We start from the raw sequence: 60,948 nt of genomic DNA on the forward strand, positions 1-60,948 counted from the left end.
CCCCCAAAAATTGCAAGCAGAAGCTCAGCAGGCCTGACTTCAGGGAAAACATTTCATCGGCTTTTGCCAAGTTAAAGCTCAGGTACTGAGTGCAGTAACTGTTGTTTTTGTCTTGATTACATGTATAGTATAATTTTGTTTCAGTCATTACAGAAAATGTTTTTCTTCTGTAATCTGTGAGCACGGTGATTAAAAGCTTTGTTCTTCTAGAAATTGCAGTGAAGAAAATCTGGAAATGTGACCTGCTGGCAAAGAGTAAGAATTTTCTACCAGCCAGGCTCCCGGGGCCCTCTCTCCGTGAAATGGGGTTGAGCAGATGGTAAAAATCACTATTTGTCTGTTCAATCCCTTTTTTCCCAGAAATAGTCTTTTCCTTTGTTTTATCTCTCTGTGTTGTCCTGTCATAAAGAGGGGTACCAGATAATGTTCCCTCTCATCTTGTTTTATGTCCTTGAGGACTTGGCTTGTAACAGAGTGGGAGTGCTCTCTCAATCTCTACCACTGGGAGAGCATGATTTTACAGGTCACATCTGGTGGCCAGTCTAAAAATGGCTGGGAACCTGAGAGTTTTGTTCAGAATGTATCAAGTTCTTGGGAAGTCCCGTTCATATGGTTCTTTTATCATTTCAGCTCTTATTATGTACATGGTTAATACTGTGGCAACAAGAATCTTTTTGCTATCTTAGCCTATTTCCGGGAGTGTGGCATGATCTTTGAGATTGCTTCTTCTATGCCCTAAAATTACATTTGGAGTTTTACATGAAGAAGCTTTTCAATTGGGTGGCTATTAGAATAAATACACCATTAAAAATTCAAATTGTCAATGACCAGAAAAATCAGTACTTTAAATTAGACTCCCAAATTTAAACATCTCTCTCTGTCTCTCTTTCTCTACATATATATATGTGTGTGTGTGTGTATATATATATATATATATTAGAGATCTCTTATTCTAAACAATTGATGGAAAGATTAAATTTTTTAAGATACATATAGTGTTGCCATGGCTAGCCTTAAAAATTTTCTTGATAAAATTAAAAAGCAAAAATATGACAAGAAACAAAGCTAATATCCTTTATATGCTCAAATTGCCTGCTTTCAATTTCACGCAGGATTCACTAGGAAGGATGTTTAAAAGTCTGTGCTTTTTATTGCTGCAGTAAAGGTTCAATTCTGGACCAGGCCTTTTGGTATGGTATTTGTATGATTTTTGCTTTTTCTCTTCCATGGACAATATTTGATTTCCAGTCTTATTCTGTCTATGGGGGATACACAAAGCTTTTTTTTTTTCCGGAACACAGGGTCTTGCTCTGTCACTCAGGTTGGAGTACAGTGGCCTAACCACAGCTCACTGCAACCTTGAACTCCTGGGCTCAAGCAATCCTCCTGCCTTAGCCTCCTGAGTAGCTGGGACTATAGGTATACCCCACCATGCCAGCTAATTTTTTGTGGAAACAGGCTCTCGCTCTTGCTCAGGCTGGCCCTGAACTCCTGGCCTCACATGATCCTCCTGCCTCAGCCTCCCAGAGTGCTGTTAATAAAGCTCAGCACTTGCCCTTGAGGCCACACCAGAAGAACAAGAACAAGTGGTTTGAGGGGAACGAAAAAGAAGTTTATTGCTTTTCTGACAAAGGAGGAACAATGGCAGACTCTGTCATCTCAAAATCCAATTTTTCCTGCACATAAGCAGAAGTACAGAGCTTATAAGGGAGGGCCTTCAGTTCTAGGCTCCTATGTTAATGATTCTAATCATCCACCTCTGCTGAAGACAAGCAAGTTATTTAATCTCTTTAATTTAATCTCTTCAGCAACCAAAGGAGAGGTCTTATCTTTCTAAGGATTCCTTAAGCAATGTCTGTAAATGTCTAAATTACTGGACTAAGTAATTTAGTTTTCCAGATTAGGAGAAATAGGGCTAGGAGCTGGCCTCACAATTTAGTAGCAATGTGACCTTGTCTGAACAGTTTAACTTCATTGCACCTTAGTTTTGCTTGTTTGTTTTTTTAACTGTAAAATGTGGATAGTAAAGCAACTATCTTATAGGCCTATTGTGAAATTTTAATGAAATAATATATATAAAACACTTAGCGCAATGCCTCTGAAGGGGTTCAGAATATGCCACCCCAAAATATGCCACTTTGGCATATTGATTATTTTGAGCTAAAGGTGACTGCCCATTTTTTAATTATTTTTTGCTATTGAGTTGTTTGAGTTTCTCATATAGTCTGAGTATTAATCCCTTGTTGTATGCGTAGTTCAGAAACATTTTCTCATAAGGGGAGAACATTCTTATCACAAGAAACTGGTGTCAATGCTGAAATGGATCTGTACAAACAGTCCTACTAAAATAACCCTTATCTTCCATTAGTCTCCCATATGTATCCCAGTCATTTTCCAACAAATTATTGCACCTAGAAGCTTAAACTCCTTTTTCTTTGTCTTGTTACTTCTCCACAATTTATCATTCTTTCTTAAGAAAGTATGTAAACTCTGGATCCCACTGCTTCTTTGGGTCTTCATTTTCCATATGAAGGCTCCTGTGTACATGTAAAAATATTAAATGAAAATTGTATGCTATTCGCCTGTTAATCTTTTTGTCAGATCATTTCATAGGCTCCAGGCACAGAACTTCAGAGAGTAGAGTTTTCCCTATAGTTCTGGCAATGAGAATGGGATATCATTGGCTGGGACACAATGTTCACTCCAGAGGCTGCAGCTGAGATCTTGGGGACACCTGATGAAGCCAGCGAAAGGTAAAAATTTTACCACATAGAACACATAAGGCAATAGTACCTGCCTTGAAAATTGAGACTTTACAAAAACATACCTATGACTCTAAGGGTAACTCAAAGCCCACCCATTTTTCTCACCAACCACAGAGCCTCCCCTATTCATCCCAAGATGTTTGCAGATACTGTACAAAGCAAGGACATTGGGAAAACAATTGTCCAGCACTTAAAAGAAAGCTTAAATATTTTCCCTAGACCTCAACATCCTCAGAGGGTCCATTTTCTCCTTCCTAAGAGGTGAGGAGGAGGATCCTCTATCCTTAAAATAGTGGACTAGGAACCAGATTTCTTAATTGACACTGGTATGACTTTCTCTACCATTGGCTTAAAGGATTTATCTCTACCTGTCACCTCTAATTGTATTCAAGCTGTTCAATTCCTGGGCAATCTATTTCATTGTCCACATCTCAGGTCGTCCCAGTATTTATAGGCCCTCTTAACACATATCATGGCTTTCTAGTTTCTGCCTCCTCACTGGCAAACCTTTTAGGCAGAGATTTGTTATGTAAATTTAATCCCACCATAAAGAGTAATTACAAAGATGTTTTTATTTTCCCACCTTCAGACCAAACCTCAAACTTCTTATCTTCTCTAATGAAAACCTATCTCAATTTAAAATCCTCCGAAGAGGATGCGATCTTAAAAGATGTTCCAATTAGTTTCTGGGCCTCACATGTAAATGAGGTTGGATTGCTACTGAGGGCAGAGCCTGTGGGCATTGCCTGGAAAAGTAATAAATCTTTCCTATCAGTAGCCTAATACCCTTTCAATATTCAAAACAAAGAATTGAACCTGTAACAGACTCTTTTATAGCAGGGTGTTCTTATTTTTACCTCCTCACCTTGCAGTACCTCAATGTTTCCAATAATAAAAGGGAAACTTGATTTAGGCAGGAATCAACTCTGTAGATTTGTACAAGATCTAAGAGCCTTGAATTCTTTTGTAATTCCTCACCACCTGTAGTCCTTAATCCAACTACTATTCTTACTTTAGGCTTTGCTGATGCAGCCTGGTTTACAGAAATTGATCTCTGCTGAGCTTTCTTTTCAATTCCATTGCACCCTGAATCAAAAGTTCTCTTTGCATTTATGTTTAGAGGGAAGACAGTTAACATGGACTCAAATACTTCAGAGATATTTCAAGTTCCCCTCAATGTTTCCTCAAATCTATAAAACCAACTTAGACCCTGTAGCTGTTACTCAACGCTTTACATTTGTTCAACATGTAAACGGCCTCTTATTTTATAGCCATGCTACATCAGGTATTCTTATAGATGCCTTCATTCTCCTAAAGGCAATTGCTGAATGAGGCCATAAATCCTTCGAACTAAACGTTAATGGGTGCAAACTGTTACTTGCTTAGGACATGAGATATTTCAGGATGCTAAAAAACTCACCACAAAATGCCTTGAGTCAGTTTTGCCCATCCCTCTCCCCAAACCAAAAAACGTTGCCTAGATTTCTAGGGGCAGTTAGTTATTGTCACCAATGGATTCCTAATTTTGCTGCCCATTCTAAACCTTTATGTGTCCTCATTCCAGATGCTACTTCAGAGTCAATTTTCTGGCCTTTGCAAGCGTTGAACTCCTGCAAAGACTTCAAATTAGCATTTCTCACATACCCAGAGCTTGGCTTACCCAATTCTGACAAACCTTTTCACCTGTGTTACCATGAAAATAATGGGATTGTTGCAGGTATTCTAGAAAAATGTTTTGCCTCTCAGATATGTCCTATACTGTATTTCTCAAGTCAATTATGTCCTATGGCATCAGGCATGTCCCCCTGCCTGCATGAGGTAGCCACAGCTGCTGCCCTAATTAACAAATTCAGTACTCTGACATTAGGCTTCCCCCATCTACCCTTATGTTCCCCATTCTGAGTCTGCTCTCCTACGAATTCGTAAGACACAGCACCTCTCTACGCAGCAGCAGACCAGCCATTAACAGCCCCTATATATCAACCCTCCATCATCTTACATCACTTTAACACCTTAAATCCAGCTATCTTTCTGACCAAATTACTCATAACTTAGGGAATCCTGTAAGGCCCATACTGCCCCTTATGACAATCCACTCAAAATGGATTTGAGAGATTTACCTCCAGCTTTAAGCTATTCCTCTATTTGGATATTGGCTGCATGTTTAATGGATGGACTAAAGGCTATCCAACTAGATATGCTGATACCATGACAGCAGTAAAGAAATTAATAACTGAGATTATTCCTCATTATGACCCTCACTTTATAGATTGAACCAGAGAAAGAAACTCATTTTTTAGCAGATATAAACCACTTATAAAAAACTGGAGTACTCTTTAAAATTTCATAAATCGTGCCATCCTCAATCATCAGAACAAGTGAAACATAACAATATAGACATAATAAAAATCTGTCAAGAGATTGGACTCTAAATGGCTAAGAACATTACCTTTGGCCCTCATGAAAACCTGGAATTCTTCAGACAGGAGACTTATAATATACTCTTTTATAGTTTTTGGACACCCTATATCTACTAGCATCTCAAAATCTTGTGTTCCTAGATTGAGTGAACATTATGGGAATTTGAGTAAACAATTTGATGCTATGACAAGAACTTACTTACTAGTACACTTGGAATATATCATCAACAAGCAAAATATGTGACCTCCATTAACTGACAAATCCTGCCATCTTTTTTGACCAGATCAGGTGTACATCAAGATTTTTAGAAGAAAGCATGCACTGTTACCTTGCTGGGAAGAACCTGATGAAGTACTGCTAACAACTTAAATGGCCATCATAATAAAAGAAAAATCTTGGATTCACTCACGTGAACCACAGCAAGCTAACTCTAGATCTTTACTCCTAGGACAACTGGAAGACCATCCTTACAGGTCGTGACTTCATAGTAACGATTTCAGAGCCAATTACAAGGCTCTAGAAACAAGACGACATCACAAAGCAGACAGCTTTCCCTAAGATCACAAATCAAGAAATTTTGTTTCTATCTACTTTTCCCCCTTTTGAGTCTCTCTCCTCCCTGTAAGGGGGAACTTTTTAAAAATAAAACCTACCCTTCCCCCCATTTATTGAAAAGCTGACTAGAGATAACTTGTTTCAATCTATCCTACTCTCCCTCTGATCCTCCACTATGGGCTTTCTTTCAAACTATCTCTCATCTTAGCCTTACTGTTTTTTTTTTTTTAACAGGTCAAGCACAAACCTGATACTCTCTTACACCAGCTTCCCAAACCCTGGTCATGTTAACTAATCATTCTGATTGTTGGTTATGTCAACATCTAGATAGCATTTAAAAAAAAAAACTTAACTAGTTTTCATTCCTGCCAATGTGAGCACCTGGTGGACCAACTGTAAAAGATCAATGAATGAAACTGTGTGGTATGTATGTGTCCATGACCAGAAAAATAATGTCACTCTAATTTTCATTCTGGTGAGTTCAGTTGGCCAAGAAAAACCTCTATGTATGCTCAAGAACTATCCCTTGCTCAGGTAAAGACATTGGAAGGGATTTTTTTTCCTTTGTATTAAAAATATACATGGTACTGGACCATTTGTAGATGACATACCAAGGCAATACTGCAATCAAACCCTGTGGTTCGAGTCCACACACACCATCTTCAAACCCTTCACCGAGGTCATAAGTGGTTCTAGCACTGCCTGTCAGGGCACAAACTTTTGCCAACACCAAAAATTTTGTCTGGTTAATAGGCTAGTATTGCACAACCTGGGGTAAGTCAGCTGCTTCCCTGATTAGGCTACCTAACATCAAAATTTTATATGGGTAGACCCAAAATTTGGACTAAATTGGTCAGGTGACAAAATCATGCCTTCTGCCTGCCATAGCAAGACTGCAGGTCTCCTGTGTCAACTATTTCACCACATGTTCTGCTTTTGCAAACCAAAAGTGGCACATGAAAACAGAGGTGTGCAGAACCAACATGACCAATGGCAAAGGCTATGAAACACACTAGACCTGGGGAATTGCAGGTTCCACTCTGACCTTGTCCATGAACAACGCTGGTCTTTTTATCCTATGTAGCAACAAGTTATATAAGATTCCTATCTAAATGGTCAGGGTAATGTGTGCTCAAATGCCTGGCTCCTTCTGTCACTAGATACTCTACCTTATATGCTAGCCAAATTACAAACTTGGGTTCCTTCATTAATCAAGTCATACCACATAAACATATCAGATGAGACTGCATAGAAAAACTGATTGTGTATTCCCATTCCAAGTTCTTTTCAGTGTTGAGAATCATATTCCCAAATTTTGGACTTTGTGACTTAAAAAGGGTGATCCTAAATCTTTTCATGGTACTAGAATGAGTTTAATACCACTATGAAAATGTTGGAAGCACTCCAATCAGAAGTTAATAGTTTAGCTTCTCTTGTACTCCAAAATCATTACACCCTGGTTACAGAACTGCCCACCAAGGGAGTGCTTGTGCAAATGCTGGTGAAAAATACTGCCTTTATGTGAACCATATGGAACAAATAGTGTCTAATTTATACCTTTTAACAGAAAAGATTAACACTCTCCATGAGATAAATCAAGCTCAAACATTTTATTGGACTGACATATTCCCAGAGTTGAGAGATTGGGTTTAATGGTATATGAGAAAATGTGCTTAGATTTTAGTTTTTCTGCTTATTTACTCTCATTTTAATATACATTATTCTCTCCCTTTGAAGACCTCTTACCACTCAGTTACCAAACTAATTCTTTTCTACATAGCCACCAATTCAGCTTTTATGAGAAACTTATGATGACGTTTCAGATAGGGGAAATGAAGGTGTTCACCTTCATGCCACCCCAAAACATGCCACTGTGGCATATGACTGTTTTGAGCTGAAAGTGATTGAGCAACAGTAGATGCAGAAAAAGCTCTCTGACTTCCTCTTTCTTCCTGAAGCAAGATGTAAAATTTTCCATTTGAAAGATACTCTCCCTGTGTTAGGATGAGAAGAATATTCTCATTGCTGGAAACTAGGAGTCAATGCTGAAATGGACCAGTATAAACAAACCTACTAAAATAATCCTTATCCTTCACTAGTTCTTCCCATATATTTTCTAGTCACTTTCCCACAAATTACTGCCCCCAAAAGCTTAAACCCCTTTTCTTTTGTCTTGTCACTTCTCCACAATTTATTGTTCTTTGTTAAAAAAAAAAAAAAAAAAAAAGTGTAAAGCTCCTGGTCCTAGTAGCTTCTTTGGGTCTTTGGGTCTTCATTTTCCTGTGAAGGCTTCCATGTGCCCATGAAGATACTAAATAAAATTTATATTCTTTTCTTCTGTCAATCCTTTTTTTTTCCTTTTATGAGAGGAGGGCTTAAACAACAGACATTTATTTTTTCACAGTTTGGAGGCTTGAAGTCTAAGATCAAGGTGCCTTTAGGGTTAATTCCTTCTGAGGCTTTGCTCCCTTGGCTTACAGGTGGCTGCTTTCTTGCTGTGTCCTCACATTGTCTTTCTTCTTTGTACACATGCACATTGGTGTCTTGTCAATCTGTCTTTCGACAGTTCAATTTATAGGCCCCAGCTACAGAATGAGAGTATAAGAAAGTTATTTTTTATCCCTTACACTTTGTACATAGGAAGTACCCAATAAATACATAAAATAAGTTGTTCCTGTTAGTATTATTAATAATATTGTCCCTTGCCCCCACCTACTTCTGTATGAAAGGCAGTGAAAAGCATGAAAAAAAAAAAAAAAGGACAAGCCCAGGACTGTGTAATGATTCATAGACCTGCTAGCATTCAAGTTTTCCTTAGGAATTAAGAAAGAAAAGTAATTGCTCCGGAGGAAATGAAATACTCTGCAAGCTGGGCATAGTGGTATGTGCCTGTGGTCCTAGCTACTCAGGAGGCTGAAGTGAGAGAAGTCTTTGAGCCTAGGAGTTCAAGTCTAGCCTGGGCAACATGGTGAGACCCCATCTCTAAAAATACCAAAAATATAAAAGTGAAATACTCAGCAAATTCAAACTGCAGTGGAGCTAGTCATAGTTCTGATGTTGGTGCTGTGCCACTGTAATGAGTATCACCATACAGTGTGCTTCTGAGAAGGAACCGAACCAAGGATGTCTTCATGGATCATGACTCTATAAGCCTGTCAAACTGACTCAAGCCTTAGTGTACATTTCATTAATTTGACTGCCTCTTTGCATCTTTGTGATGGAGTTCACTAAGGAAAAAAAAAAAAACACTTTTAAGTTTAGAGTTCAAGCTTCCTTCCTTCAGCCCAATTGAAATATTTTTCTGACTTGTAAAATGTTGACTTACCCGAAAAATTTTCAGTCTTTTAAATTGGATTAGTGGAATAAGTAGGTGACATTTAAAACAAATAATGGGACGATACATTGTTGATATAGACTCCAGATATTTTTTACACTGTTTGGTGGTTATACATCAGTCTGGCCAGAGGATAGTTGTGCTTCTGTTTCACAAAAGAGAAGGAAGAACCGTTATCAAACATCAAAGAAGCAAGAGTTAACAAGATTATTTCTCAGTATCAAAGTCAAACCAACTTACTTTGGCTATTAGCATGTTTGTTACATCCACAAGATGTAAGCAATCATTAATAACCATTATTGCTGTTACCGTTGTTATTAAAATACACAATACATCTAGCATATATAATAAATGTATAACAAATGCTTCAAAAAAGTGAACTACAACTTCAACCTTTTAATGACATTATAAAGATGCATTAATATTCCTATCTCTCTTCCCCTCTCCACTACTCTACAAAAACCTAAGCACATTTACCCTTATGGATGAGAAGATCAGGCAGTTGTGTTTGTCTCCTCACCAAAATGAGAAAAATCAAGAGTGCCCTATGATTCTCACCTGAGACATGAGAAACAGGAACTCAGTGCTAGAGCAACAGGAGAGTAAGAATCTGCCTATTTGATGACAGGATGGGAGTGTCCCTGAGACTCACCAGCTAATAAACACAGCAAGTCTTTAATTAATATTTCATCGGGACTATATTAGCCGAAAAGCAATTTCTACCATATCTCTAAGATCTGATAATAACTGATTATGATGTCAGCTAAGAATTTTCAGTAAACAATCTATTAGGATATTTAAACATTACAGCAGCACTCTAGGGTAAGTGTTATTAATCTCATTTCCAAATGAGGAAATAAGCATTAGATAAAATTTAATAAATTTCCCACCATCCCAAAGTTAGAAAACCCAGTTTTAGCTAATTCTAAGTGTCACTTTCATTATAGAGGTAAAAATAAGAAACAAATGCAGGACATTTCTAGAAAATGAAAATGAATATTTTCATTGTCTGATACAGAATGTTGATTATGGAAGTCTTTTCACTGGTATAATTAACCATCATACTTTGCTGTTATAATCACTTTTACTTAGGATTAAAAAAGGAATTAAGTCTCAAAGTCCAAATATCATCAAAGGTATGCATTTAGCTATACCCCAGTACACTACTCTTCCCTTGAAACCATCTGCCTGTTTTGGGTTTAGATGACTTTAACAAAATGATTGCCTCGTTTCTTAATTTTTTCTAACTCAACAACTGTTTTTTGTTTATTTTCTCCAAATAATTAGAGGTGTTAGCCTGGCAATTATGTTTCATATTTCAATTTAGTTTACTCAACTTTCATCAGGAAAATGGAAGTGCTGTATTCATATTTAATAACTTTCTACATCATGAGACCTAAGAACTGACGAAGTCCTTTAAACTAAGGAATATTTTACCTAAATTAGAGTAAGTATGAATCATTTATGGGGGTCTTATACTCCTAGTGATATCTAGTACCTTCTACCTGCCAACAGTGATTAACTGAAGGTCAGATGTGTTATATAACTTTCCCAGAAAAACACAATGACCAAGGTGTGAAGTCTGGGTCTGTTAGTACTGGCCTAGAAATTTTCATGCTATAAAGCACAGTGAGGAACCAGGACAAAGGGCACTAGCTTGTCTAGTCTCAGTTCCAAATCTAAGAGAGCTGAACAGTCACTAACATGTTTTTTTTTTTTATTTCAGCATATTGTGGGGGGTACAAAAGTTTAGGTTACGTATATTACCCTTGACCCCCCCAGTCAGAGCTTCAAATGTGTCCATCCCCTAGACAGTGCATACTGCACTCATTATGTATGTATATACCCATCCCCTCCCCCCACACATCTGCCGGACACCCAATTAATGGTATTCCTGAATGTGCTCTTAGGTGACGATCAGTGAAACCAATTTGATGGTGAGTACATGTGGTGCTTATTTTTCCATTCTTGGGATACTTCACTTAGTAGAATGGGCTCCAGCTCTATCCAAGAAAATACAAGAGGTGCTATATCACCATTGTTTCTTATAGCTGAGTAGTACTCACTAACATTTTTACTTCCCTTTCTTTTCTACTCTCTCTCGCTCTTACTCTACATATATCGAATCATCTAATTCTATTAACACCCCATGAGTAGGCACAAATATTGTCCCCATTCTCCGGATGCCAATCAACTGCTTTTTACCTCAGGCCAAGCAAATTTCAGTCGCATTCCCTGGATTCAGGCTTCAGGACCGTATCTCATCCACTGGCAAAGCCCTGCAGGGCTCAGCTCAGCAGGTCAGGTGAGGAAAATAAACCGGCTGGAGTGAGGTCAGGTGGGTTCTGTAGCTCCAGCCATCTCTTCCACCAAAATCCTGGCTTCTGAGATGTTTCTGGCTATCTCGAAGGTTTTAGAATAAAGTTTTAGCGTTTAAGGGAAAGAAAACTGTAGCGAGTGCCAAAAGAGGTGTGGCTGGGACCAAGGGCCCAACCGGAGGTTTGGCTAAAGGCCGACTGTGCCCAGGGGCCCCCAGTCTCTTGTAGCGCCGCTGTCTACACTCAAGTGTGGCCGCGGCCGCAACTGAGCCAGACCTAGGGTGGCTGCTACCAGAAGGGACAGATCGTTCCCCATCTCCACACTCCTAACAGTGGCAAAATTGAGGACCCTGCATTACTTTGCCAAAGGTCGGCTCAGGTTGGTGGGTCCTCACTGGCCTCTGCCCGCCACAATGGCGAGGGTTTCCCACAATCCCTCGCGCCTGCGCTCCGGGCTCGCGGGTCTCCGGGCTCCTGCTCCAAACCTGCTCCTCGGGCTCCCGCTGCGCTGATGCCTCCGGTTGTCCTCGGTGGCCTGGTGCTCACGTCTCTGCTTAAAGTGCCCTCATGTACAGTGTGAGTCCTTTGCTTTGATTTGGATTCTGGTTTCTTCTCTGTACTCTTTATCTTAATAATCCCCCTGGCTATCATCTCTACAACCCAAGTAAGGCCCCCCACACTACAGCCAAGGCCTGGCAGCCACTCGTTAGCAATTAATTAAATTCTACTTCATGACCTGATCTTTCCTGGCCCACAAACCTAGTTCAAATGTACTTGTCTCTTGCTCCAGTTCCTTCTCTAATTTACTTCTATTTAGATTTCTCTGCTATAGTAGTTTCTATTACATATCTATACTTATATAAGTGCATAAATGTATTTATATTTTATGTTATCATTAATATAATAGTAATAATGTTAGTGCATTTAGATTGGACTGCTCAGTATTTTCACTGATTGCCTAAGTGAGAACTTCAGACAGTACTATAGGATACTGAGGAGATGTCTTAGAGGGCATTTCAAACTATACCATAGGTTCCAATTACTTAATTTATTGACTCAACAATTTGACAAATGTTGGTGGATCTTTAATTACATGCTAAACACTGTTCTAGGCATGGAGAATATTGTAATAAACCACACAAAACATGCTCTGTTCTCATGGAGCTGGCATTCTAGTGGAAGGAAAGAAGACAAAAAGTAAGTAATAAATAATTTCAAAGTGATAGCTAATATTATATAATTTAAAAAGAAAAATGGGAAAGAAAGCAATCAGGGTTGAAAGGGTAGGTCATGTCCATTTTAAGGTGTCATAAATAATGCTAATTCTTAAAGAGATAATATCCAGTTAGCACTTTCTTCAAAGATTGGGATTACTCATTTCCCTACAGTATTCCCTACTCATTTCTGGTACAGTAATATATGTAAAGTATTTGCCAATATGAGTAACATAAAAATGGTATCTCATTATCTTTATAATTATAATTTCTTTTATTTTGAGAGAAATTGAGCCATTCATATTTTCTTTGGTGTAATTTACTGTTCATGTCCTTTTCCCATGTTAGGTTTTGGTCATTTTGAATTTATTTGCTTAAGAAGTCTTTGCATATTAGGAGGAATTAGCACTTTGCCACATATTCCCAATGTGTTTTTCCAGTTTGTATTTTGACTTGTCCATGATATAGTTCCTTGCAAAAGGCAAACTCCTTTTTTTAAAAATATAGTTTGTTACTGAATATTTGGAGAGTAATTGGGATTTAGATTAGTTTCCCCAGGAGCAGACCCTAACATGATTTATTAAGAAAGTTTTCTGAGGAGAAACTCTTAAGAAACTGGGAGGATGGACACAGTGCATCACACCTATAATCCTAGCACTCTGGGTGGGAGGATCACTTAAGACCAGGAGTTTCAGACCAGCCTGAGCCATATAGCAAGATGCAGTCTCTATAAAATATAGAAAAATTAGCTGGGTATAGTGATGTACACCTGTAGTCCCAGCTACTTTGGAGGCTGAGGCAGGAGGATCACTTGAGCCCAGGAGTTTGAGGTTGCGGTGAGCTATTATGACACCACTGCACTCTAGACTGGGCAACAGATGGAATAAAGGGAAGGGAATAAAGTAAAGAAAGGGTGTAATTTTATGTAAAGGCCTTGGGTGGGCAGCTTTAGCCTGATCATACTGATGATCCTATTAGGGGTATGGGAAGCAAATCAACACTGAAGGGAAAGGGGAAGCACACCGAATATACAGAAAGGGATTGTGGGGGTGAGGGGAAATTTTCCCTTTGCTTGAAAGGTTCACTGAAAGATCAACTTACAATGAGGCAGATTAATAAGAGAAAGATTATTTACCATCCACACAAGGAGAGTCACAGAGTGCTTACCTAATTTCCCAATGGGGTCCAGGAGTTTATATACTCTCATTTTAGAGGTGAGGGAGAGATGAGGAATATAAGTAATTCTGTTGAGTGGTTACCAGGGAGGATGAATAGGCACTTGTGGCTCCAGATTAGCAGCATATTGTGATTTTCAGATGAAATTAATTCACATTCTTTCTGGAGGACACCAAAGGCACAAACAAACAAAAAATAGATAAATAAGAAAATTGATTAACTTGTCATCAGTTTTTAAAATTTTAGATACAGTTGAAGAGATAATTAGGTAAGTGGAAGATGAATTTTAAAAATTTGCCCTGAATGCACCCTAGAGAGACAAGGAGATATGAGAGATTAAAAGAGAATTAAGAGGATACAATATTTGAAGAGATTGTGGCCAAGAAATTTTCAGAATTTATGAAAGTCATCTATCTGCCTGTGAGGATGCTCTATATGCTAAGCAAGATAATAAGAAAAAAAATGCCCACTTAGACACTGAAGCAAAACTATAGACCTCCAAAACCAGATATAACACATTAAAATTGGATAGAAAGAAAAAGAAAACATTACTTACCAAGAATGGTAATCAGAAAGCATGTTTTCAACAAAACAACAGAAAACTCCGATGAAGGATTTACAAAATGCTAAGGGAAAATAACTATCATTAGAAATATAAAGTTTACTATCTACTTTTCCTTGACAAAGGAATTGTAACTTACTTTTGGGTAGCAATAAATTTTGTTTTTTAATGAGAGAGGGAATATCAAAGTATACCACTTAGCTTAGTAATGAATGATATTTATATAGTTATAATTTTTTCATTTACCTTATTGTGGTAACAACACTTAACAGAGATCCATCCTCTTAACAGATTTTTAAGTGTACAATATATTATTGTTGTCTATAGGCACAATGTTGAGCAGCAGATCTCTAGAGTTTATTTATCTTGCTTAAATGAAACCTTATACCTGTTGATTAGCAACTCATTTCCCTCTTCTCCCAGCCCTCAGCAATCACCATTCCACTCTGATTCTATGAGTTTCACTATTTTTAGATAACTCATGTAAGTGGAATCATGTAATATTTGTCTTTCTGTGACTGGCTTATTGCACTTAGGATAATGTCCTCAAGGTTCATTCATGTTGTTGCATATTGCACAATTTCCTTTTAAGGTTTAATAATATTCCAATATATGTATATACCATATTTTATTTGTCTGTTTATCTGCCAATGTACCTTTATATTAGTTCCACATTATCATCTATTGTAACTACTGCTTCAATGAACATGGGAAAGCTAATATTGCTTTGAGATCCTGATTCAATTCTTTTGGATAAATACTCAGAAGTAGGATGGCTAAATCATATGATAGTTCTATTTTTAATTTGGGGGGGAACTTTTATATTATTTTCTGCAGTGGCTGCACTATTTTTCATTCTACTAACAGTAAGCAAGGGTTCCAATTTCCCCCCATCCTTGCCAAGACTTGTTGTCTTTTGTGGGTAGCAATAAATTTGATAGTGGAAAATTACTTTTCTCAGTAGATTACTCACCTTCTCTATGGAAACAGAACAAATAGGATGGGTGTGTGTGTGTCAGAGAGAGAGAGAGAGAGATTATAACAAATTGGTTACCAGTTGTGAAGGCTGAGAAATCCCAAGATCTGCAGTTAGAAAGCTGGAGATCCAGGAGACCCAATTGGATAGAAAGAAAAAAAACTGGTATCATTCCAGTCTGAGTCAGCAGGTCTGAGAAACAAGTGGGCTGATGGTATAATTTCGGTATGAATCTGCGTCTGAAGGCAGGAGAAGACCCATGTCCCAGCTCAAAGACAGAGCTGAATTCTCCCTTACTCTGGCTTTTTGTTCTGTTCAGCCCTGCAGTAGGTTGGACGAGGCCCACCACAGTGGGGAGGACAATCTGCTTTACTCAGTCCACTGATAACAAATGTTAACTTCATCCCAAAACACCCTCACAGACACACTCAGAATAATGTGTCACCACATATCTGGGCACTCTATGGCCCAGTCAAATTGACATATAAAATTAACCATCATACTAGACATCTTAATGGTACAGAATGTAATAAGTAGTTTTAATGATAACCTAAGAACTTTTACTTTTCAGACACAAAGAACAAAGTACCCTTTTTTAAGTTTGCATAAAGTGATACTTGAAGTAAAACAATTAATGGCTCCTGGGCTCTAAATGGAACCAAGTGTCCAGTTTACATATGAATTTTTAGTAATGTTCAAATTTTTCCATGTTCTTAAGATCAGCATTAAAAAACAAAAGTAGCAGAGTCTTTATGTATTTAGTAATCTGGTAGGAAAAACAAGCATGGTACTAATATTCACTTTGGCACAAAATTTATTTTTCTGATTATTAAATCTTTATTCCATAAGTTTACAATTACAACACTGTAACAGAGCTATTATTCAAGGTTTAGAATAAGCTAAATCTCAATTTTTTTTTTTGAGACAGAGTCTCACTCTGTTGCCCGGGCTAGAGTGCTGTGGCATCAGCCTAGCTCACAGCAACCTCAAACTCCTGAGCTCAAGCGATCTTTCTGCCTCAGCCTCCCGAGTAGCTGGGATTACAGGCATACCTGGCTAATTTTTTCTATATATATATATTTTTTTTTTAGCTGTCCATATAATTTCTTTCTATTTTTTTAGTAGAGACGGAGTCTCACTCTTGCTCAGGCTGGTCTTGAACTCCTGAGCTCAAACAATCCGCCCACCTTGGCCTCCCAGAGTGCTAGGATTACAGGTGTGAGCCACCGCGCCTGGCCTCAAAAAATTGATAGCAATACCTATTACTTTACATTTGGTGTATATGGCTTCAAGATGGCTTCTCCTGGTTCCCTTTCCTCAATGAGATTATCATTTCCTTGATCATTAATAGCTTTGTAAAATCTATATCACTTAGAGTTTCACACTCATTAGATGCTTAAGAAACTTTAGATTGGTTTAGCTATCTCTAGGAAGTCTTTTTAAAATGTGATTGAAAATATATTTCTAATGTATAAGATCATGAGTTTCTCCTAATATGGTTAGGTAATATAACTGCAACAGACAACAGACAAATCCGGCTCAACTTTTCTGTAACAAACTTGTGAGTTGTTTTTTGTTTGCTGTGGACCCCCCGGTCAAAGGTGACATACCTGAGCATGCCCATATAAACCAAGCATGCAACCACAGGTGGAACCTAACTGTTAATACTTGGACCTAGGAGCAGGAACTGAATTAAGAACCAGACACTACATGGCAGGATCCAGGATCCAATCAGATAGAGCCCTGGCATCACCCAATGGCATGGACCAGTCAAAGCATGTCTCCTGGCACCACCTTGTTGCAAGAGCCAATCAGATCACACCTCATTACCCTACGGTTATAAAACCTGATCCTGACCCCAGCTTGGGGAGACAGATTGAAGTATTTCCTCCTATCTCCTGGCCAGTGCACTTGCAATAAGGCTTGTCTTCTCCCAAAGGTCGCTGTCCATGGTATTGGTTTCTGTGTGCATCAGACACAGAGTTCATTGATTGCTTGGTAATAATAACAAAATCTTAACAAGACGATTTTATTTTAGATATTTTTTGACATTAGCATAAAGATTTCATTCTTCATTCCCTTTTAAAACTACATGGTACCCCATTGTACTGATACACTATAATTTATTTTAAAAGCCCCATGTTGATATACACATAGGTTCTTGTTCCATTTTTTTCCTGCTATTTGTAGATAAATCCAGGCTTTTTTCCCTGTGGAGTTTCCTAGGATCTGAATTTTGATTATTACATCCCTAACTTGTTCACCATTTTCTCTTGCCCCTTATGTTTCCTGTGAATTAGTAGGGTCAATTTTTTTTCTCAAACCATGCTGAAAAAACACTGGGAGTAACTAGATTTTAGTGGCAGGATCAGATTTCAGTTTCACTTCTGGAAGAATTATTCTTAGCTGTTTTTTCATACTTCAACCAGGTGGTGTCTGGTTAAATTTCTTTTTCTGACATTAGCAGCCATTGAGGATCAATGCCTCTATCCATTAATTCATTAGGGATTAAAAAATGGTTATATTTTAATTCTATCATACTTTCTTCATTTATTGCATGAATAAAAAGAAACTTACTCTTCTTCACTGTTTGCTTACCCTCAGGTATACTTTGTGTAGGAAATGCAGAATAAATGGTTAATTTTTTTCTCTTTACCAGATTTCAGACTAATGAGTTCAGTAATTATTATCCTTCAAAGGTGTCCAATGAAGCATTTTTTTTAGCATCATTTTGACTTCCTGGATTTAAACTTACCTGATGTATTTCAACCCATTGCAGCTGGTTTTTCTTCAGTGATTTAAAAATTTTCCCATCCTTTGCAGTGAGAGACTCTTTAAGTTGGCTTATGAATGCTTTTGATACTATTCTGATAGCTTCCTTGTTTTGTGATAGTATAAGATATTCCAAATGCATCTTGTACGTTTTCTGTCTTAGACCTGGAATTGGACATTTTTCTTAGGGGCTCTGATTTCTTTTATGGATAAATAATATTTAGATATTTGGAGTATGTCAGATGGGTGCATTGCTAATAGACTGGTTATTTTAACAGGTTTTCTTCCATGGGGTCGATAAAAGTACTGACTGCCTGATACCAGAATCAGTATATTTGTGAGTTACAATTCTCTGTAAATTGGTATAAAAAAAAAAGAAAGAAAGAAAGAAAGGAAAGAAAGGAAGGAAGGAAGGAAGGAAGGAAGGAAGGAAGGAAGGAAGGAAGGAAGGAAGGAAGGAAGGAAAGAAAGAAAAGAAGGAAGGAAGGAAGGAGGGAGGGAGGGAGGGAGGGAGGGAGGGAAGGAAGGAAGGAAGAAAAGAAAGAAAGGAAGGAAGGAAGGAAGGAAAGAAAGAAAGGAAGGAAGGAAGGAAGGAAGGAAGGAAGGAAGGAAGGAAGGAAGGAAGGAAGGAAGGAAAGGAAAGGAAGGAAGGAAGGAAGGAAGGAAGGAAGGAAGGAAGGAAGGAAGGAAGGAAAGGAAAGGAAAGAAGGAAGGAAGGAAGGAAGGAAGGAAGGAAAGAAAGGAAAGAAAGAAAGAAAGAAAGAAAGGAGAGAGAGAGAGAGAGAGAGAGAGAGAAAGAAAGAAAGAAAGAGAAAGAAAGAAAGAAAGAAAGAAAGAAAGAAAGAAAGAAAGAAAGAAAGAAAGAAAGAAAGAAAGAAAGAAAGAAAGAGAGAGAGAGAGAGAGAGAGAAAGAGAAGCACAAATAAGTCTTCTGTATTTTCTGCTGAGGTCTGATTGAAATATAATTAGTGTAAGGTGGAAAAGAAAAGGTTCAAGGCCTGGGAGCTTCCATGTGATAGTAAGTCATTTCACTACTCTGAATCATATATAATTTCTACCTCAAAATAGAGATAATATTATCTATCACAGCTTTTATGAGGACCAATATCAAAGTACTTGATAATAATGGCTAAAATTTGATAGGAGTTTTTTATGTACCAGCTTTGTGCTATGTTAACTAGTCTATATCATTAAATTTGTATGAAACGACAAAAGACATCACTGTTATCTCCCTTTTATAAGGAAGAACACCAAAGATTAGAGTGGCTGTGTTTATTGCTATTTCCATAAAGGGAGGTTAATATGATCCTAAGAAGCTGAGGTCATCCAGCAGTTTAGGAGGTGGATTTCCTATCCAGGAGCAGGGAACCAAATTAAATCCACAGATGATCTACAGCTGGAAGATGTGCAGATTGATTGAACATAAACTGGAGTAGCAGCCCAAATTAAGAGATATTAAAAATGCATTAAATTCACAGTCAAAAGCAGAATAAATATATTTGGATTCAATTGTAAGAGGAATACAAAGTTATGATAGAAAGAAAACTCAGCAATTGGGATTCAAGATTGGCCTTTTTACAAGCTAGCTGTTTGAGTTTGTCAAGTGATTTATTCACTCCAGGCCTTAACACTTGACAGGTGAGTTAGACTATGGGCTTTCATAGGCTAATATGCTAGGATTAAAATAGAACATAAATGCTTGAGAGTGACTTTGCAATAACTCACTATTAATGTGCAGAGTAAAAAACAAAAACAAATTTAATGTATTTATAGGTTCCACTGATTCAGGTTTCTAAATTATTCATTGATTCCTCCATTTAACAATACTTGCTGAAAATCTACTATGTGCCAGGCACTGTAGCAAGTAGTGTTCTAGCAGTGAACAAAATGAAGTGCTTGTTTTCCTAGTTTGTTCTTTTGAAGAAAGACAGAAAATAAACAAATATATAATATTAATATATACTATGTCAGATAACATAGGTGATAAGTGCTACAGACCAAAGAATAAACTAGGGAAGTTGATGGTGAAGGGAAATATTCCAGTCCCAGTGCCTCTTGCTGTTCCTTGAATACACCAGGCCCACTACCAAATTTGCACCAGCTGATTGACCTGCCTGGAACACCCTTCCCCAAATATCCTCATGGCTACCTCTCCCTCTCTGCTTTCAAGTTTTCGTTCAAATGACACCTGCTGGATGAGGTCTAACACATGGAAAATCTCACCCTCCCCCTCTCTGCTATTTTCTTTCCTATAAATCTTATCCCCTTCTAATGTATGATATAAATTGCTTATTTGTGTGTTTAATAACTGTCTTCCTCAGCTATAATGTTAGTTCCAAGAAGTCAGGGCTCTTTGTTTTGTCCAAGGATGTATTCGAAGGCCTATACAGTTCCTGATAACAAGTAATGCTCAAGAAATTGATTAGTAAACAAATTGATCAATGAGTGAATGAATGAATTAGGAGGGTGACCTTCAAGGTCTTCTCTGTTTTGGTGACTAAATATTAATAGTAAAAGCTTGACATTCAAAATCAAAATGTAAGGAAAATTATTAATTAAATTGTGTTACATCCAGTTGATAGACAATATGACCTTAAAAATGATTTTAAATAATCTCTATGAGGATTATGAAATAACATGAAAACCACCTATAATATATAGTTAAGTCAAAAATGAAGGATGCAAAAATATTCATATATTATTATTACAATCATGTAAAAAAGTCTTTAGAAGAAATGCTAGAAGAAATACACCAAAAGTTACCAGTATATGTTATAATGATTATCAGTGATTTCTTTTACTATTTTTTAATTTTACAAATCTTCAATAATGTGATTATGTCATCTTTAATATGAAAATAAATTTAATTTTTTAAAAAGTTAACCTATGCAATGCTACCTGTCATTCATGGTATAGTAAAAGGTGTTTTTTGCTTTATTTAATTTGTATTTTATATTTATAAATTAGACCTTAACAATGTCAAGAACATCTATCAGAGACCCAGAATTGAAAAGAGCACATGTGCATTGCAAATGTTTCAACAGAAAAAAGAAGGTGGAGAAGGAGGTTGAATCAACTATCATTCCTTCTATAACAACATCACAAAAATTCTTGAGTTGACTTTCTAAGAAGATTGTCTCCAAGAGAAGGAAATCCTATTAAATGTACATGACTCGAAAGAAGGATACAGTGCATAAGTGATATAAAATAGAACATAGCATCAGGAAGAGGAAATTGCCCAAGACCCTGTTTTAGCCTGAGTTTTTCCACTATTTTAATGATCAAGCATTGGTGGTTGAGGATCAGCATCATGTACTCACAAAGTATGCAAGGCTATGTTATTCCATGTACTCAGAATAAGTCATTAAGGTAGGCTTATATTACCAATTTACAGATGACAAAATGGGGACTATAAATAACTTGCCCAGGGTCACACAACCGTATAGGTAGTAAAACTATGATTCAGATTAGATTCAAAATGATTCTAAATCCACTACTCAAAACTAATATGCAGGATTGGGGGAGGTAAAAATAACTAACATTTCTCATAGGACCCCTTTTCAATAGCACTTCTGGGTCCCTTAAATGTCATTTATTAAATCTTTTTACAAATAACAATTTTTGCTTGCGAAAGTCACCAACAGCATTTTTATTAACAAGGCTCCAGTTTCTGGATCTGTAGCAGTGTCAGCTTAAGTAAGCATGAATATTATCCCAAAGCTTCTGTGTTATTCAGGCTGCCAGGGTCTGTGAGGGAAGGACTTACAGTGGGTAAGAAAGGCACCATATTGGAATAGATGCCTTTGCAATGAGTTGGGAACAGCTCCTCTAGCCTCAGCCCCTGGCCCCTCATGAGAAGCCACATCAAGGATAGTTCTATACTCATTAAGTCCAGGTGGGAAGCAGAAGCCTAGTGTGAACCTGAGGCCGAAACAAAAATGGTGCCTTTGGTCCTCTTTGGTGGATGAGTTTACCAGTCACGGCCTGAGGTGACTCCTTCTGTTAATCAGATGATTACTTAGTAATCTGTCCTTAAATAAATTGCTAGCTGGGAAAATGGTCTTTGAAATCAATAATTTAATATTCATATGTACATTTTCATGTATGTACACTCTTACAAAGATTAAAATATACCGCTTTAGTTTAAATCCAACTTAAACATTTCAGTAAGGAAGAAGAGTATATTGATTTCATCCCTGGATCTGGTTTCTTGGCCAAACTGGAAGCAAATAACAGGTTTCTGTTTATGTTAAGTGACATTAATAATGTCCACTTGTAGTACCTCTCAGTGGAATTCGTGAGAGAAAAAAAATCATAAGTTTCATCTCTTTCCTAGCTGAATATTCTAGAGACCACACACTTCCCTTTAAACGCAATTATCCCACAACGAAATGTTCCCATATCCTGCTAAAACCAGCAGACATAGTGTTATCAGTGAGCCAGAAAAAGGGAAAACCCCAGAGCAGCCGTCAGCCGTCTTCATTTCTCTGCAGTCAGCTCCTTCGTATCCCTGATAACAATGACAGGAAAATTTCTCCGCCATCACTGCCAGGTCTGCGTCGGATGCTTTTCCTTTCACAGTAAATTCCCCATCCTCAGAGGCCTTTATGTGGTAACTTGCAGGGTTCAAGTGAAGATAATTGGGAGCTTTCCACGTCTTCCTTACGCACCTCCCATTATTCCTGCAGAGGTGAAGGCTGCACACCTCAGCAGCTCTGGTCACGTTGACTATGTAGCTCCCTAAATCGGAACTCACAAACTGCTTCACCTTTGTACAGTTACCCTAGACATGTAGGGAAAAAATGGATTTTAGTGTTTCTTCTGGTACTGATAGGGTTAGAGCTTCCAGGCCCACAAGGCAGCTTTTTGGACTTGATTGAAATCTAATGGCTTGATTTCAGTTGGTGAACTCTTAAGCTCCCAGGCAGTGTAACATGGGGGTCCCAGATCAGAAAGGGGTGAGGTCTAAGGGACAAGAGATGGACAATATGTTACAGTGATACTAAGCAACCGAACTTGCAAATGGGCCCCCGAATCAACATATGAGACCTTGACTTCCACCAGCTTACAGCTTCCCCCCGTTAGCTCCCAAGTTAATGAGTATGAAAAGGAGAGGAGCAAACCCAAATTAAAAATCATTCCAGAGCTGCTGTCCTCAGGCCACCTTGTATGTTGTGCCATTCATGGTGTGTTAGAACCTGAATCATAATATTTTACCATTTATTGTTGAATATCAACCTGTAACCTTCTGAATTTTTCTGATAATTATGCTCAAGTATCAACTGTCCTGGGTCCTACACTTCTATATACAATTCAAACACAAAAAAGCCTGTGAGGGATTAGGTAATTTTTGTGTGTGTGGTTCTTATTATGTGTTCCAAATAAAGGCCACCTGAGTCATGCACCCAACTTCCTGATGAAGCTATTCTCACCAGCCACATGGGGACAAAAGTGGAAATATCACAGCTGGAAAGTCAGAAATTGATCCTCTTGGTTTCTACCTAATTCTCATAAGTGGACTTAGTCATAAATAGTTTCATGAGTGATATCTCAGTAGCAACAAATTGAGCTTGTGAAATTCTAAGAATACTATCAAATCATCATGGACTTGCAAAAAATTCAATTTAACAAAAAATGTTGAGGGTACCAGTTTTATAATTCAAGCTAAAATGTGTTACACTATAGCGATATAAACAAATGACATCTGGAAATGCAGAAGGGATTGTGATTAATGTGAATTGTGGAAAACTAGGAAGATTTCTTGGAGTAAATATCTCAGCTGGGAGAAATTTAAAGAGACATATAAATCTTATTTTAAATGCTTTTAATTTTCAGCTAATTTCTCTGCTGAGAAAAGAATAACTTCAGCGTGGAGATTAAGAAGTTACCACCTGTTTCTACTTCTCAAGCTAGACCGTAACATGTTTTATGTAGTGGTTAAATGCAAGGGCTCCAGTGTCAAACTGTGTATGGTAAATGTCAGCTTCTCCACTAACTAGCCTAACTAGCTGTTAAACTAGGTAGGTTTCATCTCTTGTTTCCTCATCTGTAAATAAAGATGATAGTCACTATCTCATGGCACCAGTAAGTGAACAAATGATAAACAAAAAATCTCTTAGCACAGTCGCAGCACATAGTAAATATTCAACAAATGTGGTGTTATGATAACTATCTTTACAAAAGTTAACAGTGTTTATTGAGCCCTTCCTGTGTATCAGGCACTAATTTGGACTTTTATTCTAAAGCTGGTTTACCATGGGGGCCATGATAGCTTTGATTAGAGTGAGTGCTACAAGGAAAAAGAGTAAGTACTTTAAAAAAACATTCAATATACCTTCAAGGCACTGACTTACCTCAGATGAAGTTAAATTCATGTCTCCCCAAATAACAATGCCTGCAGCACCCAAGGCAGCACTTTCTCCTATGGTACTGACTAGATCTTGCTAGAAGGAAGAGGGAAGAGTTCATTGTTAATTTGAATGTAAAACAAGCTACCAGGGATTAGAATTAGAAGCTGAGTTCAGTATAACAGGGCTGGAACTGAGCTCACATACTCCATTAGAGACTACTCTCCACTTTTTTAGAGTAACATACATGTTGCATGAACCAATGTTTAAATCACACTCTATAATCATATACAAAAAACATATAAATATTTTTAAAGAACAATTTACATTTTGCCATGGAGGATATTATTAGGTTGGTGCAAAAGTAATTGCGGTTTTAGCATTATTGAAATTTGTCATTTGATATTGAAACATATTCTTAAATGTAGTTATGTTATGTATCATTTTAATGCACATTTCTTGCTTTATGTTTTTTTGCTAATGACTTATTACTTGCTGTTTATTTTATATTTATTTGAGACTATGGAAATGATTTTAGACAAAAAGCAAATTTGAGCGATTTTCTTATTCGAGTTCATGGGTTCAATCCAAAAGTTTTCCTGCTGCAAATGCAATCCTCTTAACCATGTTCGTTTTTCATTTTGCAACATGCCCCTGTGGAATTTCACTTCTGCAGTGACTTGAATGGTTTTGTGTCATTTCAATTCCAAGGCCTGGCAAAGAAACAGTGGTAAGGGCTTGCAGGCCCTGATTTGGCCCAGCCTTTATATTTGGTTTCTAAAATTACCTGTGTTTAATTTCAAAGTACCTGATTTAATGGACTTCATTTTTGAGTCATACACCCATGATAAAGCCACTGAGATTTTCCCCAGTATGATTAAGATATGTGAAAGCAAGATTTCAGCAGTGGGAATTTTGGTTTTGTAATCTTAAAGGATTATTGTTTTAATGTTTAAAGATTAACACAGATAGAGGCTGTTTCATGGGGAAATTAAGAGTTAAATGTAGTTGGTTTCCTAGTTTTTTAAATTACAATACATTCTGCTACTCCAAGGTTGAATTTTCACTGGGACATGCTGGAAAATGCAATTGGGTGATTTGGTAGAAAAAAAAAGCAGAACTTTAAACTGTATTTTGCCTTGGGTAATTTATATCAATAATGATATCTGAGAGATAATTCTCCTTATCTGACATTTTTATAGTCTAATTCTCAAAAGTTTTACAAGTTGAGTTTTTAAGTTTTGGGGGGGGTATTCTCTGGTAACTTTCTAAAAACAAAAGAGATTTGGGGTTTAACTAATTTCCCTTTCAGATTCACATCCATTTTCATTCCCTATGACCACGGTATCTGTCATACAGGTCAGAGCTGACATGACAGGAGTGTGTGGAGGTTTTGTGAGGCTCAGATAAGCTAGTGTAAACAAAAGGATTGTGAAAATTGTCAAAGGGAATAGGGACAGAGAAGGAGCCATCCATGCAGCACCCAGACTGCACACTCTGCTAGGTCCATGTCCGTTGCCTCTTTTGGTTAATTTCTCACTCCACTCACTTTGAAACTTCCCTGAATCCAGACATGTGATATTCACATGGTGTGATCAGAGGGGCAGAAATCCCCAACAGCCTTCCTTTGGGTTAAGGCATTGCCATCAAAGGAGGAGGGGACACAGCATTTACATTTTGTATTTTCAGGTTACTGATACATATTCAGCAAGTATGAAAGCTACAGATGTTTGTGGTGAAAGCCAGACCTTGTGAGGCTAGTATTAGTTTCTTCCAAATTAGTTCTCAAATTAGTTTCTCACCAAATTAGTTCACTGTCACCAGCAGAGAGGAGGGTGCTGAATGAATCACAAAGCAGCTCTGTTTGGGGGGTCAGAAAAGCAAGGGCATTCATTACCCAGTAAGGGAAGCCTCTAGGAGTGGGTTGAGACCACCTGAGATCGTAAGCCACATAGATGGTGCCCATGAAAGGAGAAATAAAGGAACAAAGCAGATGTAGTGAAAACGAACCTCCCAGGTCCCAGCATGGTGTAGGGCTGCCTTGCCTGTACCCAGGATCCTCAGGCTCGAATCAAGGTTTCAGAAGCAGAGGGTGGGGTAATCAGAGGACTCACTCTCCACACGTGGGTTCAGTCCTTGGTGCTTACCAGAGTGCATGTCAGCAAGATGCCCACTGTGGGGAGCTGGAGCATTACTAATGAGCTCCCTTTGTGCCTTACCAGAGAGAGCATTAATCAATTGCAGGGATAAACATCTTTAAATCCACAGTCAAAAAAACTCCTTATGTTGTTTTTTAAAAGCATAGCATCAGGTTATACCTAGGTTGCATTTACATGCAGGTAGTGTAGGCATCTTATGTATGACATGAGGTTTTACTGCCTTCGTGTTATTCTCCCAAGCCATGGCTGCTGCCTGAGCTTCCATTCTTAGATAGCCCGTGTTTAAGTTTAAGGCTTTGATATCTGTAAAAAGTGATAGCTACATCACACATATTTCTGTAGTGCTTTAAATTGTCATATGCATTTTCTCATTTGATTTTCATAATACTTCTGCCAGGTAAGTAGGGCAGGTAATACTGTCCCATTTTGTACATTAAGACACTGAAGCACTGAGGTCCAGGGAGGTTAAGAGATTTGCTACTCACTGACAAATGCTTTTTCTAATCTTAACTGTATGTACGTGTGTTCTAAAATGCAGACATTGTTGGGCAAGTAAGAAATGGAAGCCATTAGTAGTCATTTAGGGTACAATGGTGGGTACTTTGATGGTTTAAAACACTTGGGAATAGCTTGTCATTCACAAAGGAAAAGGTGCAGAATAGGATGAGACCCAAACTGTTGTTCCTTTTTTCCTGAGAAAAAGAGAAGTATTTCTGAAGCTATAGCCCCTTGAGAAAGAAGCTTACCTCAAGTTTACAGAATGTGCAGAATGTACTAGTAATCTAAATTAATCTTTTGAAATGGATATGTTGCCCCTTAAAGTTTATGGTTTCTGCCCAGACATGGTGGCTCACACCTGTAATCTTAACATTTTGGGAGGCCGAGGCAGGAGGATCCCTTGAGCCCAGGAGTTGGAGACCAGACTGATTAGCATAGCAAGACCTATATCTACAAAAACGTTTAAAAATTATCCTGGCATGGTGCTACATGCCTATAGTCCTAGCTACTCAGGAGGCTGAAGTGGGAGGATTGCTTAAGCTTAGGAGTGCAAGGTTGCAGTGAGCTATGACTGCACCACTGCAGTCCAGCCTGGGTAACAGAGTAAGACCCTATCTCAAATTAAAAAAAAAAAATGTTCATTGTTTTTTCCAAAAATATATTTACTATCACTAAAGAAAGGAAAATATTTGGTCAAATACAGAAAAAATATAAGCTGGTGTTTAACTTTCAATTCTAGAGTCAAAATTATTTTGTAAATATTTAGATGACTTTTTTAAACCTTCCACATAGTATTGATTTCCTGTCATTCTTCATTCAACTGTTTATCACTGATTTTTCTGGGTAGTACAAATATCAATTCACAATAAAGACTTTTTTCCTTTCTCATCTCATGAATGGTGTCCGAGGCAGAGCAGTTACCATACTTCCTACATATGTGCCATTTCTCCCTCTGTGAATACACTCTACTCTGTGTATGTTCCACAGATACTGTGGGTCAGAGTAGAGCCCTCCTTCCTAAGCCTCCTAATTGGCATGCCTTACACTCAGAATATCTTTGTTATTTTAACATGTGCTGATGAATTGAAATTTCTAATGGTGGAGAAGAAGCAATGCCCCCATTAAAATACATTAAGCCCCTAGTATCTAGTAATATCTTAAAACACCACTGCATCATAAATGTGAAAGCCAGAATAAGCCTCAAGTCTTCTCAATGTAGAAAGTTTACACATAATTACCCAAATCCAAAGGTTAGAGTACCAACTGCTTTCCCTAGAAGTATCCATTTAAGTGGCTAGACTATCAAAGAGAGAAGAAGGGAGAGAAAATCTAGCTGAAAGGTCACCTTTAAAAGAGTAATTTAAAAAGTTCCCCTCATGGTTTATATGAGGTCTCTGGCAACATATATAGGTTGAGTAAAAATAATCAGACATAATAAAACTTCTATCTTTAAACTTTAACCTAGGGATATAAAGCCATCTACTTGTGACTTAAGTATTGAATTTAGAAATTCACTCCTCCCTTGTCCACTTTCCATTAGTTGTGCTCATAGAGGCAGTAATAATCCAGACGGCTAAATCTATAGACTCTTCTACTTTTAACAGATTTGCAAACTCCCTCATATATTTTTAAAATTTTTAAAAAATTTTTTAATTATCATAAAAAACACATAACCTAAAATTTATCATTTTAGTCATTTTTAAGTGTACAGTTCAGTAGAGTTAGGTATATTCACATTGTTTTACCTTCCTTATACCTTTTTTTGAAGGTGGTAATATGCATTTTTTCCTTCACATTTCAGATGGTGAGGCCAAAAAGAAATATTGCCAATTTCACTTCTGCATATATGAGCTAATGACTCCATTTTAAAACATGCTTTCTGATTTTCTAACGTGTTCACTGCCAGTCATTTCAATAACCCTCTAAATGGGGTGAATTTCTAAATTCAATACTTAAGTCACAAGTAGATGGTTTTATATCCCTAGGTTAAAGTTTAAAGATAGAAGTTTTATTATGTCTGATTATAAGGAAGTACAATCAAAGTTGGGGGGCAGGAAGTGTAGTAGTTCCTGGTATCTCACTTTGACTCCTTCCTGCCTTACTTTGTTGCTTAAAAGAATAACAATAAAATAATATAATCAAAATTTAGTCTGCATAAATGAAGAATCTAAGTGGTTGACTACTCAAGGAAGAATTATGTTTCTAGCTAACAGACCATTAATTGGAATCAATTCTTCAAAGACCATAATTAACCAAGATATGTCTCTTTTAGAGGTAGGGAGGAAATCCTCCACCATTGGGCAAGGAGCTTCTTACCTTAGAAAGAAAAAATAAAGGCTCATCTCTGTACCCTAGCCTTGTGTAGACAAACACAGGCAGAGCATAATCGTGGCACGTCATGGTGGAGATCCTCATAGATTCGTGCACCCGAAATTGTGAGAAGCGCAAAATGTTTTCACTGTCTCCAAGGGATTTCCTGACACCAATAGAAGGATATAAAGCAGCACTGCTATTCCAGAGCCAAGAGAGCTCATTGTTCCTCAAAACTTCCTCTTCTGGGCATGACCCAGTATAGTTTGGGGCATAAATATTATAATTGTGGCAATCAGGATATAAATAATAACCCCAAAGGCCCTTGGGTCGGCTCTTAATTCCCAATTTGATGGTTTCCTTCATGAAAGCTTTTGCACTTTCTTCAAAGGTTGCTTTGGCTAAATATTCGATATCAGTAGCTGATCCATTCCTTTGCATGTCAGAAATAAGCTTTCTTGACTTCTGTCTGTAGACATCTTTTGTATTCCAGTTTCGGGCCCACTGTGGTCGCCAGTATTCCCAGTCTATAACAGCAAGTCCACTGAAATCTTCAGCAGGGATGTAGTAGTTAATGTCTTGGTCAGCTTTTTCCAGATGTACTTGCAAACTGATGTTCTGAGGGAGACCCCCATTAATGGGGACCCCCTCTGATGTATACCAGGGATAGTATCCCAATCTATTAACATAAAATATAGTGACGTTTTGCCCCCTAGCCTTGGCCAGTGGGCTTCCAGTCACCTGAAACATTTTCAAATTCAGTCTTAAATTATATTTTCTCAAACACTGATCTGTTGGAGCATTCCAAGCAGCTATAAAGGGTTTCCTTTGATAAATTGGAAGTCGGGCAGGTTTTAGAGAAGACATAGACTTCAGAATAAAAAAGATAAAGAGCCATGATGTGAGATGTACTGGTTGAACAACACAAAACCTTAATTGTCCTTCAGATAATAGTTTCATGATAAGATAAAAATCTTACGTTATCTTCTGCTTTGATGCACTTTGAAAGACCTGTGGAGAGATTTAATTTTCTATTAGTGATAATTTTGAGGAAAAAGGCTCAACTATTGAATGAATATTATTATTATACATTATATTTTTTAAGTGCATTTTACTTAAAGTCTTACAGAGAACTATAAATAAATTGAGGTATAGAAGCAAATGTAGTGACCTTACTTCTATTCAGGGGCCCACAGTGCAATTCAACAAACATTCATGGAGTATCAGAGCCTGTGTCCAGAAAAAAAAATGAATAAGTTGTGATCCTTGCCTTCAAGGAACCCATGATCAATAAAGATGTAAAATAATATTCACTATCACTTTGGAAAACTCATCAAATCCCAGGCATTATGCTTATGTGCTTTACAAATATATATCTTGTTTAATCTTACAATAACTGTGTAAGGCTTATAATTACATTTCCATTCTACAAATGAGGAAACTGAGGCTTAGAGAGATGAAGAGGTTTCCCTGATCATTGTCACGTTACATGGAAAGCAAGGCAATGTAAAATCGTAATAATAAAAATGCATAACAAGTGCCACATGATAATTTACTAGAGCAATTACTTCTTGTGGGGGTAGGGAGTAGATAGGAAGAGAAAGTGATTCAGTGGCAAAGAATGCCTCAGAGAAGACACTCAAGGTGAACCCGGAATATAGGTAGGCGCTTGGACTGTAGGAGAGAGAAGAAGATAGCAACTACTTTGTCAAGTTTCCTTTTTAGTCATCTTTTTGTAAAACGACTACAAAATAATTATTTTTCAAAGAGCTCATCAAAGGGTTTGATGGCATAAAGTCCTTACAATCTCCTATATTTGCCTATATATGCCTAATGCCTAGTGAGGTTAGGGTCTATAGCTGACATTTGTCCTTTGGCTGAGGGCCCAGGATATGGACCCCTTTCCTCTGTAGTGAATTCTGCGCCGTCTGTTTCTGGGTGGAACACATTAAATAAGCTAAAATTTCCAGATGCTTTCCCAGCCTTCCTTGCAGTTTGGGTGCTGGTATATGACAGTGGTCAGGCCAATTAGATGTCTCCTATTCTAGACTTTGAGGTGGGGTCTTGAGATTGGAAGAGGCGACAGTGTCCAGGAGCAGCCAGGAGGGCATCCAGACCCTGATGTCCATGGTGTTACTATTACGTGGCAACATTGTCCTGATGGGACAGCACTTTTCTGCTCAAGTAAGGGACATTTTGATTCAGTTGCTTACAACCAGGAACTCTGATTGATAAGAGGCTGTTTACACGGAATCTGGGGCTTTTGAGCGTTTCCTCTAGCAAAGCCATCCTGTGTGCTGCCCGTTGTATGTCATTATCATTTTTAACCACCAGGTGTCCCCAGCCAAACCTCATAGCATTTCTCAGGCCTGGGACACCGAGGTAAACAAAAATTTTGATTAGTTTATAAAATTCTATTCAAAGACATTTAAGAAGTCCTGAGTAAATGGATATACACAAAATAACAGTTTTTAAGAGCTATAGAGGTATATATTTTCATCCATTGAAAAAATCTGTACTCCACCACAACGCAAAGATGAGTAAGAAAGTCATAACATGTAACCAAAATGTTTGTACCCCATAATATCCTGAAATAAAAAATAATAATAAAAAAATATTAACTCAGAAGTATGATATAATATACTGAAAGTTTAAATTACAGATTGGAGAGAACAGTATATTCAAGGGAATTTAATTTTATGAGTGTGAAAGAATTGTGATACTCAAGACTGCCCTTTCTTTTTGGTTTTTTATTATAGTCTGCCCCAGGGTAAGAATAATGGATTTGTATAAGGGGTCATTAACAGTGGGAGTGGGAAAGCTTATCTTTACGTCTAAAATTCTTGTCAGAAGACTATACATATGTACAAAAATAATCTCCTCTGCCAGAACACTTCCTGCTTTTGGTTTTATTCAAAACATAGTTTTCAACTGACTACTGTTTCCTCCTTGGTCAGCCCCCTCTTCACTGCCACAAAACGTCCTCATTCATTTATTACAAAGTTACCAAGTGACTCTCTCCTTCTACCCTGGAATGTTACTATTCTCCTTATTCCAAGAACTGAAGGTGCCTGTTCAATGGCAGCTGGCAGGCATAGCTCCTGATAAGATATGTGTGAACAGAATGAAGACAGGCAGAATCCGTAAGTGAAATTCTGTGCTTGTCTTCTGCTTGCTGTAAGTCTTGGGTTTCTGCTTCCCACACAGCCAGGTCACAGTGCTGGCTGGTGCACCCTCTGTCGCTCTCCTAATTAAAACATGGCTTGCTGTCAGGATAACCCTCACGTGGCACCTTCCAGACACTTATCAGTTCCCCCACCATGCAATCTGTAGCTGTCTGTCTCTCTGTCTTCTTTCCTTCAGCAGGGAACCTCCCCAGGCCTGCCCTTACTTCATAACGCCGCTAGACCCCTTTCCCTCACCCCCCCCCCCCCATGCCATCAGAGTCCCCAGTGCTGAGCTCTGCCTGCATCTCAGCTGGCTGTTGTAGCACAGCAACCCGGGCAATTATCTACACATAACCGTGAGTCACCACCGTTCCTTTTCCTTCTCCCTTCCCTCTGCCATAATCTTCCCAGGGAGATTTGCTCCTTTAAACAAATCTCTAAGTGGTAGAATTTTAGGAAGAGTTGACAAGATATTGAGGGCAGGGATGATGAGTGAGAAAAGATTAACCTGGACTTGTCCCTTAAATTTTATCCCAGTTTTCTCTCCTCAGGAGCAAGATGTGTTCTGGGACCATATATGAAGGACCAGTTCCCTTCCTTCAACAGGGAAACTTCTATGAAAACATTTTGAAGGCCCATAGACCAATGATTTCCAGTGCAATGACGCATCCGTGAAAGCCGCAGGGTAGAGGGAAGTAGCTTTCTCCTCAGACTCCTCCTCCGGTGGAAGGAAGAGTCACAGTGAGGAAGGCTTACGTTGACCCTGGCGTCACAGTTCTAATCTTTTTGTCCCACTCAGAGGACTGTGACAAAAGCAGCACAATTATGGGGCCTATCTCAACTAGGCCCCGGGCCCTCACCTCAGTCCTATTCCTTCTTCCTGATGATGGAGGAGATCGTGAAGAAGGTGGGGAGGTTCCCTGATGGGAGACAGGACCACCGTGGATAGCTGCAAAGAAGCCTCTGTCCCCTCCTCATTCCTATTTCCCCTGTAACTCCTTCCCCAGTAAAGCTTAGTTGCTTGTGATAAATTTAAAATAAAAAGAGTAAGCCCCAGCATTCAAAAGCTGGCAGTACTAACATCTGGCCTGTATAATGCTCCCATTAGACAATCTCACAGAATGTCAAATTTAGACAAGTTTACTCTCCAACCACAATAAAATGAGACAAAGCAAGGCCACTTTTTAATTTTGTTTAAGCACAGAAACAAGATCACTGTGCAACCCACAAAATACCAAACATCCCTCTCTCCTGCTAAATGAATGATCACTATCCCCTACTTATTCCTATTTCCCCATCACTCCTTCCCCACAGAAGCTTAGTTGCTTGTGATAAATTAAAAAGAAAAAAAAAAAAGGAGAAAGCTGGCAGCACTCACAGCTAGGCCATATAATGCTCCCATTAGACAATGTCACAGAATGCTAACCTCAGACAGGTTTACTCTCAGACCGCAATAAAATGAGACAAAGCAAGCCCACTTTCTAATTTTGTCTAAGCACAAAAAAAAACAAGGTCGCTGTATAACTCACAAAATACCAAACGTCCTCTCTCTTACTAAATGAATGACTGCTATGCTTTATTGAATGCACAAAATTGCTTCCTTTCCAGTCTTCTTAAAAATAAACTTCAGTTTTGATATATGAAAATGACTGTTTCAGTATTACTTTTGCTAATGGTGAATTCACTATTATTCAGTGTGAAAGACTGCATTTTTTGTGAAGCAAGAACATTTTGCATTTTTAAGAAAGGCAACCTGAGAGAAAATTGTGTTTGTCTTTCCAAAAAAGTATATACTTAGTCTTTGTCTAAACGTATTATCCTCCTTTAGGACTTGAAATTTCTTGCAGCCAAGATCAACAGCTTTCTTGGAAAAGAACACAAAGTCTTAGGACCACATTTTGAATAAAATGTTCCCTCTGTCAACCTATTTTCAACTAAGCTCCCTAAAATAACATAATAAGTTGATTTAAATCTTCAGATTTCCAATTAAAGTTTTTGAACTAAAAAACAATCCAGTGATCTGTGAAATGTCAGTTAAGTCCTTTCAATGTCCATAATCAAGATTATAATTAAAACACTCTCCTTCACCAAAATATGACCCAGGCCATTGACTAGGAGGGCGGGGATACTAGTAAGGGTGACCACACAGAAACTAGGGCTGGGAGCTGAGGCCAGTGTCAGGCCTGAGGACCAGAACAATGTTTAAATAGGAGAGTTGGATCTGAATTGTCCAGATCCTAGATCTGAATGTCAGGGTGTAAGACTGGAGCAGAAGGGCAAGCATTTGAGAGACAAAAGATTTTGGTCAGATCACATTGTCCCGTCTGAGGTAAACATGGATTAATTTCAAATTCTGCCTCAATCCTGCCAGGAATGGCTTGGAAACTAGGGTTTGCCTGTCTTTGCAAGTAGCACTCATCTCTCTGAACAGGTATACATATTTTAGCAAGGTAAGAAATTGGAGCAAAGTGAAATGTGCAGGAATCGACTACAACCTGTTTGCAATGAAGAAAGGGGACATTCCTAGTGGAAACAGAAAATTGGAAATTTCTATCTGAATTACCAATGCACAAAACCTTTCACTTAGAAATTTTGCTTCTGTGCAATTCATTGCAGCATTGCTTGTCATTGTTTCAAAGAGTGGAAACAAATGTTCATCCTTAGGGGAAAGGTTAAATAAAGCACGGCCTTCTATACAATGGAATACTATGCACCAGTAAAAAATAATAAGGTAATAATAATATCTTCATTTTGATATGCACGTTCATGAGATATTAAAATATTCTTTAAAATATATATGTGTTTTACATTAGTCTATAACTATGCTTCAATTTTTTTAAAAAGTAAGGTGTGTATAGAATGTTGTCATGTTTCTAAGAAAGGGATATATATGTATATACACATATATAAATAATTTTTGTACTTAAAAATATCTCTGGAGAGATGTTCAAGAAATGGTTACATTGCTTGTTTCCAGGAAAGAGAATTGGCTGGCTAAGTGAGAAAACTGGGCAGGGGTTGGCTGAGATTTTGGGAGGAAGCAAGTTCAGTTGGGATTTTGTACTATGTTGCTGTAGTAGTGAATTCAAAACCATTAGTTTAATTTAAAAAACTGAAAGTTCTTTGGATATATAAAAGAAGACACAAATTGATTCTGACTACAGCATAAGGAATCAGTTATGGCTTCCTACGGAAAGTCACATCTGAGTTGGATTTTGTTACAAAGATCATTTTTATAATGTCACATGAGAAAATGCTGTGCTTTTCTGTAATCTAACAAGAAAAGCCCTTTTCAGAAAATAAGAAGGATTTTTTTTTTTAAATTGAAGTAACCACCATTAGCCAGAGCTGTAAATTAAGGCTCTATTCTGACACTTGGGTATTATGAGCTAATTACAGGTTGGTTAATTCCCTACAGTAAAGGAAAACTAATGGTGGTTAATAGTTTAATAGGTGTTTAATAGAAACAACTGTAGGCTTGAAGAAATTGACTAGTATTATTATGCACCACAAAATGGAACACATAATACCAGTATGTTATTTATTGCAAGTAGATAAATATGCTGTAAAGTCATAGGACTCCTCTGACTGTAAACATGGTAACACTAGTTACAACAGATAAAAGTATTTGAAGGAATTGAATAAGAAAAAGATGGTTGTTCTTTTTTATTTCCTTGGCTACATATTAGTTTTGATGATTTATCTAATTTGATATTAAATAACTTGGGAAGCAAGATTGTATGTTACCAATTAAACTTCCACATTTTTCTTAGATTTTCTTAAGGACTTCAATTTCATTTTATTTTACCCAATTATATACCTTTTTGATGAAAATCAACTTCTGACCTTGTTTTTTATTCTTTAATGTTTATGGCATTATTTTAATTTATTTTTATTCTTCCTCAGACTTTCCTTTTGTAAATCCTCTCTCGAATCTGATTGTTTTCTTTGACTTCTGTCCAACTACCCAGGTGTGTTTACAACACAAAATAAGGAAATCTCAGTGCAGTGTAAAGAAGCCAGTAAAGAGTAGAGGTCAAAATCTCATTCTGTGGAGCCAGTTACCATCAGCAGCACACTAGACATTGCTCCAGTGGCAGCCTATTTATATGATACATAAAGTATCACAAGTAACAATGATTCTAATGTGTGTCACATTTATTGAAGGAATTCTGAAAGCCCTGAAACAATCAGGTCAACCCAGTGTCATTCTAATTCTATCTGCTTACTATGTAAGATAGTTGCATGTAAGAGAGAATACGTGAGAGATATGGAAAGGAGGGTTTTATGTAACAGGTGAAATTGAGAATCAAAGCTATTATTAAGTTAATTCAAGTCAACATATGCTGATGACAGTACAACAGTTTTGTCTTTTAAGGTTCCTGTTTTGTTTTGTTTTGTTTTGTTTTAATGTAAGATTTGAAAATAAGAAAGGCTATAGGTTAGTTACTCAAGAGCTGGCAATAGAGGAGTGAGAGATAATTGAGTTTTATTGCCTAAACTATCTTATTCAACTAATAATTTTTCAGATGTTTAACTTTATTTTTTATATATGTAGGTACTGAAGTAAACATCTTTTTCCTCATTATTAGGACATTTCTTGACTTTAAGATTTTCTTCTCTTCAGTGAGTTAAATTACTTAAGATTTATATTTCTTGTACTGTTTTGGTAGATATTCTTTCTTTTCTGGAAAATCTAAATCTATCTATCTATATGTATGTATATGCAGATGTGTATCTATTTATCCTCTTCCCAATTACTTGCAGATTTTGTTTTTTGGTGTGCCTGTTCATTATTATCTCTAAATATTCAGTCACTTGAATAGTATTTGGACAGAAAATTTAAATCCTCTTTTCTTGACCAAAAATTATCTGCTTTCTGAACCCTTTTAAATGTTGCGTGTTTTTTAAAAACTCTGCAATACTAGATCCAAATAATAGTTACCTAGTACTGCCCACCATGGTAGGTATGATAACTGTAGATTGAAGTATGAGAAACACACTTCATTAAAGATTATGCAAAAATAAAATCTTGATCAAATAAATTCACTTAAACTCTAACGGAAAATATTTATGTCCACAAGTTAGCTTGAGGAATTCTTCACAACTATCAGTTATTAAAAAATATTAAAGTTGTGGCTTTCTTCTAAAGCCCTGTGTTCCTATGGCTTATTTGTAGTCAGTTTACTAACCTGCTTCGTGAAATGGATGCTATCTCAACTTAAGAATTGGGTTATGATAATCCAACATACTGCAAAAGCTGCTTTTCCAGGAAACTGTGCACGTAAAAAAGGAATGAAGCAAGCCTTGAGTGAGTCATTAAAGCAACATAACTTTATAGTAAATAACAAGTTAACCGAAATGTAACTTGTAACCATCAGTGACAAACGTGTTTTTTAGGGTGCTAAGTTCATAAAATCAAGCTCACATATTGAAAAGTATTGCATTTGAAAACTAAATAAAGTAAGGTAGACTAAAAAAGAAATTGGGTATTCCAAGAAATTAAAATTAGTTTTCTTCTAACTTCTTTAATTTCTAAAAACAATCTTTAAAATTTTTCAAACAGGAAAAAAAGTATATTTTACCTTTGCTTTTGTTTGCTGCTGGTCCTTTTGCCACCTGGTGCAAAGCAGAGGTTGAGTGGCAAAGGATGCCCTGTCACAGTTCAGAGAAACATGTTATTACAGAGGTGACTCAGTCCTCTGAGTTATACAGGAGGCTTGCATTAAATCTCTTTACAACCAAAGTTAGACTCTCTTAAAAGCACTTTGGTGTACATGACCATGGCTTTCTGAAAATACCCAATTTAAATTCACCAACATAAGAAAGAAGAAAGAAAACTTTGAATCTTTAGTTGAAAAATAGCAAGGTAAAGAAAACTGTGTATGTAAGATTTCTAAATTAAAGAGAAAAAAATGGGTCAAGTGCTTTGTATCCTATAACATATATTATTAAAAAAATAGATACTAATATGCTATGCTTGATGACAATGGAATAATTGACTGTTAGTGGGCATTAGGTACCAACCTGAGTAAAAACAACATGAATTTACTGAAACTAAGGGCTCAAGATGATGAGCTGAGCACATGTATTTATTTACTATGCCATTTTCAGCACATATCATTAGAAAAAAATACAATATAAAGCTGAAAGCAAGAAGGAGTGACATGACTCAAATCCTGAAAAAGTAAGAAATTTTTAAAAATTAAACAAACAAACAAACAAACAAAAACCATAGTAGAAAGTTTCTCTAGATGAGCTGTTCCTTCCATTGGAAAGAAAACCCCTAATATCCAAAAAATGGAAGTGGATAAAGGACAAATTATCAGGGCAAGCAATTACAATATTGCTTCCAGTACAGCAGAATCAGTTAGACCATTCGATTGCCTACAATATGTAGGCAAGCAGTAGAGACGTTTGACCCCAAGGTATTCAAATATAGAGAAAGCCCTTCCTATATAGGGTTCAGAGTTTGTATGTTAGGCCAATTACAAAAGCAGAGCTAAAATGGACATAGGATTTGTTCTGTAAAATTTGGATTCAGTGAAAAGGCCACACTCAAGGATCCAGAAGGCCACATATGGCCCCACGGCCACAGATTCCCTACTCCTGGCTGAGTCTTTCCAGTGGGCATGGAATGGATAAAAAAGGAAAGGCTGCTCAACCCAGGAGGGAATTATACTCCTTTCCCATGATAATTTTCTCCTTGCTTTGATAATTATGGGGTTCCCACCAACCTGCCTGTTTTCTACTTACATGGTCCAGATGAAATTTTACTTGTCAAAGTGCCACAGCCTCTTTCACAAAGTCTTCAGTCCATCTTCCCATTCAATGCAAGAGTACTGTTGAGTAAACATAACCAAACAAGTGTGGGGTGAGGGGAGCGAGCGGAATCCCTAGGACAGATTTTTCAGTTACTCTTATCCTTTGTAAATATAAATGGATGACCAAAAATCAGCACACATTTGATACAAGCCAGAGTATAAAAAGAGACGAAATTAACAAAGGGAACAATGGATCCAAGAGGAAATGGAACTGAATAAAATGTATAACAACAGAAATAATTTTAAAAATCTAATTAATATTCTCAGAGAGATTTAAGAAGCTGTTGAATCTACAAACCAAAGCAAAAGTACTATGAAAAAGGAGCAATCACATTACACACACAAAAAGAGTTCTTTAGAAGTAAAAATGAATGTCAAAATATGGTAGTGTTTTGGTCCATTTAGTTTTGCTATAACAGAACACCTGAGGCTGGGTAATTTATAAAGAAAAGATGTTTATTTAACTCAAGGCTGTGCAGGCTGAGAAGTTCAAGTGCATGGCCCTGGCTTCTGGTGAGGGCTTTCCTGCTGTGTCATAATGTGGTAGAGAAGGTCAAAGGGGAGGTGGTCATGTGCCAAGAGGCAAAAGCAGAGTAGTGTCCTGGCTTTTATAACAACCCACTCTTCCTGCGGGAACTAATCCAGTCCCACCAGATTCAGAACTTACTCACCACCTTGAGAAAGGCACCACGCCATTCATGAAAAATCTATTCCCATGACCCAAATACCTCCCATTAGCCCTTACCTCCCAGCAGTGCCACACTGGGGATCAAATTTCAACATGAATTTTGGTAAGGACAAATAAACCATAGCGTAAACCATTGCCGGTGGCAATCAAACTAGTATTCTAGAAAAAGAGATGAGTACATCTATTATACAAGCAAAAAAGACAAAAAACTTAGACTATATGAGAGGAAAGCAACACAGAGTACCAATATAGAAAAGCCAAGATTTATCTAATAGTAATTTTATTTTATTTTTTAATGTTTTTATAAAAACCTCACAGCACTTTATTTCAATCTTTATCCAAAAATGTAAAAAGTGTTAAAAACATGTAGTTTTGAGCTTCAGACACTAACCTCCAATCCTCATAGACAAGTAGGGAGAGAGGGTGGGTCAAGATAAAATTTGAGGTTCCTCTCACCCCTAGAGAAAAGGGAAGCCCCAGGCATGATGCAAGACCAGGACCCTGTGGAAAACAGACCCCTTTTCCGGCTCAGACCAAAGTCTCTAGAACCCAATCCCCATCCCAAGTTCTCCTCTTCAATGAAGAAGAAACATTTAAAAATTCTTGAAACTTGTCCAGGAAGATGGTGCGTGGCACCCCCAGCAGGCAGCTAGCTGACCTCCTTTTTGGCAGGAAGAATGGGGCAAAATTCACCGTCCGCGCCTCTACTCTCCTGGTAACAATCTGGTGCTGCCCAGCGATCCACACAGGGCCAGAGCCCGACTTCCAGAGGAAGGTTGCAGGAGTCTGGAGCGGGAAGCCATCCCCGATGGGCATGGTCTGGCAGGAGGACGTGAAGGCTGGAGCAGGAACAAGCTCCTTTGGAGTCATTCTTCACTCCTTGTTCCTCTCACCTTTAATCCATCAGCAAGTCCTTTTCAGTTTACCTTCAAAATATACCCAGACTTCTACCATTGCTACCACTCTGGTTCAGGTCACTATCGGCTCTCACCTGGATTATTGCAATAGCTTCCCAACTAGTTTCCCACAATCTGTTCTAAATACAATACACACACACACACACACACACACACACACCCCTACATACACACACACATATATGTATTTCTCACTATGATGAAATAAGATAGAAATTAATAATAAAAATGGGATACACAAAAATCCTAGTTTTTTAGAGGTTAAAATTATGTTCCCAAGTAATAATTTGGTCAATGGAAATTTTAAAGAATACAATTTCAAACGAATTAGAAAAATAATAACTGGAATACTACATATTAAAACTTATAAATACAACCAAAGTAATTCTCAGTGTTAAATGCCTAGTCATTAATGCTTTTGTTGACCAGGCAATCCATCTAATTGCAAGAGACCAGGAAACGTAGGGAGTGAATGGAATTTTGGATTCATCTCTGTCACAGCCTCAGGAACATGATTCACACACTCAGCCACCTGCCCTTGCCTAATTTCAGCTCTTTCTTTTCCAGGGTTGCTTTTAGATTCATGATAAATATGATTATTCTTTTTTAGAGATGACCTTACATTTTGTGGTTTGGAAAGAATATTGCAAGACCTTTATAAATATTTATTAAAGGCCAAATTGTAGTTCTAAGATCACTGTAGGCAATCTTTTTCTTTCTTTTTTTAAATGAAGCAGTGTTGATGGAACGAGGGAACACACCTACTCTTTCACTTGTTAAGAATAAGGCACCAAGCAAGTAGAAGGGTAGAGGCTCTGGTGATTGCACAGTTTCTACAACCACAGCTTACCTGTAATCACTCGGCCTTGCTTGGGAAGGTTTAAATACAAGTGACTTAAAAGGTAAATATCTCAATGTGTTGCAACTAGCTCTTCAACTACCATTGACAGGTTTCCATTTATAAAATTCCTATTGCATGACAGAGTCTTGAGTAATAGGAGCTTGAAAATTTGATTATGAAGACAGGGTATTTAAAACTTACTGTAAAAATTTCCTTCAGAAGCCGTCAATGTCTTTAGAATATGTGAGGAAGTAGCACCATCTGGTGGGTGAATATGAAAAGCAAATGGGGGAATTTGCTTATGGAGGAATGGGTAATTGTGGGCACTTCTTTCAATTATTATTAATGCCATAGGTGTAGTTAAGCTTCTAAATAAAAGTTGTTTCAGAGCTGTAGAATTGAGACCTGAAGGAACTAAATTCTCTTCTCAGAAAACAGGATTAAATAGAAGGTGTATGACTTTTCAAATTACCATTTCTGATTGATAGCTATTCACATGATAATAGCTGCCAGATAAATTAAAGCAGGCTCTGCTAATGATGAGAGGTTTATTTACAACCTGGCATTGTTATCACTAGAGAGCCAAGTGCCTTGGAAATTTTAGAAAGTTTACCTATGCTAGGCCAAGCCCCTTAGTGTAGGCCTCCAATTCACTCCGCACTTACTAGTAAAAGGCCAGCAGGGGGCCCTTCTTCACACCTATTTGTTGTCTAGTTTTAGAAATAATGGTGAGGTTTTTTTTTTTAATGACAAAGGCGAAAAAAAAAATGTTTTTTGCTTTTCAGCTTTCAGGTATTTGGGCCCCATTTACATGGATGAAGCTTGAGGGCATTACGCTAAGTGAAATAAGTCAGACAGAGAAAGGCAAATACTGTATGATCTCACTTATAAGTAGAATCTAAAAAAGTCAAACTGATAGAAGCAGAGAGTGGATTGGTGGCTGCCAGGGGCTTGGGGGTGGGGAAAATAGGGAGATGTTGGTCAAAGGGTACAAACTTTCAGCTATAAGATGAAAAAGTTCTGGAGATCCAATGCACAGCACAGTGCCAGTAATTAACAATACCACATTGAATACTTGAAATTTACTAACAGAGTAGATCTTAAATGTTCACATCATAAAAGAAAAAGATAACTTGTATTACCTTTAGTTAATGTATTAATTAACTTGACAGTGATAATCATTTTACAATACATACATATATCAAATCATCAGGTTGTACACCTTAAATTTATACAATTTTATTTCTTATACTCTGACAAAGCTGAAAAAGATTTAAATAAAAAATAAGAAAGATTTTAAAAAGCAACAAAACAAAAAAACCCACCATATAAATGCTCCTTCTTAAAAAAAATTCAATTTACAGACTTTCTCTCTTAAAAATTTTGTGAGAATCTTTAAGCCAAAGTGACAGAAGGAATTGTCTCAGGTCTGGCCAGGTCTGCCTGACTCTTGCTGCACCATCCTTGCTACGCCAATGGTTTTCTGTTTCCCATGAAGTCTAACCCTACACTGTTCTGTGTTTGAATTGCCACTTGGTGCCTTCAGTGCCTTTTAGGGATTTATAAATTGTCCTTATTCTTTGCATTGGCAAAATTCAGAGTTCATATAAATATAACTTTGCAGAGGCTTTGTTTCATTGCAATATAGTTTGCAAATAGTTGGCTTCCTGTTTTCTTATAAGTCCTGGGGAAGGTTTTTATTTATTTTCTTGGCCCTATACTCTTAATCCAAGCATCCTATCCTATGCATCTCTGTCACACAGCACTCAAGGAACTGGTTTTATTCTGCTACATTTTGTAAGAATCTCTAGCATGTTGGGTCCAAGCTGTAGAGAGCCCACCATGATGCGGTCCCATGACTCTTCCAGGTAACTATTAAACATTCCACTTGTAGCATTTCTGATTACTCCAGTCATGCTTATAGCATGTAGGCCACATTGATAGTATACTCCCATGTCCTGAGATGCTCTGTGTAACAACATGACCCAAGCAAGTTTAGGTGTTAGATTTCATCAGTTAGCTTGGCATAAAGACAAAATATATTTAAAGTCAACTGCCTAGAAAATACATCAAATTGTTCTTAAGCAAAGAAGACAAAGAGGAACTATATTCGCTGAGAGTTTATTGCATGGCAGGTACTAGTTGCCTTAAGGAATATTTTGGACCAGGTCAAGTTTCGAGCACAGTGTGAGGTCCGCTATATGTCTGCGTAGCACAACTTCCTGTTATAGAATGTTCCAGGAGTTTCTTGACCATTATAGAATGTTCTGAAACACCAGAACAGATGCCCAGACACACAGCTTGTTTTGCATGGCCCTAGGCTGTCTGCAAAAGAGAACTCAAATTGGGTTCAGCTGTTGTGTCCAGGCATCCACAAACCCGTCTAGGGGAGTGGGATCCCCTGAAGGAGGCTGGCCTGAAGGGACCTCAGAGCCAATTGGAAAAGGTCTGGAAGAACAGGCCTGAGCTGATAGGTCCCCGAATGTCGGAGGGAGCAGGGGATCATGGTAGCAGGAGACTGCTCTGGAACGTCCCTGGTATTGGTCCTTTCCCCCTAAGTACCAATGTGCTGTGGAAGGAGAAGGCTGGGATGTAAGTGATCTGTTTGTAGGGGCCTAACTATTCTTCTGAGAGAAATATCTCTGACTCTAGAGGAGTTTTCCTACTGGCCAGAGAGGGAGAAAAGCAAGGGATCAGCAGTCTAGGGGTGAGACAGGACATGAGAACAAAGGGACTGTGGGCAAACCTCACCCACAGGACCTCCCAGACAGAGTAAATTAACAGGAGGGGCTTCTATCAAAAGACTGAATTTTGTGCTAGTCAAGCAGGTGTCGGCTCAAAGCCTTTAGATTTAGGATATATTAATAATTGTATATATGATATCTACATGTTCTGGCAGGGAAGGCCTAAGGCTATATGTGTTATGTGTGTTTAACTCTCACAATCAATTCTGCAGAAGAAAAACTGAGGCCAGGTAAGGCCATTTACCTAAGTGTGCAGAGATAATAAGAGGCAGAGCCAAGAATCAAAACCAGAGCTGTCTGACTGCAAAAGCTAGGATCTTTCTTCCCACACCTTAAAGCTTTTCAAGATATGAAAAATTCTGTGGAGCATAACCAATAAACATTTGTAGAGTTCCAAATAATAATGATAAAAAGCAACATAAACTGAGCAATTACTACATGCTGTGTGATATGCCTGGGCAATAGTGTGATTTACTGAGAAATTGATCAGCATCTCAATTTTTTTTTCCTACTGTGTTTTCATCAGTGAAAGAATAATGTCAAGGCTCTATGCCCTTGAGGTCTATATTTCTCTTATGCCCAGAGTGAAAGTTAATAGTACTCATCTCAAAGCCCTCAGCCAATGAAAGAGTTAAATTAGACTATCCCAAAGGGGATGAAAACGAGGCTTTGGGAGAGCGGCCCAACCCTGAAGTTGTTTCCACCAATGGAAATGTGAAGAGGATTGTGGATTTCTCCTAGTGCTTGGACTCAGCACTCTCGAGGCAAAAAGTCCTTGTATGGAAACGGATGTTTGAATACAAACAAGAATTGGCCATTAATGTTCTGTCTTGAGCACCTTGTGTAAGATCTTTGTGCAGTCAGCAGAGAGGAACATTTTGAAGGGGTATCATGTCAGCCCACCCAAGGAGGCTGTCTCCAGTGTATAACAAACAAACAGTGCTCAACTACCATTGTGCATTTGGAAGACTGAGCTGTCACCCATGCCTGTGACAGTGGTGTGCAAAGTGGCTCTGTACATAGCAACCAAATGGAGCCAAGGGGGAAGTGGCCATCCCTGCAGACCAAGAACCACACCCTCCCCCATTCTCCTAGGAATATCCAAGCCCCAGGGATTTCATAAGCTCCAATGAAGACAACTACAGTTAGTAACTGGTATTGGACTTATCATTGAGCCTGATAAGTTGTGATTTGGAAATGGCTTTGTTTAGAAAGTAAAGAAATGTAACATTTCTTGCATCTTGAGTGACAAAGAGCTATTCATACCTTTACACAGAGAGTAACTCATTTTCTATTCACATAACATATTACTAAAGGTCTACTATCATTCTCTTTTTACAGATAAAGAAATTAAACCTTAAAGTTCAGCAACTTGCCCACACAACTGATAAAGCTTTCATAGTACGAAGAATTGTGGCCTCTCAAACTTGCCAACTTTTATGGAAAGTACTGCAGTACAGTTCATCCCCATGCCTTGAAAACTAATTCAAGGAGTCTGTCACCACAAACTACATAAACAAATTGTTACCCAGCATAAACAGGATATATAGCAGAATTCATTCTTTAAAAAATGTTTATTGATATTCAGTGATATGTAGGACATAATAGGGTTGTTCAGAAATAGGCATGTCTTAGAATTTAGTTGTATAGATAAAACATATATCAATAAAGGTACCTTACACTTAATTTCAAGAGAGGGTTACAGATAATAAATGCTATGGGAATTTGGGTGGGACCTAGTAGATAGTACAACAAAAACATCACTAGATAATCAGTAAGACAACATCAGTTCTAATTCTGACATCAGCTGTGCTATTTCCAGCTCCTTAAATGTCAAGATTTTAATTTTTTGTGTACCTCAGATTCATCAGTTGGAACCTGTTGATAGTAAGATGTTCCCTTCTTTCCTCACAGGATTTTTAACATTATATGTGCAAAAATGTTTACAAAACTTAATAAGCTATGTAAACAAATGAAAGACTTCATTGTTTCTCATATTGCTTTAGTGTTATGTCTTCATGAGTCATGATAGCTATGATGGTCAATTTTATGCACCAACTAGAATAGTAGAATAGACTAATGTGGATGGGTCTTACCCAGTCACTTGAAGCCTTAAGGGAAAAGACTGAAGTTCTCCCTCAGAGAAGGAATTCTATCTCCAGACTGTGTCAGACTCAAGACGGTGAAATAAAATCCTGCCAGAATTTTCAGCCTACTCACCAGCGCTCCAAATTTAAGACTCTCCAGCCCCCATAATCATGTGATCCCAAATCCTTAAAATCTGTCTCCTGTTCTCTCTCTCTCTAGCTCACTTGCTCTTGCTCTCGATCTTTCTCTCTCCAACCAAAAGGATGTATATACACACACAAACATATATGTGTATGTACATGTATGTGTATGTGTATATGCACATACATATATGTATTCATGTATACATCCTATTGTATATTGCTTCTATTTCTCGGGAGAACCCTGACTAATACAAAGGCTGAACTAACAGCTTACTTTGACAAGAGAAATGTGGAAAACAATGAAAAGAACTTCAGAAAGTACTATTTTACTTTCCATATATTTTCTGTTGGTCAAGTTTTGAATATTTATGAAGTAGCCAATAATAGTTTATATAGTTATTATAGTAGTATAGTTTATTATATAAACTATAGTTTATATAGTTATTATAGTTTATAATAATAACTTCCATTATTTCAATGAAATATGCACTTTATATGCCAAAGTAGGAAATATGATGACACAAGACTACTCACTGTTGTTTGGGGCAGCTGATTTGCCTGCTGTGGTCTATGTGTGTGTCATTGCTCAAGGTATTCTTTGCATTGGAATACCTTCCACCCCTTACCCAAATGGGCTATCGCCCATTCTCTGAGGCACAATTCAATGACCCTTCCAAGCTGAAATGCTCAATTCTTCTAACTGAAAGTGGTCACTACCTTTTCTGAACTCTATTCCTCTTACACTATCCATCACTTCATGTACTGAATTATAGCTATTTATTTGTTTGTGCTGTTTCCACCTCTAGAAATAATCTTCTTGAAGGTAGCATTTACTGATAAATCATAGTTTTTATCAGAGCCCACGATAGCTTCTTGCTGAAGATGTTTTGATAAATATGTGCTAGATAAATAAAACTTCACAGGCCATTTCAGTCTCTGGAGTTTAAGCCCTTCTCTTTAATTTGTGCTATAAAAAGTCCTATAAGTAATTTGTATCAGAGTAACTGTAATCTTTTATGTATGGTAGTGGTCTGGTTGTGAATATTTATTAGGTAGTGAAAGGATGAAAAGCAGTAGCATGAGGCTTTAGCTATCTAAAGAATGAGCTTGAAAATTGGCTTAAAATGCATTTGCAATGAAGGAATTGTATGAACAAAGGTAGTAAAATAGCACAGGCTTTGAAGTGTTCACTGGTGACTGCACAGTAACCAAGGTACTTCCTTGTTCTCACACCAAATGTTCTTGACATTTGTCAGTGATATAAACTGACTGCTAAATATGTAACAAAAGCAAAGTACAAGTATCTGTGTACCCATCAAATATTTTACTTTCAAAAATATTTATGTGCCTTCCATGAACAGTGTGTACTTTTCATCTAAATTCAGAACATTTTAGTAACTTCACAATATGTGAATAGACACAGTGGCACAAAGAGAACGACTTTTCAGGGGTTAAAAGTAGAGCTGAGATCTATTTTAGATACCAGAATTTTAAAATTCCAATTTAGCATGTTTGATAACCAATATTCTGTGTATATCTGGGAAAAATTAATCAAAACGATATGGTTAGAGAACAGAGATTGGTTCTTGAGTTCTATTCAACTAGCTTCCTATTTTAATGCCTCTAAAAGTCCCTAAGACCAGAATTACTCTAGAAGACAAGAATAGTAACCCACAATGCATTCAGTTCATTGAGCCCATATTTATGGGCTGATAACATGTACTATGTTGAGTGCTGGGGAGCAAAACTGCTGTCCTCAAGAAGACCAATGTGTATTGGGAGGGGGTGGACACACATACCAAGCCAACTGGTTAAGTCTTGATTGTTGCTTAATGCTACTTTTCATTTTTCCTGCTGTTGACTCACCATGATAAAATAAATTATGGCTTTTCCTGTCTTGCACCTGAAAAGGTGAAGTTTGCTCTCTCTTTATATTGCAATTGCCCCTCCCCCACTCAACAAACACGAACAGAGGAAGTTAAACTGTTCAGGCCCATTGAGGAAAATTGTACTTCCCCATCTCAGAAGGGGAGTGTATAGACGTTATTGTTTGAAATTGAAGAGAGGAGTGGCTGGGCCCTAGAAATGATTTCCTAAGGTGGGTAGGGACTTGGGTATTATTCCCACTCAGAATCCCAATAGGTGGCAGAACTTTTGATAAGAAATGCATGTAGGTAGCTGGAGACTTGATATGGCGGTGGCCTTGTGAGTCTTGGAGAAAGGTTGTAGGCTGAGCTGAGCATGGAGGAAGGGTACTCCACAAGCAACAGAGCAGCCTACCTTCACGCAAGCCACATGGGCTTGAGCAATGGGCCTGACAATTAGGCAACTAGAACGAACTCAAGTCAAGAATCCTCTCCTCCACATGATATAGAATGAGCTATGTAATGCCCCTGGGAATCTTGAGTAATGCTAAGGAAGGGCCTTTTAGTAATTAGTATTAGGCATGTTGACAAGAGAGTTCAAAGTAAAATACATTTTGATTTTTTAAAATAAAGTAATATGGCTTTTGCTTCATGCAAGTCTTATAGACAAAAGTCATATCTCTTACAGTTAAAATAGATATAGATATAGATATAGATATAAATGTGCTAAGTATCAAAATAGAGAACATACTGTGTGCTAGAATGGCTCATAGGAGAAAATAACTACCACATCTCCTACATTTTAAAGCTTGTTTGATCACTTTAGTGTTTCTCCATTGGAACATGTCTTAAAACTGATGCATATTTTTAATATTCTATTTGTTTTCCTTTGATTTGCAAAAAATAAGCTGATATTTTAGAATTAAGAAAGTATCATAATTCCCTGTATGGAAATAAGAGGGAAAGAAAGATATCATAGAGGAACTGATTTTTTAGTTGACTTGAAAGATGAGTAGTGAACAAAGTCGAGTAAGGACAGCATGTGTGGAAGTAGAAATATGTGGAAAAATCACAGTGAGTACAAGAAAACTGGAGCATCATTGGCAAGCAAACGATTTGGCACCTCTTTGAACTAAAAGCACTTGTTGAGCACTTATTTAGAGGGTATGAAAAATATTAATAAAAAATTTTATGTAGAAACAAATTGCTTTACTGATTGATATCTAGTAGTTAAAGCGTAGTCAATGTTTTGAAAAACATGTGACCACTTAGTTAGAAGCACATTCAGAGATTAAACTTTTAAATAAAAAAATGAATCCTGTTTCCATTAAAAAGTGTTATGGCCTGCATTTTGAACCTTGGGATTCTGGCTATTTATAACTGCTTATGTGTAAGAAAGCTCAGAAAGGGTAGGGTAACTCTAGCAAGGAGAGTTTTGGGTTTGGGGGGTTTTTTTGAGACAAGGTCTCAATTTGTGGCCTGGCTTAGAGTAAGTACAGGGGCACAATCATAGCTCACAGCAACCTCAAACTCCTGGACTCAAGGGATCCTCCTGCCTCAGCCTCCCAAAGTGCTAGGATTACAGGCGTGAGCCACCGTGCCCCACCTGATTGTTTTGTATTTTTATTTTTGCTCAAGGGCTTGCCTCTTTTGACTGGAATGGGACCAAAAATTTACATTTTGCCTAGGACAGCAGATCAAAGCCTACATCATCTGGCAATGTATTTTCAACATAACCCAAACCTGGTAGCACTTTTAAAGGTTGGCACACAGTGAGGCTGTCCCTGTGTCCCATGCCTTCATCCAGCTCTGAGTTCAAGGAACTTCAAGAAACAAAGGGGAAGGAAGTAAAGATGTGTTTGTGGGAGGAATGGGAAATGAAGGAGTATAGCACATTATTGTTTTAATTAAATACCTGACATACACAATCTCTTTTGATCACATCATTACGATATAGATATCATTACCCCCATTTTAAAGATAGTGAAACTGAGACTGAGGAAGTTAACTTGCCTTAGACAAGGTTAATCAAATAGTAAGTAGAAAATTGAGTGTAGGTCCTCTGAATTACAACTCATGTGCTGCCCACTACTCTGCACATACGGCACAGTGGGAGATTGTGAGAGATCTTTTTTTGTTTATTCAAAGAAATAAATATATTTAATTTTTCAATAATTGTTTATGACACAAGTATTAAAGCAAATGGAAGAATAAAAGTGAATTATCCAACTAGTTTAGATTAGAAAAACACCATTTCTCCCAAAAATCCCAGTAAGAGAATTTTTTTGTTTATTCAGAGAAATAAATATATTTAATTTTTCAATAATTGTTTATGGCGCAAGTATTAAAGCAAATGGAAGAATAAAAGTGAATTATCGAACTAGTTTAGATTAGAAAAACACCATTTCTCCCTTTGTTACACTCTATAGAAGCAGCCCCAACACAATTAACAGGATTCCAGTTGTTAAGGGTGGAGGTCACACAGCTCAGAATCTGACTTATTCTAAGATACGTACAGTAACAAGAGCAATAACCACATAATCCAACCCGTGACTGCCAAGGTCTTTCCCACATCCTGGAAGGCTCCTTGTTTTCAATGGACTTCGTAGCGGTTGTGAAAACTGGCAAATTCAAATCAAAGCAGATGTGGTTTGTAAAGCTCTTTATAGAGTTAAGGTAAGCAAATTTATTTGTAGCAAAACATGGACAATGAAAGTCCTTTGGGATAAAACTTACTAAATAACGCTGCTGAAACACTGTAAATTTTTAACCACAAAGTAATTCCCTAGTAATCAGTTTCAAATGCTGACAAGATTGTTTTCTTCCTGGCTTCCTATTTCCGACCTCTCTAATTCCCTTCTTTAGCAACAGTAAGAATATTCCAAAATAATTATTTCCAAGGACTCTCTGTCGGCAGCTGTGAAACCTCTAAACTTCTGTTTTCCTTTGGCTAGTCATTAAGTGAGGTCAGTGTGGGGCTTATGTCACATTTTCTAGTTGAATTAATCAGCTTCTCAACTGGTAAAAAAATGTAAGGTTCTGGATTACCAACATCCCAAGAGTTTCAAAAACCAATTATGATTTTGCTATTATGTACTATGCAAAAAGTCTGTGCAAATTTTCTGAAATACGTAGGTTAGACATAGTTTGAACTCATTTCTTGGATATCTTATTTTAAAAATCAAGACCAAACATACTTTAAAATACCAGGAAAATTATTTATTATACAGATGGAAAACTAAAAGATATTCAAACCACAAAATTAAAGTCCTTTTTACAAATGTGCTCTGTTGCTGTTACATGAAGACACACACACACACACACACACACACACACTGTCCAGGTACTCTCTGGAGGAAGTTCTTGCTAAAATAGGTAGACTAGATTATAAACACAGTTTATGACAGTTATTTTATTGAAAGGGAGTGACCAAAAGCTAGTGTGCCTGGTGATGATTCAGCATACCTTTCTTTGGTAGAGGTTTAACACACCTATGAAAGTTTCTCTTCAGGCTCTTAAAGAGTTATCTGGCTGTCCAGTACTAAAGGGTACTCACCCATGACATAAAATCTAGTAGTTAAAATCATGGGTCATTTCTTCAGTCTCCTTAAATAATATTTAAAGAGCCCTTATATTGGGGTTCCAATTATCTTTTTAACCTTATATTTGCCCCACGTCATCCCAACCTATTCCCAGCAGCACGGAAGGAATATGGACTTACATAGACTTTCTTGTCATTCCTTCTTTGTACAAACAACTCTCTGGGCCTAGAAATACTTACACTCCTTCTGTGTCTGTCAGCATTTTAATTTTCTTCAGAGCTTTACTTACAAAGCAGCTCCACAGTGAAATCCTTTTCAGTCATTCTGAGAATTGAGCAGTTCCGTCTATACACTTTAATAACACTTTGTTTACACTTTGTTCTATCACTTAACACAATCGTGTATGCTCTACCACTAGACTGATTCCACTAATTTTTATAGAATGCTGGTGATGTGACAAGAAGTAAAAATGAGATTATGAAAAAACAGTAAACAAAAAATAGGAAAAAAAATAAGTCCCTGCAAAGAGGAGGCAAACCAAGCCCGATATTTATGTGCAACTTGAGGTTACGGGATCATGTCTGAGTCATCTTTGCATTTGTTCTAGCCCAGGGCTTGATGTATAGGAGACATAGGATGAATATTTATTGAAATTAACTGAATTGAATCAGAATTTCAGAGCTGAAATTTCAGATCAGATTTCCTGATCATGAATAAAAGAAAAACATTTCCTTAAGCAGGTATCTGCTTGTGTCACTGCTATACTCTGGAAAAAGTCAAAGAGGTTATTATACATAAAGATTATACATTTATTTACATAATGATTAAAACATTGTAACTCCTCCTATAGTAGAAACCTATTAGTCAAGAACCTGGCCTTGAAAAATTCTGAATGTAGTTAGACTATTCTTAACTATGTTCTATGGGATATTAATATGTGTCATGGGAAAACAGGAGTTTCATGAGGAAATAAATTTAAGAAACATTAAGTTATACCAAGTTAAAACATGTTTTATTATAAGACTTCTCAGAATCCCAGTATGTGTTGTAAATTTCTGAAAGGGGGGATGGTCTATGATTCATTTTCCAAACTTAGTTGACCAACGAATCCTTTTATCAAGGAGGATTATATGAAGGGTCACCATGTAATTCATTGCCCAAACTGGGACACTTGAGGGTGAAAGTGAGAGCTAGTTAATAATTATGCCAGGCCAACAGGTGCAAACTGGAATTGTGCCAGGAAAACCAGGCTGTATGGTGAATCTAGTCATAGGGGATTTGTTTTCTTTGGAATTCACTTTGGGAAAAAACTAAATTCATATGGTCAATAATAAGCCTATTTTATGTTAATACACATCTTAGTATTTGTATTGAAAATACCAACAGGAAGATCATAGCTCATTAAACATAATGATATATTTTGCTTTTCTAGCTCAGAGATTCTCGCTATTTTTATACCTCTTTTCCTGAAACTATGTAATTTGAAAGATAGGGTTATATTGTTGGGGAGGAATAATACACAATACACTCAGCAGTTAGAAAGACGGTGGAAGAATACTGGCTTCTAGCCTGGAGGCCACTCCACTCAAAATACTTGGATTGTATAGGTCAACAATCTCTTCTTTCTTTTATATTATGGGTACTGACCACACTGTAAATGATTTAAAGTAGGAAAAGGCAGCAGTATCTCAGGCTTTGATGCAAGGGGGAAAAAGCTTCATACAGGAATCACCATTTATGAAGTAACTCAAGTTCTAGACTATCAGTGTCCATAAAAACACAATAAAAGTCACAATTTAATTTTGCAGGTTCCAATAGCCCCCTTAAAAAATTTTAAATAACAGGTAGAGTTAATTTTAATAACATTTTAACTCAATATATACACAGTGTTATTTAAATATACAATTAATATAAAATATTAATAGGATGTTTTACGTTTATTTTTTCATTACCAAATCTTTGAAAATCACAATTCTGACTAGCCACATTTCAAGTGCCCATGTGGCCAGTGCCTACCATATTGGAGAGAGAGCTCTAAAACTACTCTTAGACATTTTATATTTGGCTGTTCAGATAATTTCATATATTCTTAGGTGACAATTCTAAGAAGGCTATACATCTTACTGAAGAAAAATGAACAATGAAAATAGTAGCTGGTATTTCTTATATTCTTATGTGCCAGCCAGTGTCAAGTGTTTGATGTATATTATCTGATGTAATCCTTGGGCCTATGTGGTACTTACTATTTTTATCACTATTTTATAAAATAGGAAACTAAGGCTGAGGAAGAAGAAATAACTTGCCCAAGGAAGTTGGCTAGTAAGATAGGGCAATGTAGTACAGTCTATAAGAGCAAGGATGGTGATCTTGTACCCTAGTTTCAAATTCCAGATGAAATCCTTAGCAATATGATTTGGGCAGCCTATTTACTGAGTAAAAGCAATCAGCTACTATGTAAGGATTTAACACAAAACCTGTCACATATCAAGCTCAATAAATATTGGCTTTGTTGGTATTTCTATTATTGTTAATGTTGTTATAAAGAGGCAGAGCCAGGAATCAAACTCTGTCTGATCTTAGGGCCTACACTTTTAGTGAAAATTACATAATTTGCATCCAAGCAACATATACTGTATTACAGCTAATTCCAAAAAAATGCAATAATTTTACTGGTCATTGTATGGTAGTTTTTGATGTGTATTTGATATGTTTGTTTTTACTTTGCAAACTTCCCAAAGATGTTTTAAAAGGCCAAAGAAATAGATAATAAGTACTCATGTTTTAAAAATGAGCCAAGGTGAATCAGTTCGAACTCTTTAGAAGAAAGACATTATGTAAATCCAACAAACTACAACTAATGCAAGTTTTAAATAATTATGACATTTCAGGCAATTAAGCTCGATTCTCTCCTGAATCTACACCATTAAACAGTTTATCTAGAGATGGAGCCTTTAAAAAATTTTATTTTGAAAATGTTCAAACATACTCACAACAGAGAAAATTTTATAATGAATTCCCATGAACCAATTATGCAGCTTCAACAATTAACAGCACCATTTGCTTTCTTTAATACCCTCACCACCACCATTATCTCCATTGTATTATTTTAAAGCAAATTTCAGATATCATATTATTTCACCTTTTCACATTACATTATATACTCCCAAAAGATAAGGATGCTCTAGGGAAAAATCTCAGGCCTATGCTGAAGATGCTATTGTCCAAAGGACAGACTTAATCTGAAAATCTGTTCCAATTCTTCCTCATTGTCACTGTCCCAAGACATTTCCAGGAGTAGCACCAGTATCAGAATTCAATTTGATCTTGGACAACAGTTCTCAAACTTTTTCTTCTTAAGACCCCTTTGTATTCTCAAAGTTATTGAGGACCTCATAGGGCTTTGTTTTATGTGGGTTATATCTATTGATGTTTACTATATTAGAAATTAATGCTGAGAAATTTTTAAAAATATTTATTAATTCATTTTAAAATATTCTGGGTGTGGTATGGCCCATGCCTGTAATCCTAGCACTTTGGGGGGCCGAGGCAGAAGGATAGCTTGAGGCCAGGAGTTCGAGACCAGCCTAGGCAACATAGTCAGACACCCATCTCAAAAAAAAAAAAGAAAAAAAATTCATTTTAAAATAACAATAAAGTTTAGTTGAAATGTGGAATCTGGAACCTTATATAAGCCTGTTACATATTAGTATGGATAACATATTTGTATTTAAATAGCCCTATTTTCCCAAACAAAAGTAAACTAGTGAGAAGAGTGGCATTGTTTTACAGTTTCACAAATCTCTTTAATGTTTGCTTATTTGAATTCATTTGCTTACTCATACTCTACTTCTGCATTTAATTTATTGCAATATATGGGTTAAAGAATATGAATAAGTATAATTAATTCGGGTAAGAATCCTTGATATAAACCAATAATATAGGTGAAAGTTTGGAGATTGACAATCGAAGTTTAAAGAAGAATAGGATATTTAGATTGTGAAAGTTATCTCCCTACTGATTGCTTACGAGTTACAAAAACAAAACTTGTAATTTTACAGTAGAAAAACCTGTGGACACCATCTTAACCAAGCTGACATCACCAAATTGCTGACATCATGTGCTGCTGATGGGATGCCTGAGATCACAATATCACTCACCTGTGCTCCTGCCAGAAGATTCATAGTCTGCATCTCATCACTGGGAAGCTTACATCAAAACACCCTGTACAAAGCAGTTGCCCCAGACTCTTAAAAATATCACTGTCATGAAAGATAAAAGAAAAAAAATGCTCAATTAAAACTCAATTAAAAGAAACTAAGAAAGACATGTCATTTAAGTGGAATGCATGATCATGAATTGGATCCCAGTCAATTGGCAAAATTTAAATATATATTGTATAATAGATAATTGCATCGAATTAGTGTTAAATTTTATGAATTTAACCAGTTTTTTTAATTTTTTTATTTCAGCATATTACAGGGATACAAATGTTTAGGTTACGTATATTGCCTTTGCTTCACCCAAGTCAGAGCTACAAGTGTATAGCTCCCAGAGGTGCACACTGCACCCATTAGGTGTGAATATACCCATTCCCTTTGCCCCCTTTCCTTCTGCCCGACACCTGATGAATGTTATTACTATATGTGCACTTAAGTGTTAATCAGTTAATACCAATTTGATGGTGAGTACATGTGGTACTTGTTTTTCTATTCTTGGAATACTTCACTTAGTAAACTGGGCTCCAGCTCTATCCAAGATAATACAAGAGGTGCTAGATCACCATTGTTTTTTGTGGCTGAGTAGTACTCCGTGGTATACCTATACAACATTTTATTAATCCACTCATGTATTGATGAGCACTTGGGTTGTTTCCACATCTTTGCAATTGTGAATTGTGCTGCTATAAACATTCTAGTGTAGAAGTCTCTTTTATAGAAAATCTTTTGTTCTTTTGGGTAGATCCCTAGTAATGGGATTGATGGATCAAATGATAGTTCTACTTGTAGCTCTTTGAGGTATCTGCATATTACTTTTCACAGGTTAATCATTGTTTTATGATTTTGTAAGAGATTATTCTTAGGAAACACTTAGGAAATGTAATGTCTGCAACTGTCTCTCAAATGATTCCTGAAAAAGTTGATATGAATAGGTAGTAGATAGATATAGAGTGACAAAGCAAATGTGGCCAAAAAACCCACAATTGATAAATCTGCTTGAAAGGTACATAGGAGTTTCTTGTGCTATTCTTACAAGACTTCTGTGGGAAAATTATTTTGAAATAAGTAATTAAAAATAAAAATAACAATTTAGAATTTTAGAAATTCAGCTAATATTTCTCCTGGTATAAGTTAACAATGAGTTATAGAAACAAACAAAAACATTAATGAAGAAATTTGCCCTGATCCTTTTCTGAAATTTTCCATTTCTGAAACATAAAAGAAGGAGATGGAAAAAATGAGTTCATGATGGAATTAAAATAATTCTGTTATTCCTTAGCACATTTTCTAAACTGAATACTTTGTTTATCAATACAAAGTTCTTTTTATAATCAAAATGTACTTATCTAGGACACAATCCAAAAGAGGCTCACAGTTTTATGGAAATAAATAATCTTTTTAAATTAATTCAAATCAACAAGTATATAGTGAAATCAAGTGCTAGCAATACATTAAGCACCTGGAAAAATGAAAAATAGAAACACAGAACCTATCCTCAAGGAGTTCATAATTACATCAAGCCAAAAACTTTTGCATTTGTGAATTAAAAAGTAAAATAAGTGGCATATAATTTAGTGCTCAAATGCTATGTCTCAGTGAGCCCTGTCCAACAGAAGTATAATGCAAGCCACACGTGTAATTTTTAATTTTCTGGTAGCTACATTAAAAAAGTAAAAAGAAACAGGAAGTTCATTATAGTAATATGTTTTATTTAACCCAATATATCAAAAATATTATTTCAACATATAATCAATATAAAAATGATTAATTTTTTACATTATTTTTTATATTGTCTCAGAAATCCAGTGTGTACTTTACACTTACAGCATATCTCTATTCACACCAGCTACATTTCAAGTATTCAGCAGACACATGTGGTCGGTGACTACCATTCTGCACAGAGCAAGTATAAACCATGGTGGGAGAATTTCTCCCATAAAAGTGACACAATGACAGTGTATGGCTTAGAAATAGTCTCATCATCCTGAGGATGCAAATGAGTTTTTGTTAACAGTAATTACTCAAATTTGGTTAGCTTGTTATTCTCCTATGTATTTCATAGGACAATGGTCTGTTTCAAAATTCCTTCACTGTAATTATTTTTGCAGAGTCTCCAGGAATATCCTGTGTGTGGTCACAACCAATCCTTTCACCAACTTTAGTTGAGAGATCATCTGAAGGGATGCATCATTGCTGTCGAAAGATATGTTCCCCGGTACCTCCCACATCTGCAGTTTAAGGATCAGAAAGGGCACGACATTTCACTCCCAACTCATCGTGCTGGTGCTGAAACGTGTGCTGCTCCAAAAGGTAAAAAATATCTCTCTCCAAACCTCATCTTCACTCATGAAAACAGCGCCTTCAGCTTCCACCTCTCTCCAAGGGGTTCTGATTTAAAACAAGATCAAGAAAGAGACATGTTGCCCTCCATTGCATTTGTTTCTAGTTCCCAGGCTCCCATGTATAAAATTTCCTCAGACTTCCTGCAACCCCAAACAAAAGTCCTCATGACAATTAACCCAAGGAAATCGGGCTCTTCTTAGGTTTGTCCTACCAGTTTCCAAAAGATTCCCAAGCATTCCTGAGTACCAGCAGTAGGCCCCAATCCAGTTTGAAACTGAGATCTCTGCCATGTAAGGATTTACAGGCAAGTTAAGATAACTCGAATGCAGAGACATATAGAAATATATCTCGCTTTGTATAGTAAACATTGTCTTGAAACTTTTATATAAATTGAAAATGTGTAAATTAATTTTATTTTAAAATGGATTAGAGAATGGTTAAGTGTTGGGTGTGCCTGTGAGAACCTCTTTGAATCTGATTCCTCTCGTTTTCCAGATGAGTAAAGTGGCCTGGCCAGTATGAGCTTGCAAACTGGAGGTACATGGTATTTCCTCTGTTTTTCCATACAGCTGCAGGTCTTCCAACTTCTGGGTTAAGGGGTTTTCCATTACGCCAGTTGCCTAGGGAAGTTTGCTATTTTAAAGATTCATCTGGAAAGTGATCAGAACTTTTGGAGTGTCATTTAACAAGGAGAAAAAAGAGAAAACAAAATCCAGAGATTAGAATCAAGAAGGCTAAATCTAAGTTTCTGTCACAAATGGGCTGCACGCAGCATTTTATATTATACATGGCACAAAGCAGAGTGACTTTGGTGTATTTTTGGTCTTATTCCAGATACAACAAAGTCATTGGTTATTTTCTATTTATAATTCTGGTATGGAATATAAAACATAGATTCTCATGGCATTTAAAAAATGTATAACTATTTTCTTAAAATATTTGAGTTGTTCTCCCATTCAATCATTCATGCTTTCAAGTGCTTATTTTGCACCTACAGTGAGACAAGAACTAAGCTAGGCTTCAGGTATACAAAGTACAAAAGACCTTTTCCTTGCACTCAAGTTGCTTGTAGAGGGACAGAAAAACGAGAAGGCAAGCAATTTCAATATTGTCTATGGGAAAGGTGCTCAAAGATGAGATACCTAACCTAGAGAAAACTTCCTGGAAGTAGGAAGATCTAAGCCAAGATACTAAGTATGAGTTGGAATTAGCAAGAAAAAGGGTGGTAAAGGAGGTGGGAGATAAAGAACATTGAGGTGAAGAGTCAGAAGGGAGTGTCTCAGAAGACCCAGAGGTGAGAGAACACATGTTCAAGGAACTAAAGAGTTTCAGGGTTGAGAATGGCAAGAGATGAGGCAGGTGAAATATATGTGAGTCAGATCAGAAAAAGACTTAAAGAATGCTAATGATCTAGACCTCATCCTGGGGGAATGGAAAACACTGAAGAGTTGTTGAGTAACTTGTGACAAGTCTGATTTGCATTTCAGGAAGATCCTCTGCTGCAGCATTGACTATGAATCAGAGGAAAAAGAGAGATTCATTAATTAGCAGTTGCAGCTATCCCAGTAATAAAAGGTAGCCATGGGATCTAGGGTGATGGTAACAGAGAAGGACTGCTGAGAACAGCAAAGGACAGATTTAATGGCAAGAAAAGGCAGAATTGACAGGATTTGGTGGCCAATCGTAGGTCAAGGCAGGGGGAGGGGAGCATACCACACTGAGTGAGCAAAGCACAGGGGCAAGAATTAAGCATGTGAGGTAATGTCGTATTCACCCTTGATTCCCCTCTGCAGAGCAGACCACCATGCGGGACAGAATGTGAAAGAAATGTTTCATGGATAGATGAATGTGGATTTATTGATTGGCTGACTAAATGAAATCATTAATTAAGAAATCAGAGAACTTGCAGGAAGAAGTTAAAACAAAAAATGACCATTGCTTAAGAAGAAGAAAGCTCAGTTTGAACAATTAAAAATTCCCATCTAGGTGGAGATTTCTTTGATATCTGAATCATGAGCTTACAGGATTTAAGTAAAGCAAACAGTAACGGTTGACTCAAACAATGACTTGGTTGCCGTAAGAAACACATGTGTGCACACACACACCCTAATGTAAACTGGAATTGTTGAAATATCATGTAGGAAATGTATATTAAGTAAAAA

General features: G+C 37.1%; 1 protein-coding gene across 1 annotated transcript; it reads right to left on the reverse strand.

Moving 5' to 3' along the window:
• Nucleotides 1–22,152: 22,152 nt before the first annotated feature.
• Nucleotides 22,153–38,232, reverse strand: HYAL4 (hyaluronidase 4). The gene is made up of 4 exons (XM_045564120.1): nt 38,160–38,232; nt 29,414–30,418; nt 24,447–24,536; nt 22,153–22,876 (listed from the first exon to the last, which is right to left on the reverse strand). The coding sequence occupies exons 2-4, from the start codon at nt 30,365–30,367 to the stop codon at nt 22,460–22,462; spliced, it is 1,461 nt and encodes a 486-aa protein (XP_045420076.1). The 5' UTR covers nt 30,368–30,418; nt 38,160–38,232; the 3' UTR covers nt 22,153–22,459.
• Nucleotides 38,233–60,948: the final 22,716 nt, after the last annotated feature.

This window comes from Lemur catta, chromosome 11 (genome assembly GCF_020740605.2).
Source record: "Lemur catta isolate mLemCat1 chromosome 11, mLemCat1.pri, whole genome shotgun sequence".
Taxonomy (NCBI): Eukaryota; Metazoa; Chordata; class Mammalia; order Primates; family Lemuridae; genus Lemur; species Lemur catta.

Bases quoted from the DNA above. Each gene is read 5' to 3' on its own strand.
- HYAL4 (XM_045564120.1), bottom strand. From the start codon at position 30,367: ATGAAACTATTATCTGAAGGACAATTAAGGTTTTGTGTTGTTCAACCA. The intron at 24,537-29,413 runs GTAAGAAGCTCC...TCTTCCTTCTAG, and splicing joins CTTTATTTTTTCTTTCTAAG to CAAGATCTAGTCAGTACCAT. The intron at 22,877-24,446 runs GTAAGTCAGTGC...CTACATGTCTAG, and splicing joins TGAATTTAACTTCATCTGAG to GGTAACTGTACAAAGGTGAA.